The 72,089-nt window shown below is 38.3% G+C and overlaps 2 protein-coding genes across 2 annotated transcripts; one reads left to right on the top strand and one right to left on the bottom strand.

The window, feature by feature from the left end:
• The first annotated feature begins 13,711 nt into the window (after positions 1–13,711).
• On the top strand, positions 13,712–24,794 carry ANKRD1 (ankyrin repeat domain 1). The gene is made up of 9 exons (XM_063433987.1): positions 13,712–13,814; positions 15,086–15,265; positions 16,268–16,405; positions 17,879–17,986; positions 19,393–19,491; positions 20,929–21,027; positions 21,911–22,009; positions 22,599–22,697; positions 23,865–24,794. The coding sequence occupies exons 1-9, from the start codon at positions 13,791–13,793 to the stop codon at positions 23,973–23,975; spliced, it is 957 nt and encodes a 318-aa protein (XP_063290057.1). The 5' UTR covers positions 13,712–13,790; the 3' UTR covers positions 23,976–24,794.
• Positions 24,795–30,646: 5,852 nt separating this feature from the next.
• Positions 30,647–59,987, bottom strand: RPP30 (ribonuclease P/MRP subunit p30). Its single transcript, XM_063435290.1, has 12 exons — positions 59,936–59,987; positions 56,958–57,037; positions 55,410–55,465; positions 53,496–53,552; positions 53,060–53,134; positions 51,406–51,477; positions 49,428–49,517; positions 48,667–48,783; positions 46,292–46,321; positions 34,374–34,411; positions 31,483–31,562; positions 30,647–30,825 (listed from the first exon to the last, which is right to left on the bottom strand). The coding sequence occupies exons 2-12, from the start codon at positions 57,034–57,036 to the stop codon at positions 30,725–30,727; spliced, it is 795 nt and encodes a 264-aa protein (XP_063291360.1). The 5' UTR covers position 57,037; positions 59,936–59,987; the 3' UTR covers positions 30,647–30,724.
• Positions 59,988–72,089: the final 12,102 nt, after the last annotated feature.

Raw genomic sequence — 72,089 nt, 5'->3', positions numbered from 1 at the left:
CCTTCCTTCGGAGTCTCCTTCTCAGGGGGTACCGTCGGTGGATGTTCATGTGGCCAATTTAAGGAAGTTGTGGGATCAAACTCGACAAATCCTGCTGCACAATTCTATGCTGGTTAAAAAACATGCTGACAAACGTAGAAGGGCAGCACCGGTGTTTGTTCCAGGCGATAGAGTATGGTTAAGTACCAGAAACATTCGGTTAAAAGTGCCGTCCATGAAGTTTGCTCCTCGATATATTGGACCTTACAGGGTCCTCTCTCAAATTAACCCAGTTGCGTATCGTTTAGCGTTGCCTAATGCCTTACGCATCCCTAATTCATTTCATGTTTCTTTACTAAAGCCTCTAATATGTAACAGGTTCTCCTCCGCAATCGCCCCTCCTCGCTCAGTTCAGGTGGAGGGTCAGGAGGAGTATGAGGTCAATTCCATCGTTGATTCTCGAATCTCCCGAGGGAGATTGCAATATTTGGTCGATTGGAAAGGTTATGGTCCTGAGGAGAGAAGTTGGGTACCTCAGGAGGAGGTGCATGCTCCCCGTCTCCGCAGGGCGTTTCACTCTCGCTTCCCTTCTCGCCCTGGTATCTTCTGCCCGGTGGGCGTATCTGAGAGGGGGGGTACTGTCAGGGTACCTGTGGTCTCTACCTCCGAAAGAGGTAGAGACTTAGCCGTTCCTCCATCCAGACGGTCGGATGGCTTCCTTCCTAGCGGTCTATCCGGTCATGTTAAGCCGGCCGCGAGGGAGTGACTGCCTTTTACAGCATCACGACCGGAAGTCGACGGCAGGACGCTACCCGGAACGACCTGTCAGTCAATTGCTGCAGGACCAATCAGGACGCCTCGGAGGCGTGGTTACTTTCCTGAACAGGGTATTTAATGGAGCATCTTTCTTTAGCTCATTGCCCTGTCGTGGTTCTAGCTTGTTCTAGTCACTCAGTGCTTGTATTCTGCTTATTCTTTTTGGTTTTGACCCGGCTCGTTTATCCTACTCTGCTTTCCTCTGTACCCTTGATTCGGCTTGTCTCTCGCTCACCTGTCTTCTGTTACCCTCGACCTCGGCTTGTCTTTGACTATTCTCTACAGTACTACTTATGTTAGTCCGGCCATTCTAAGGTCCGGTATACGTATCTGGCTACTGTTTGTACGCTGCGTGTTGGATCCCTGTCCCGATCCTGACACACACACATAGAGAGTCAAACACACAGTCACACAGGCAGACAGCCACACACACAGACAGTCACACACACAGGCAGACAGCCACACACACAGGCAGGCAAACACACAGACACACACACAAGCAGACAATCATATAGTTACCTCTGTTCCTTGTGGAGGCAGACAGGCAGTGCAGCTCCTGGATTCTGGTTGTTGGGGGAAGCAGGGACCTGTCTGTGCAGTTAGACAGCATTTTAGCTCCGCCCCGCCGCACAGTAAGCCCCGCCCCCGCCACAATTTGATTTTTTTATCCCGGCCAGCCATATGTGAGCTGTGCGGCCACAGGGCGCCCCCTGCTCCATGGCGCCCTGTGCGGCCGCACAGCTCACACACCCCTGAGGCCGGCCCTGATTATCCTCTATCCTTTCTGTTATATCCTGTGTTTCCTGGTTCCTGGTTCCTGTTCCCCGTGATTCTGACTCCTTGCTCCTTGTTCCTGTGTCTTGTATCCTGTGTATCCTGACCCTGTGTTCCTGTTCCAATGTCCTTATGGTCCTGCGATTTCAACTCTGCCTGGTCCTGTGTCCTGTGCTTCCCGTTCCAGTGTCCGCTTGCAGTGTTCCTGCCTATACTTAATTTCCAGTGATTATGACCTTGCTGCCTTATTTACGTGTAACCTGCTTTGGGCTTTGCTCCTTGGTGCAACTGTGTGGAATATTCCGCTGCTTTTGCGTGGGTACGAACCCTTAGTAGTAATCCGTTTAAGTCACATGGGCTCAGGACTGACCATGAGTTACCTATTGGCCTTATACATATATATAAGAAGCCAATGCACTATAAGAGCTTTCCTGCTGGAAAAATCTATTTACAACGATGAAGCATTCTATCCACATCAGGATTATAGGTAAAGTACTATATAACATTTACCTGGGTGCGGAATATACCGTAGGGTAATTATATACATCATGCCTTTAAGGGGGCCCGTGCACCATTGGATTTGCATGCAGAAAATAACTATCTACATCGGTCTAGAACATACATCAAAATCAGGATTGTGGGTAGGGATCAATATAACCGTTGTAGTAATACTGATACATATACGACCTGTTTATGTGCATCTGCGCCTTTCACAAAAAAGTTTAGTGATCCTGGTCTTGTACAGTTCAGGTCGGGTCTGGGATAAGACTCAGTCCTAATGGTTTTGCGAGCAGTTCTGATGTTTATCGCTTGGGTGCTTGTAGGTCTTGAGGGTTTTCGTTTGGTTCCTGCGCATTCAGCAGGGTTTTTCGGGATTGCTAGTTTCGTGAAAGTTGGTGAGTTGTACCGAGCAGGTGTTAACTTGGATAGTTCAAATATGGGGAGGAAGAAGATATAAGAATGTCAGAGTCCTTTTCGTTGATATAGTCAACTGTGGTATAATTTTATGGATAAAGTCCTTATTCCGTGGTGTTAGGTCTTTGGTGGGTATGATTACCAGGTGGACCTCATCTACAGTGGGGGAAAAGGAGCCAGTGTTCGTTCTGTCGTTTTTTGGCGGGAGTATTCCACTTCTGATGTTGGGAAGCATGTATATTTTCTTGGTTGGGCGGGGGGTAGTTCCAGTCCATGATGGGGGTGTCTGGGAGATCCAGAGCCCTGAGGAATGGAGGTACATCCAGTGTAGAGGTGATTGAAAGGGTATTGCCTTTGTTATTCATAATAAGTATTTGATATTTCTATTTCTGAGTAATTCTGTGATGGGCTTAAGAGCTCTTCTTGCTTGCAGGGTGTACCAAGATAGATCCGGGTGTACTTGTATTGGAGTGCTGTGGAACAACAGTGGTTGAGAGGTGTCTCTTAACGCTCTTAGTATGTTGTCCTTAACAGTAAAATAGTGAAGTCGGCAGATTATGTCTCTTGGGGAGTCCTGGGATAACCCTCTTGGGTGCAGAGAGCGGTGAGCTCTATCCAGGAGTATTTGGCTCTCGCTGGACTCTTCCAGGATTGAATTAAAGAGTTCTGCAAGTATTGCCGTTAAATCTTCATTTTGGGTCTCCGGCACCCCCCTTATGCGCAGGTTGTTCCTGCTTCCGCGGTTGTCCATGTCATCACTATGTCTCTGAGTAGCTGACATGAACTGTATATGAGATTCCATTGTTGAGGATATATTAGTGATTTGGGTTTGTATAACATCTCTCTCCTCCTCTAGGTCGTTAACTCTGAGGTTAAGTTGCCGGACGTCCGAGCCCATCGATTCCAGCTTACTCATCATGTGTTGCAAATCGGATTTCGTGGGTAAGTTTCTTAATATTTCTTTAATGTCTGGATCTGTGTTGTTGTCCATTGATTTAAAAGAGCATTCTGATGTTTGAGGGCTTTGTGGCTGTATATCAGAGCCGGAATCTCTCTCCGCCATCTTGGAGGCCGTGGCCTCCGCCTCTGCCTCGCGGTTAGGGTTATCCTTGAAATACCGGGTATAGAAGCCCGATTTAGTGTTTTTTGGGGTTGCCCATGGTGGGTAAAGCTCTCCGATTGCTGTGGATTGCGCCTGGGTCTGGAGGAGCAGAGTTAGAATGCGTCCATTAAGCTCTGCGGCTAGCCACGCCCCCTCGTATGTGTATGTATGTGTGTGTGTCTGTCTGTATGTGTGTCTGCCTGTCTGTGTGTGTGTCTGTATGTCTGTCTGTATCCCCATGCATTGTGTGAACGCCACTGACTGCAGCATAGGGTATATAGATGTAGTATGTAAAATGTATTGACATATGACATAAAATACAGGCCCTATGTTTTGTCTAGCCTCTGCAGACTTCTTCAGGGATCATCATATTAAAAACATTACAACATTGCTTGAATAGTGTGACAGACCACCTGCCACCCCGCCAGGATGCCTCCGTCAGTCAAGGCTCCAAGTGCTCACCGAGGACTTAAAGCACTCCACCAGCCACCATAAGCACTGTAGAAACCCACGAATGAGGCAAGGCTCTATGTTGAGGATAAAGAAGGACTGGTTTAATGGTAGCCACACTGACCTCTTATGCAAGTCCCCAAGCAAAGTGTACGCCCACATGGACCTTGTTGGGGACAGGGACATAAACTTATACACCAATGATAACACGTTTACAATGTATGACACTCCCACATATAATACAATAAGCCTTCCCCTTTACTTAGGAGATAATTGAGTCAAGCACTATACTAAACTCAATTATCTCCAAACACAAAAAGCACACATTTTTACAAAACCCCCAAAATACCTTAAAACACATAAAATCCCCATAAAGTTACATTCCCTGATAGCCCTGATCTGGGTGACCAACATATCCAAAAATCACCCAGATCAGTTCTGGGGTTCAGAAATTTTGTGGAAGTCATAGTTTTTACCGACCGCAAGCATGGTCCCATAGCCGAAAATAGTTGCATAGAATCGCGGCTAAATGCCGCTGTAGAACAGACTGGGAAACGCGAAGTCTTTAGGCCGAAATTAGTTCCATAGAATCGTGGCTAAGTGCCGCTGGGGAACCGACCTTGAACCGCAAAGTTTTCATACCGAAAAAAGTTCCAGGGCATTGGCGACTAAGTCCCCCTGAAGTCTATATATACACAAGATAGCTGCCACCATGTGTTCGAATGCCACTTCGAAAGCTCAAATTTTTCACTTTTACAAGTCCCAACAGGCACAAATAGTATTTTAAAATAGGGTTTAATACAGGGGCCATAGTAAAAGGGTAGGAGGCTGGCAAGTATGCCCATCCAAGGACCCGTGACGAGGTCCAGTTTGTCACAGGTAGCCCTTAGCATAATTCAGCCCTGTAATACTAATAATTTTCAAGTGGCTTCTAGATAACAGATGCTAAATAAAATATATTTTAAGCACTGCAAAAAGTAAATTCATTAACATAGCTATATTCCTTATATTATACCTTGCAATTCTTTTTGAATATTCACAATTTTGGTCTAAAACCTGGCCATTCGACCTCAGTTATTTGCTTCTGAATCTTTGATATGCTACAGCATTTGAGAACACTGAAAATGTTAATGAAATTATGAATGAATGCACACACACATATATATATAAATACTTCTGTAATTTTAATAAACATTTAATTACTGACATATATATTGGCCTGTATAGCTTTATAAGTGCATATATCATTATTTTGCTGTTTGGTCTAAATTCATGCTAGAAGTACTAATAGTACTAACAGATCATATGATTTATGTTAAAATTAATATTTTGTTCTTATTCTGTGACTTCATTCCTGTAGAGATTTTTAGATAGAGGTCTGTGAGTCAAGACTGCCTGACTCATACAAAACAATGAGATATCAGTTACAATTTGCTGGGCAGACCTAGGCTTTACATTGTGTACAGTAATAAACTGTTAAAAAGTAATTATCATCTGCACCCAGGAAGAACGTCTTTTCTCCATCTTCATTAGTTGGTTTTATATCTTAACTGCCTCCATTGAGCATAATTTATTTTGCTTTTCGATGCCTCACTGGTAGCATTTTGTCAGATAAACTCAAGAAGACAGGACAGGAGTTATGGGCAATTATCCGCCACCCCATGCCCTAATCTCTGAAGCAACAAAAATGGCCCATGAGCTAGTTGTTTTGGATGCTACGGGATTTGGGGTTAATTATTTGACAGAGTTTCTCCATCTGACCCCACCCATGGGCAGTGGATGGGGAATCTAATATAGATAAATAGGGGAACCTAATGTCTCCCCAAGCTCCAACACATGCACAGCAGGTAAGGGGCTATTTAATAATCATTTGGGGTAAGGGGCAATTGACCCCCCAGTTGGCTAAGGGGCCTCAAGCCATCCACCCAACAATAAATAAAATCTACCAAACCTCCTCTTCCTACTAATGGTGTGCTTGGTCTAATACCTGTAAATAAAAGGTATACTGAGATCTCTTTTTTTTCTTAACTATTTTTTTTTAATAAGGCCAAATAATTATCCATAATATCAATGCAACTATTAAAAGTAAAAATAAAAGACCTGATCTGTTAAAAAAACAAACCAGCGGTAAAATAAAAATTGCAGTGCACAAAAAACCAATACATCTTTTAAAAGGGCTTTTTCAGAGCTCTCTGATTGGTTGGCTTGTAAAGTGTGGGATGGGGTGGGACACTAGAACCCACCTATCAATGTTAGATCCACCACCCATTAATGATGGCTGGGGGGACAATGGACACTAGGTCCCCCCTTATCAATATTAGATCCCCCATCCATTGCCCATGAGTGATGACTGGATGGACACTAGGTTCCCCCTTATCAGCATTAGATCCCCCACCCACTGCCCATGAGTGATGGCTGGGGGACACATGGTTTCCTATTTTCAATATTGTGCCCCCCACCAGCTGGTGACTGGGTAATTGTTCAACCATATTATTTAATTTGAAGCCCCCAACTGATACAGGCCCCATCTGCTTACTGTTTATTAGACATGCCCTACCCACTGCATAAGGGCATAAACAAGATCTAGCCCCTTAAGACCGCAGGGCGTTCTATGCTGTCCTTATTTAGATGGCTCTAAACGCCGCAGGGCGGCATAGAACGCCCTGCGATCTTTTGTACTTACCCGGTCGCCAGCGTTCCCACGCCGGCGATCGCGGTATGGGGACTTACCTGGGAGCCCAGGGAGTCCATCTCCGTCCTCTTCGGCCCCCCTGGGCCATGTGAGGCATTGCCAGCAGGGGGAGTGCCTGGAATGACAGGTACTCCCCCTGCTGTCTGAAAAAAAAATGAAAACATGTTAAAACAGTGTAAAATGAAATTATATATATATATTTATTATATACACGATCTAAGTATATATATACACATATACACACATACACATAAATATACATACACTGTCTACGTGTATTTTAATATTAATATATACATAATTATATATATATTAATATCAAAATACACGTACAATGATATTGATTAAATATATATATATATATATATATATATATAATCTCCATGATATATATATTTATATATAATAAAAAAATATAAATACATTAAAAAATAAAATTTAAAAAATAATAAAAAATAAATAGATAAAAAATATATATACATGCGTAATTTCGTTCTAACTGTATTTTATAATTAATATATATATATATATATTGATATCAAAATACATGTAGAACGAAATAATATATATATCTATATACATAAGTATATACGTATATATCACTATATATAAATAAAAAATAATTAAAAAAATTATATACATATATACACATATATATATATATATATATATACACACACATATATATATAATAATTCTACGTATATATTTATGTAATAATTTTACATAATTAGGTCATTTTATTAATTACAATTTGCAGGACCTGCCTGACAACCCAGGCCAAAAGTTCAGGGAATTTAATTTTCTAGCACTATATTTAACCCTGTAACTTTCCAAGACACCATAAAACCTGTACATGGGGGGGTACTATTTTACTCGGAAGACTTCGCTGAACACAAATATTAGTGTTTCAAAACAGTAAAATGTACTACAACGACGATATCGTCAGTGACAGTAATTTTTTTTGCATTTTTCACACACAAATGGCACTTACACTGACGATTGTTATAAAACGTTTTAGTGTCTAATATTCTAATATTTGTGTTCATTGAAGTCTCCCGAGTATAACAGTACAGGTTTTATGGTGTTTTCAAAAGTTACAGAGTCAAATATAAGGCTTGCGTTTCAGTTTTTTCACATTAAAATTCGCCAGGTTGCCTTTGAGACCGTACGGTAGCCCAGGAATGAAAATTACCCCCATGATGGCATACCATTTGCAATAGTAGACAACCCAGGGTATTGCAAATAGGGTATGTTCAGTTTTTTTAGTAGCCACTTAGTCACAAACACTGGCCAAAATTTGCGTTCAAATTAGTTTTTTGCATTTTCAAATATTAACACTAACTTTGGCCAGTGTTTGTGACCAAGTGGCTACTAAAAAAGACTGGACATACTCCATTTGCAATACCTTGGGTTGTCTACTTTTGCAAATGGTATGCCATCATGGGGGTAATTATTATTCCTGGGCTACCATATGGTCTGAAAGGCAACGTAACCAATCTGGCGAATTTCAATGTGAAAAAACTGAAATATGTAACACGCTGTATTTGACCCTGTAACTTCCCAAAATACCATAAAACCTGTACATAGGGGGTACTGTTTTACACGTGAGACATTGCTGAATACAAATATGTGTATGTTACTGCAGTAAAAGCAAACAGTATTTTGACATTCACAGTTAAAATGTCACGTAGAACTAAAAAAAAATTAAAAATTCGTATTTTCTCCCATTTTTGAAATATTTTTTTCATATTAAATTATGTTCCATAACTAAATATTTGATGTTAAACAAAAGCCCTGTTTCCCCTGAATAAAATGATATATAATAAGTGTGGGTGCATTTAATATGTGAATTACGATTGGACAGACAAATAGCGCAAATGCCAGGTTTTGTTTACGTTTTCTTTTGATCACAATTTGTACATATGGCTGCGGTCTTAAGGGGTTAAAAAGGTTTTTCTTATATTAATATGGGAGTCATATTGACTCACGTAGGCTTACAGTGAGGGGAAAAAGTATTTGATCCCCTACTGATTTTGAACGTTTGAACGTTTGTCCACTGACAAAGGTGTATAACAAAAATAACAAAATAACATAATAAGAAAAAAAAGAACCCAGACAAACGCATGTCAAAAAAGTTATATATTGATAAATAAGTTAAATAAGTATTTGACCCCTTCGACTTGGTGGCAAAACCCTTGTTGGCAATCACAGAGGTCAGACGTTTCTTGTAGTTGGCCATCAGGTTTGAACACATCTCAGGAGGGATTTTGTCCTACTCCTCTTTGCAGACCCTCTCCAAGTCATTAAGGTTTTGAGGCTCATGTTTGGCAACTCGAACCTTCAGCTCCCTCCACAGATTTTTTGTGGGATTAAGGTCTGGGGACTGGCTAGGCCACTCCAGGACCTTAATGTGCTCCTTCTTGAGCCACTCCTTTGTTGCCTTGGCTGTGTGTTTTGGGTCATTGTCATGCTGGAATATCCATCCAGATCCCATTTTCAATGCCCTGGCTAAGGGAAGGAGGTTCTCACCCAAGATTTTGGATGACCCCGTCCATCTTCCCTTTGATGCGGTGCATATGTCCTGTTTCCTCAGCAGAAAAACACCCCCAAAGCATGTTTGATGGTGGGGATGGTGTTCTTGGGGTCATACGCAGCATTCCTCCTCCTCCAAACACAGCGAGTTGAGTTGATGCCAAAAAGCTTGATTTAAGTCTTTAAGTCTCATCTGACCTCAACACTTTCATCCAGTTCTCCTCTGAATCATTCATCTGTTCATTGGCAAATTTGACATGGGCCTCTACATGTGCTTTCTTGAGTATGTGGACCTTGCGGGCACTGCAGGATTTAAGTCCTTAATGGTGTAGTGTGTTACCAATTGTTTTCTTGGTGACTATTTTTATTTATTATTTATATAGCGCAGCGACAGCAAATTCCGTAGCGCTGTATAATGGACTATGGTCCCAGCTGCCTTGATATCATTAACAAGGTGTAGTTTTGGGCTGATTCCGTCACCATTCTTATGATCATTGAAACTCCACGAGGTGAGATCTTGCATGGAGCACCAGATCGAGGGAGACTGACAGTTATTTTGTGTTTCTTCCATCTGCAAATAATCGCACCAACTGTTGTCACCTTCTCACCAAGCTGCTTGGTGATGGTCTTGTAGCCCATTCCAACCTTGTGTAGCTCATTGGACAGCTCTTTGGTCTTGGCCATGGTTGACAGTTTGGAATCTGATTGACTGATTGCTTCTGTGGACAGGTGTCTTTTATACAGGTAACGAGCTGAGATTAGGATCACTCCCTTGAAGAGAGTGCTCCTAATCTCAGCTTTTTACCTGTAAAAAAGACACCTGTGAGACAGAAATCTTGCTGATTGATCAAATACTTTTTCACTAATTGACATGCAAATCAATTTTAAACTTTTTTTAAAATGCTTTTTTCTGCATTTTTTGTTTTGTTATTCTGTCTCTTACTGTTAAAATACACCTACCATTAAAATTATAGACTTATCATTTCTTTGTCAGTGGACAAATGTTCAAAATCAGCAGAGGATCAAATACTTTTTTCCCTCACTCATTTTTTTACAATTTAATTTGTTGGCTGCTGCTAGCAACAGCTGGCCAGCTGCCACATGATTAACCCATGCCCTGCTCAAGGGTTTGGTTTCACGAACTGGTTTTCACGACCATATATTTTGCCGATGTGAGCCAGCAGATTGCCAAGCATCCAATGTTCTCAACAAAATTTTAAATTTGGAAAAATAATTTCAGAAGACCCAAACAATCATGTCATGCAGATTGCAGAAGTCTTATGATTATTATGTTTCTGTTCAAACTAATGAAGACACACAATTACATGCGAACCCATTTTCAAGTTCCAACCCAGGAGTTAAAAACCACTGAACCAAAGTAATTTAATACACAATTTGTTAGATTAACTCCATGAATGTCATGAAACCTTTAAATGACTAAAAATGCTCCATCTTATCTTAGTACATCTCCCTGGAGATTCAATTTGTCTATTAATATTATGATTAGACAGCAAACAATGCTCATGAGTTCATGAGCTTTGGTTTATAGAGATGCTTAAGAAATACGACTTTAAAGATGCAAAGATATAATTATTTTATTTAATCTCACATGAGAAAACATCATGTTAACAATACATTTAATTATTTTAAACTAAACTATCAATTACAGACTCACAATAATTATCTTTTTTAATGTGTAATGGGTACATTTGAAAATAATATTTAACACATTGCTGAACATTAAGATTTTCTATTACTTACAAGTTATTACTTCTGGGTGAAATTATCCTCTTTGGCTGATGTCCTCAGTTACCAGACATTTCTTGGAAAAAAAACTATTAACATTTTTTATGATTAATGCTTTTTAACCTGTTAGCTTGCAATGAAACACATGACCCTAATTCCCAAAACACTATGTATGTTCTAGTGTTCTTACATGGAATGTTAGTGACACTCTATGCGAACACACTCAGTCTCCCCACCCCACACCAAGGTGATGTCAGACATCAGAAGCCATTACCAGTATCTGTCAGCTACTGGACACTGTAGAGGTAGCATGTGATAAGATAGCAGATATTTCTTATGTCTGACCTTGCTGCTTCATCAAGTGGCAAAGTTCCAACCTCAGCAGCTGCTGCACCCATAGGTATATAGTATATTCCACACACATATACAGGCTATGTAATGTTCATATTCATTGGCATGAGAGCAAGTACATATCATAAGGACATGAAGTCATTTATTTGCAGATGTAAGATAGATGCAATCAGGCCGAGGCCAAATATAGCAATCGTTCTGCAGATCAATGGCCCATTTGCATCTTCTGTAATTACCGTATATACTCGAGTATAAGCCAACCCGAATATAAGCCGAGGCCCCTAATTTTACCCCAAAAAACTGGGAAAACGTATTAACTCGAGTATAAGACTAGGGTGGGAAATGCAGCAGCTACTGGTAAATTTCTAAATAAAATTAGATCCTAAAAAAAATATATTAATTGAATATTTATTTACAGTGTGTGTATAATGAATGCAGTGTGTGTGTATGAATGCAGTGTGTGTATGAATGCAGTGTGTGTATGAGTGCAGCGTGTGTATATGAGTGCAGTGTGTGTGTATGAGTGCAGTGTGTGTGTATGAGTGCAGTGTGTGTGTATGTGTATGTGTGCAGTGTGTGTATGAGTGCAGTGTGTGTGTGTATGAGTGCAGTGTGTGTGTGTATGAATGCAGTGTGTGTGTATGAATGCAGTGTGTGTGTGTATGAATGCAGTGTGTGTGTGTATGAATGCAGTGTGTGTGTGTGTATGAATGCAGTGTGTGTGTGTGTATGAATGCAGTGTGTGTGTGTGTATGAGTGCAGTGTGTGTGAGTGCAGTGTGTGTGAGTGCAGTGTGTGTATGAGTGCAGTGTGTGTATGAGTGCAGTGTGTGTATGTATGCAGTGTGTGTGTGTGTGTGTGTGTGTTGCAGTGGTGGGAGGGGTGGGCAATTTTTTTATTTTATTTATTATTATTTTTTATTATTATTTTAATATTTTTTTTCATTATTATTTCTTCTTATTATTTTTTTATTTAATTATTATTATTTCATTTATTTTTTCGTCCCCCCTCCCTGCTTGCTAGCTGGCCAGGGAGGGGGGCTCTTACTCCCTGGTGGTCCAGTGTCATTGGTAGTTCAGTGGGGGGGAGAGGGGGACTGCAGAGAGCGTTACTTACCTTTCCTGCAGCTCCTGTCAGCTCTCTCCTCCTCCGCGCCGTCCGGTCAGCTCTTCTGTCAGCTCCCACTGTAAGTCTTGCGAGAGCCGCGGCTCTCGCGAGACTTACACTGGGAGCTGACCGAGGTGCTGAACGGACGGCGCGGAGGAGGAGAGAGCTGACAGGAGCTGCAGGAAAGGTAAGTAACGCTCTCTGCAGCCCCCACAGCCCCAGTCTGTATTATGGCAATGCAAATTGCCATAATACAGACTATTGACTTGAGTATAAGCCGAGTTGGGGTTTTTCAGCACAAAAAATGTGCTGAAAAACTCGGCTTATACTCGAGTATATACGGTAATAGTTATATATAGAGCCAAAATATTCTGCAGTGACGTTCAATAGGTAAGCAAAGAATACAAATTATAGTGACAAAACAATTTCAGTATACAGGAGTTGGCCAGGATTAACACTTCCATGTTTATAGTTATTTAGTTATATAAACTATGAAATGGATAAAATGTTGGACAGTGGACACCATGATATAATTTGATGACCATGTTGAGTGTATTGACTTTTTTTTCAGTCTGTTAAATCAGTTTGTAATAATAGCTGACCTGTTGTCTTACTTGTCACAGAGTTTGTTTTCAATTATATCATTGTCATTTTTAGTTTTGGAGACAACATTCCAACTCCGTAATCCTCTAGATAATCCGCGTCAACAAATATAGCCGATTACCATCAACATTGTGACAAAACCATTTCTGTTACTGGTAGGACCACGATAAGAAAGAAATGAGACAGATCCCCTTCTCAGTCTGAATGAGTGTGAATTTACTCATCATAGGTGACCATCATCATTGCATCTCTATTCCAGCATCTTTTAGTCATTTAAAAGTCTGCGCACAAATTTGGCGTAAGATCTACAGGCAGCTGTCATACCAGTTCAGCTAGAATGACTAGCATTGCTGAGCCTTTCAGTCATTCCCAGTGGAGAAGCATTCTCACATTACATTCCAATTGGGATATGGAATGCGGTTAGCCTATGTGATATTTTTTTTTTTTTTTTTTTTATCGAAAGGCCCATGCTGCCCTCCCCACCCAGTTTCTCGCATGACACAAGATCTGGCTAGTTAACATGTCTGGAATGACAGAGCACCTATCCTTGTGTCTGAGTTAGGTCCATAACTGTTGCAGTCCCAGGTTGGAACATTACCTCATTCAACCTTCCCAGGATACAGTATAAAAGCCTTGGTAGGCTGAAGTTCTTCAGCTAGAAGTAAATTGTCCAGATAAGGTTAACATCAGGAAGGATACTACAAGACACAGTTGGCAAAAATGATTCTGAACGTGGAAGAATTGGTAATTTAATTTTTTTCCCCTTTATAGAAACCTTGTGGCATTGTATTGAATTATTAATTTTTTTTTTACCAGATTTACTCATCTATGTGATATTATTTTTATTGTTTTCTAATTTAATGGAACTTTCAGGTGATATTACAATACTAATATTGGTGTGATAAATATTGAGATATCATAATCGTGAGAAATTTGTGAAATAATTGCTTGATCAATGTATTCTAGCCTGTAAATTCATACTAATCTTGCTAATTTATACATTAATGATATATTTAAAATCTAATTAGAGCAGATCTTTTTTCTTGTAATATATAACTGATAAGAACATATGATAAAAATTATATTCAAGGTGCTTTAAGCCAAGACCCAGGTATGCTCCAACTTTGAGGTGTAAAATTGTTCATATACCCCTTTATTTTTGGCTGACTGAATTTTTGTTGTTCATTGGTTCTTCTTTTAAGGATCTTCCCGGCTCTTTACTAGATTACTAAAATATATATTTATTTACTGCTTATTGAAAAATAAAGGAAAACATTACCTTGTTTCCTTTTTATTGGCACAAATGCAAATTACTTCAAAATGTGTTTGTTTTTTTTGCCTTCTTTTGGATCATAACCATCAACTCAGATTTGCGAATGGTTGATTTAAAAAAAATAAATATTTGTTACAAAATAAATGTATGACAATTGGATAATTTTAATACGTAGTAAAGTTGAATGTGCCTTGCAGCATATAATGGCTATGTTTACCGATATTTTAAATTGACGAGTTCATTGATGATATTACTTGGTCATCAATGAAACCAAAAAAATTATCAAGATTTATTTTTACCTGTTCATTATTCCCTTTTCTACTGCGTTCCTTGGTTATGGTGTCTAATAAATTGGGTGATAAATAGATAGCTTTACAGCTGGTATAACACACACAGAGTGCCAAACGGTCTGCAACCAGCTGCCATGAAATCTGATATAACTATTGCAAATTGTGTTTATAAACTCACCAAATGTACAGTATTGTCCAGGGGCGGCCAAAAGGTTAGCAGAGCATCATGGGAAATGCAGTTCTACGGTAGCTGTGGATATACATTTTGCCACCTTTTAGTATAGTCAGTTGGTATGAAGTACTGAACGGGATTTTCATAAATGAAGTTTGTATATATTGTAGAATCATATTTTGTTCTGCATTCTTTGACTATTTCTTTTTTTCTAAATCAATACATTATATTTGACTGCATATTGAATTTGGAATAAGAATGATGTTTGCTGTATTCACAGGTGACCGGAAAGAAAAATGATAACAATGAATCTGTAAATTTTGTGACGGACGAATTTAAAAATGGCGTATATGAAACAGCCAAAACATTAGAAAAACAAGATGATCTCCGGACAACGTCAAAATATCTGATTAACCAGGAGGAGGAGAAACAAGCTAATGAAAAACTTCTTAAGGCTGAGGTGACTCTCCTTTAGAACCTCCTCATAATATTTAAACCATAGAGATTCATTTGGGGATAGAAACAAGAAAAATGTCTAGGCGCTTGCTATAGGTGATAAGTGTACAGGCAACAGTAAATCAAACCATTTGTAACAAATAGACCAAAGAAAAAAAAAATGATAATCCGCACCAAACTAGAGGCAGTAAAATAGTCTACCATAAATGTACACACATGAACCATTGGAGATGCTTCAAACAGTTAAGCTCTGTTGGTACTAAATGATTCTTAAAGTGACTCTGTCACTCTTGAGCTTTTCATAAACATTAAACCATTATGAAAGTCTTTTACTTGGTTGGAATTTCCTTTGATGTTCTAATACAATTAAAAGATATACACAAAACAAAAGTGCTAATCAAGTCATTTGCTGCCACCCCATTGTCATTAATTGGTCTTAGGGCCAAACAATTTTAAAATAGTAGTTTTAAATTAGTCATAAAAAGTTAATTCCCAAATATTTAGTGAATAACCTGTGGAAAAGCCATTGGTTAAATAATTACAGCAATGCTAATGAAATAAATATTGTTAGCGTCTTCAGTGTAACTGTGTCTCTTTCAGCAATATGAATATCTAGGCTGTGTGAACCCAGGGAGAAATATATAGATTTTTGTAAGTGTTTCCCTTTTAAATCTTCAATTTAACTTGAATCCTCAGTATTCAACTTATTCAAGTGTATCTATAAGCAACCAAGAGAATTTGCAAAGCTTGGTCACTTTGACATTATTAAATAATAGTGTCTATTTTTCTAGAACACAATTATTTCCCAGTCTTTGAACAACTCAACACCCGCAGTGTTAAAAGTGACAGAACGATAATTGCATTTGCTGAACATTAATCTTACAATTCTATTCTGGAACTTATCATTCTACAATAATAATAAACAGTATATAAAGTTTTTCATGTACCCATCTGTACAAAAATGGCAATGTATTATTATTATTTTTTATTTTTACCACTTGTTTAGCTTGTTAAGAAAAAAATAGACCAAAGACCAAAGCTCGAGAGTTTGGAAGACCTCCAAAATATTATCGAGCTTAAGAAACGAAAAAGATGCAAGAAAGTAAAGGCGCCTGTGGTTAAAGAACCAGAACCGGAAGTAATTGTAAGTGTGAAAGAAAGTAATTCATAATGCTTAACAAATACTAGGAAAAGCCACAAAATAGTTTATGTGTTAAACATTGAGTTGTGCTGAGCTGACAAGTATATTGCACATTTTAGACTGAAATAGCCCAACTTTGTTGTGTTTATATGGATTGATTGTCTTCCTGTCACAACTCACTTTACTGGCTAATCATGGCAGCATCAAATATGGGTAGCTCCTCCCTTAGCAGTCAAAGGACAGGAATTAGATTAATTAATTAGACTGATAGGTATAAAGAGTCCCTCCTCCCCTTACACCACAGTCTACCAGAGCATAGTCGACTTCATGGGCTAATTGGGCAGAGGTTCCATACGATAATATTTGCAGGGCAGCCACCTGGTCTTCCCCGATGACGTTCATAAGACACTACAAACTGGATGTGGCCTCTCCTTCCACCTCCTTGGGGAAGAGTGCTCTGTCTACAGTTTCTTTATCCCATTGATATTAAATTTTTTTGCAGCATGAGTCTGTTTAATGTCTTTTTTTCAGTTTATTTATTCCCACCCTTAATTTCTGTAAGCTTGGGTATTACCCATATGTGATGTTGCCATGATTAGCCAGGAATAGAGAAAATTTATGACAAATTTACCGTAATTTTCTTTTCCTGGCTATTTCTCATGGCAGCATCAGGGTTCCTGCCCATTCTTTTGTTTTTTCAACTTTATAATTGGACTGTGGTGTAAGGGGAGGAGGGACTCTTTATACCTATCAGTCTAATTAATTAATCTAATTCCTGTCCTGTGACTGCTAAGGGAGGAGATACCCATATGTGATGCTGCCATGAGAAATAGCCAGGAAAATAAATTGACGGTAAGTTTGTCATAAATTTTCTCTATTATTGAATAAGCCACATGTTTTATACTGAATATAACAACAGTAGCCTCATGCCATTTGTTGTTCTTAAACTACGCAGTTGCATTCCATCCTTAAAACAGTTAACAAGGAACTTTGTGAAGTAAACATTAGCTGACTTGCAGATTATATAGAACAATTAGTCATCTATGTAAGCCTGAAAATATTTATTTAGTTTATATATTTTTTTGTATTCTTTTTGGGGGTCGGGCAATGATACTTACCTTTTCTATTGCTCCTGCAATAGTCCTTCACCCCTTCTTTAACAAAGCCAATGTTTGGTACTCTGCAGTGTTCCTCTATGTTCTAAGTGGGCATTTTGGGACAGTACCTCTAATTTTAACTGTGTTGCAAAATCAATATGTGTATCTAGCTGAAGAGGGCCATGCATAAACATTATACAGAGGTTAAATGTGTACGTTAGAGACGTCATTTCCCTATTCCTACTCCCTATTCCTACTCAGCAGTAGATGTGCATTGGTGTTCAATTTTGAGTCTGTCTATTCAATTCAGAAGGCATACTACCTGCTCAAATTAGAGAGTACTAGTCAGTATTGTTAAAGGTGTCATGTCTTGTCTTAGATTGAACATGTGGACGAAGAAACATTCTTCAAAGCTGCACTGGACAATAAGATGACAATTATTGAAAAATACTTGGCAGATGGTGGGGATCCAAATACTTGTGATGAGGTATGACTGTTTCTCTTTTCCTCTACTTTACATCTAATTGTGATAAACTGACAACAGAAAAAGAAAAATAGCTGATACTTAGAAGTGTTTCAGTTTTTCTCTGTTGGTTTACATTTTCATGATTCAGTTTCCAATTCACCAGCGTCCAGCTCAAATAATATCCTGGAATTTACAGTAACAGTTAAAGGACCACTCTAGGCACCCAGACCACTTCAGCTTAATGAGGTGGTCTGGGTGCCAGGTCCTTCTAGGGTTAACCCATTTTTTCATAAACATAGCAGTTTCAGAGAAACTGCTATGTTTATGAATGGGTTAAGCCTTCCCCTATTTCCTCTAGTGGCTGTCTCATTGACAGCCGCTAGAGGCGCTTGCGTGATTCTCACTGTGAAAATCACAGTGAGAGCACGCAAGCGTCCATAGGAAAGCATTATGAATGCTTTCCTATGTGACCGGCTGAATGCGCGCGCAGCTCTTGCCGCGCGTGCGCATTCAGCCGACGGGGAGGAGAAGAGGAGGATCGGAGGAGGAGAGCAGGAGGAGATCTCTCCGCCCAGCGCTGGAAAAAGGTAAGATTTAACCCCTTTCCAGAGCCGGGCGGGAGGGGGTCCCTGAGGGTGGGGGCACCCTCAGGGCACTCTAGTGCCAGGAAAACGAGTATGTTTTCCTGGCACTAGAGTGGTCCTTTAAGCCATAGCCTAAGTTGTAATGAAAAAAACATATCCAAAATTCTATGTAGTATTTCTATGTGGAATGCTTAAATTACATCACTATACGGTGCGTCTTCTGGGTTAAAAATTTTGATTTGTAGTTAAATCAATTTGACAAAATTGTAGGTGATTTTGAACTAAAATGTGCAATATTCTTATCCTTGTAATTTCCAGGTTAGTGAATAAACTCACAGGAAATAGCGTATACCACACCCAGAAGTAAATGTGCAAGAAATATACGTACATAAATCTTCAGCAGAATGTAGGACAGCAGCAGAACAGCAATGGCAATCCTTTCTCTTCCTTCTGCTGGCAGGATGCAAGAGCTCATTCACACTCCTGCAGAAAGTTCCAGAATCTGCAGGGAGTTGAACATAAAATGACAGTCTTCTAATTCTCCTAGCAGAGCAGTAGACAGTCTCCAACTTCTTGTAGTTGCAGTGCATTAGCCTTCCCCTGTTATTATCTCACTGTCCCAGCAGTAATAGACCATATAAACAGGTAGGAACACACTTTCTTTATAGCAGACTCAGAGAACATGGCTTCTCCCCTGTCCTCTTCTTCCTGCCATCCTAGCCCTCCTCACAAGACAGGCCGAAAGGCAAAGTTCAATATCTCAAAACCTAAAGTAAAAAACAGTAAACTATAGCAGTCTGTTACATATAGTATATATATATATATATTTTTTTTTTTTAACAGTATCACCGCACCGCTTTGCATAGAGCTTGCTCTGAAGGACACATGGCGATTGTGGAGAAGTTACTTGAAGCTGGAGCAAATATTGAGTTTAAAGACATGGTATGTTGTAGATATGTGCAATTCATTTAATTTCGAATTTAATTTCGGACACAATTGGAAGCGTTCACAGATCCATAATGAATTTAAACTAATAGTTTTGTATTCATTTGTTTTGATAACGGTAGCAAACCGAAAGTAATCAACCAACAACTGAATGATTAAAATGTAAGAAAATTGATTTACTTAGTTGTGATCTTTCAGTTTTTTTGCAGGTAGCTCCCTAATTTGGCATCCTTAAATATGACAATCCAAAGTAAGGATAGCAAATTAGAGAGTTATCGACTAAACAGCTGAAAGAGCAAAAGTACAAAAATGTTTTTTCTTAATGTTGATCTTTCAGCTGTTTAGCAGATAGATCCCTACATTGGTACTGTAACTTTTGGACTGCCGCTGTCATTAATTTCCTGTAGGGAATAATGGGCATCCGAATTTTGAAAATTTATTAAATTTCCAGATAAAATTTGGTTCATCCGAAACTATATTTTCTGCATTTCGGAGGAACTCAAATGAACAATTTAACAAATTGAAATGAAACAATTTTTTTCCCCCATGCACACCTCTGGTATGTTGGTAAATCTAATTTGTGCCAAAGGAACACTTGTGCTGTAATGGTTATGGTGACAGAAGTGTCCTGGAGTCCCTTCAGTGTAAGTAGTCAAACTACCAATGGTTTGACAACTTACCTGGTGTCTGTCAGGTGCTCGTGGAACAACTGCTTTGAAACTAGCCCTTAGTTATCATACAGTTTTTAAGCCTTTCTCAATTCTTCTCCCATGGGGAGATCAGAAAAACATACAGGCTTATGCAATAAACTGGCAAATTTAATCAGCATATAAAAACTGAGGCAAAAATAGCTATTTTGAAAAAGTTCTCCAACTCAGTCATGGTCAAACCTGGCTAGGTTTTTCCATGTGAATACAGTTAGTGAACATTTGGAGTTTGGCGAATAACCCTATTAGACCACTGGTGGATATAGAAGGTGTGTTAACAAGTAGTATGCTCTTTTGTTCTCGGTCAATGATTAAGGGATTAAGTGTTGCCCAGTTCTTTTCGAATTGGAGAAATCTGAATAACTTAGACCACAGGCAGTCACCGAGGGTATGTTATTACGATACTTTGGAGTACTGGGATTCACTCCATGTCAGTATACATGAATTCCTTTTTGAGTTTTTATTTCAGTGTCTATACTATGAAACCCAGATTAGACATGTAAACAAATCTGTTCTATTTGCCAAGCTAACCAAATTCAATAGTCCACATTCTACCAATCCTAATTTGTTTTCTATGCATAGCAAGCACAAACTGTTGGTTTAGTCTATTTGAGTCTTCTGAAATGAAGATGCATTTTAATGCAGGGAGGATGAAATACAAGACAATATTTTTAACAGTATTTATTTTTGCTATTTACACTATTGTTACTTTGACCTCTGTCGACAGCTTGAATCTACAGCACTCCACTGGACTTGCCGCGGAGGAAGTGTTGAAACTCTAAAATTCCTGCTTAACAAAGGAGCAAATATTAATGCCAGAGACAAGGTACTTTCTACGGAAAAAATAAAATTATATATATATATACATAGTGACAGAATAGCAGCACTCACAGGACTTCCAATTGTGAAAAATATTTCATTATTCATGCCCCAAAGAAACGGTGTCGACCCTATAGTGTTGATTATGACCTTATAGGGTCCAAACGTTGACTTTTTGAAATGGCATGAAAAATGTAATATTTTCAAAAATGGAAGTCCTGTGCTGTCATTTTTTCACTATGTTTCTATGTTTCGAAAAGTGCTGAAGGCCTTTATTTATATAAGGCAGGTTAGTCCTTGCACTCTGATTTATCCTATAAAGTACGAATGCCGGCTGCTGAAATAGCCAGAATATATAAAAGTACAATAAAAAATTTGTAAGTAGTAGTAGTAAGCTTTACTTGGAGTTATTTCGTAAAACCGAAAATTGACGTTTCAGCCCACGTCTGGGTCTTTCCTCAGGATGAACAACAACAAAAAAATATACATATATATATAATGTCCAAATCCTCATGGTTTCAATACAAGAGGTAACAGTCTGAAATCTCAATGGCTAAAGGGATGAGCATGTGCATGTGCCACTTAGCCTCCTGTCACTCAGAGATCTAAATTAAATAGAAGGCTTCATCAGTAAAATCTCAGATTATAAATATAATGGTTGCTGGGGATGGATTTGCCAGAAACAGACACACCAGATTAATGGCATAGTGTGGCAAGCTTTGCATGATATTTAACAGTGTTAGTGCAATTCCAGTCCTGGCACTGAAAGGGACAAGCAACGTGTATTTAAATAAAAAAAATATTTATTTTGTGTTGTATTGAACAGAAAAACGAAAAATAGTATAATGTGCATTAGTCACTAATTTGGTTTTATTTATTTCTCCTGTTAGTTGCTCAGTACGCCCCTCCATGTTGCAGTTAGAACAGGACAGTATGACTGTGCAGAGCATCTCATTGCTTGTGAAGCAGACTTAAATGCCAAAGACAGAGTAAGTATTGTGAATGGATTTTTGTTTTTTATATTATATAACAGGATACCAACGGTGAATTGCAACACCACAACAATCTTTTTTTTTTTTTTTTTTTGACATCATTGACATCCTCCCTCGTTAAACCCATAGGCACTATGTTTTGCTGAAATAAAGTATTTGATCCATATAAAACTATATTATATTGCACATATTTATTTATTTATAAAATATTTTACCAGGAAGGAAACATTGAGATTTCTCTCCTTTCCAAGTATGTCCTGGGTCATACTTATGTAAAAATGTAACCCATTGATCACTGAAAAGGACTGAAAATGACACGAGGATGTAAGATGAAAAGAGCTAATCTTGTCCTTTTATTTATCTCAATATTTTTTTTCAGTTTGCTGTTATACCCTATATTAAAATTCTAAAGCGCTGTAGAATATGTTGGCACTCTACGAATGCCAATAATAATAATAATAAACCATCTGCTATTATTTAGTGTTTTAAGCACAATGAAATCAATGCACAAAGTAATAAGTCAGATAAGTCATTAATAACCCTTCAATTAATTATCAAACCGTGTTGGATTGTGTTCTCTTGGCAGGAAGGAGATACCCCAATGCACGATGGGGTTAGACTAAATCGCTACAAAATGATGAGACTCTTGATCATGTATGGAGCCAACCTATCCATGAAAAATTGTGTAAGTTACTCAAAATAACATGCAATCTACTTTTATTACCATTTTGTTTGAAAGTGCTTTATACCTTAATCAATAACCTGAGCAATACATTGTAATAGCAGAATTTTATTTTACATGTGCATCAATATTAGAAACTAAAAGGGATATTTGATAAACTGAGAATTTGTTAGGAATTCCAAGTGAATGTAACTTTTAAGGCCAAAGTTGCCACACTAGAAGCATAGCTGACTTGGAGCTCCCCCTCCCCCCCCCCCCCCCGCCCAAGTTTTTCAAATTCACTTATAATTCTCACCCTAGTAAATAAACCTGACCCCACAAAACACCATATGTAGACATACATCCTCAGAGCAGGGTGGCAGCATAGGGCAAAGTATGAGACAGAGGCCCCATTCACCATTAATTTGTGCACATGGTGCTAGAGAAGACTCCACTGTGCCAAATGAATGCTGTTGTGGTAGGCATCTTTGCTTGTTTAACTTCTACAAACTTTTTCTATGCTCTGCAATGTACAGAATGTTAACAGTATGATCATATTAGGGATGATAGCGGAGTTTGTATTTCAAACACCCTTGCATGGGGCAAATGGGGACCAATTAATTTGGGAGGCAGGCTTGTGTAATAAGGCATAAACGTGGGAAATAATGACTTAGATAAAAATGGAACAGTCTTTTGTGGATGCAAGTTTTTGAAAACAAGTAATGAGAGAGACGAAATATGTCCAAGTAGGCATGTTTTGAATCAATGCTATATGCAGTTTGGAACCGTGAATTGTTGGGACTTGACGTAAGGGAATTTTAGTTTTTTTATGCCACGATGATCAAATTTGGGGAAAAATATCAGTCAGCTATTTTATAGTTTAGCTATTTTTAGCCTTACATTTTAATTGTCCCAGTTATCTCCTGCCAAATAAGTTCATAATGACTTATTTTGTAGAAACAAAGATTATAAATTGGAAGGTAGTTTACCAATACTTATTATATACATTGTGTGTTTTATTCTGAACAGAAAATATAAAAGAATATTACACTCGTTAGGGATAGACATTTTGTTTTAAAAAAATGATACTACACAAATTAGGAATGAACATGAATTTAAATATGTCAACATAAAATGCTGAGAAAATATGGCTTGGAATTAATAGAATTTCTGTTTTAATACTTTTAACAGACAGGAAAGACTCCAATGGAACTAGTGCTACAGTGGCAGAATGGTGTAAAAGAGGTCTTCAATGGTCTTCAGGATAAGTCGTACAAGAGCACTCACATAGACAAATTCTAAAGGAATGACAAAACACTCTCTCGCAACCAAAATACTTTAGAGGCATTGATGCACCTTTCCTTTTTTTTCTTTGCTTCATTGTGCAATTCAGCTTTGATAAGACTATTCCATTTAATATTTATTTTAAAGACATAATTTATTGCACTTATTTATTGATTTTTTTAAAATGTGTTTGTATTTAACATTTGTAAGCAACTCGGTATTGCATTAGTGCTTTATACTAATTCCATAAGATGAACTAGTATTTTCAGCCAGTGAAATGTTGATGGTTATATAGCTTTTGTATATATTTGGTTTTATTTGAACTGATTAAGGTTGGCATTGTAGCAGGACCGGTGGAATTTGAAGGACCATGCATGCTGCACGTAACTTGTTCTGAGGCTTATTTGTGCACTTGCTTAGATGAAACAAAAATTGCACACCTAGTGTGATCAAAACTGAAAATAGGACAGGCGCTGGGTTCAGCAATTTCATCAGCATTTGCCATTTCAAGTGAGCAAACCTTACGTGAACACTGCAGTCAGCTATACCAATAGCCAGATGAACTGCATGGTTCTTTCATAGCTTTGAGTTCCTGATGCTACAATTGCGATTAACGTAATGTATGCAAAGCATGCCAGATGAGTCTTTCCTGGCTGTATGTGCATTAAGGCAACTTTGCTGTAGAGGAAGGGCCTACTGCTCACTGAAGAGCAAACTGGACTCTGATCTGGCAAAGTTGCTAGGACACAAAACAAGGGATTTAAGAAAAATTGAAGGATTAATGATAAAGTGAATAAAGCTTGCACAATGGTTACAGTGTTATTAGACCAGTTAACCAGTAGGAAAAATAAGTAAAGAATGTGTATCATAAACCACATAGGGAGGTAAAGCCCCTGAGCCAGGTATAGTAATAAACAGTAATAGTAACAAAAAGATATATACAACCTGACCACAGGCGAATGGCAGAGTATTATCTATAAAATAAGAATAAAAAATAACATAGTGTATACTGTGTATTTAAATTTGGTGAATAATATGAGGATGGACTACCACTCACATTTACCAGAGCCGTACCAGGCTCTGTATAGCAGGCTCAAAGGTGCCAATACTGGCTAGCGAAGCTCCAAGGCAAAAATATGCAGGATTCCGTGGTAAAAAAGAATTTATTTTATGAATAAAAATATCAATATAAAATAACAGACTCCCGGTTATAAGGGGGTGGAACCCAAACAACAAATGTTATAAAATCAAGGTATCCACTTACCCCAAACAAAGTAAACCGTCGGAGTAAGTATAGAGAACAAATAAAATACAATCAAATGATACAAGGTTCAGCAGACGCGTTTCGGCTCGGTGGCCTTCTTCCAGTGCTGATTTTCGGGTCCTCGTGGTTTGTTTAAATGCGCCCGGCATTGTAGATCACCTGTGCGTGCTTTTCTTCCGTATACGTCATTTCCGGTAATTACGGATGATGTCATTTCCGGTATCGTCAGTTGGAACGCACGGTGGAACGCATGTGGCATTCAGTAGTTTCCGGTCTCGGAAAAATTACATTAAAAAAGAATTGATTATATGTAAGAACAGAAATATATACAAAGACCTAGAGAAGCCTTTATAAAGTGGATAAAGATCCATAAAAATGGATCTTAGACTGTCATCTTTTAAATTCTCATATTAATTAACCACTTTAGTAAGCAGAAGCTTATAATAAAGTATACACATAAGTGGAGTGTAGGAGCCGGCCAAACATAGGCAAAAAGGAATAATGTAAAAAAGGGGGGTATACCAGAAAGAGGGAATAAATAATGAAAAAAGTCTGAAATAAAAAATAGTTTACAAAAAATGAGAAAACTCAAAATCTAAATTTAAACCCATAGGGAATAAACAGTCCATATCAAAAATCCATTTGCTTTCTATCTTTGCCAGCTCCTTTACATTATTCTCACCCCTCCAATTTTTTACTTTTTTGAAAATAGCCATAAATGATAATACAGATGGATCACTTCTATGTTTTTTGGCGAAGTGTGCTGAAACACTATGTTTCATATACCCCCTCTGGATATTGCCCACGTGTTCCGCAATCCTGGTTTTTAAGGTCCTGGTGGTCATCCCTATGTACTGCAGACCACATGGGCACCAGAGGAGGTATATGACATTGGTAGAGTGACATGTCAGAACCTGGCGGATAGGAAAAGTATGATGATTAGAATGAGAAACAAAGGAGGTGATTTTTTGTTTGTTAAATAAAGTTTTCTTACATGTAACACATGTTTTACAGGGATAGAAACCCGGCTCAATGTTGAAAAAGTTTTTTCTATTATCTTTTTTCTCCTTAATGAAGCTTGTTGTTAAATGTTGTTTTAGATTTCTTGCTCCTCTATAAACAATAACTGGTTTTTCTCCTATAATTTTTCCAAGAGTTGGTTCTGATTTGAGAATGTACCAATATTTGTTAATAATGTGTTTAATCTGTTTGGCATTTTCATTGTAATTTAGGACAATTGGAACATTTGAAAAACCTTCCTTCTTCTTTACATTATCTGTTTTTTTCTTTAAAATTTCCTTTCGATCTTTTTCTACGGCCCATGGCTGCATAACATGCCTAACAGCCAATTCCTACGGCTATACAGAAATTGCAGTGACCCAAAGTCATTCGACGAACAGGCACAATTTTTAAAAACCAGATTGGTTGAGAAAAATTATGATGAAAAATCCTTAGACAATTTTATAAGTAAAACTAAAGAAAAAGATCGAAAGGAAATTTTAAAGAAAAAAACAGATAATGTAAAGAAGAAGGAAGGTTTTTCAAATGTTCCAATTGTCCTAAATTACAATGAAAATGCCAAACAGATTAAACACATTATTAACAAATATTGGTACATTCTCAAATCAGAACCAACTCTTGGAAAAATTATAGGAGAAAAACCAGTTATTGTTTATAGAGGAGCAAGAAATCTAAAACAACATTTAACAACAAGCTTCATTAAGGAGAAAAAAGATAATAGAAAAAACTTTTTCAACATTGAGCCGGGTTTCTATCCCTGTAAAACATGTGTTACATGTAAGAAAACTTTATTTAACAAACAAAAAATCACCTCCTTTGTTTCTCATTCTAATCATCATACTTTTCCTATCCGCCAGGTTCTGACATGTCACTCTACCAATGTCATATACCTCCTCTGGTGCCCATGTGGTCTGCAGTACATAGGGATGACCACCAGGACCTTAAAAACCAGGATTGCGGAACACGTGGGCAATATCCAGAGGGGGTATATGAAACATAGTGTTTCAGCACACTTCGCCAAAAAACATAGAAGTGATCCATCTGTATTATCATTTATGGCTATTTTCAAAAAAGTAAAAAATTGGAGGGGTGAGAATAATGTAAAGGAGCTGGCAAAGATAGAAAGCAAATGGATTTTTGATATGGACTGTTTATTCCCTATGGGTTTAAATTTAGATTTTGAGTTTTCTCATTTTTTGTAAACTATTTTTTATTTCAGACTTTTTTCATTATTTATTCCCTCTTTCTGGTATACCCCCCTTTTTTACATTATTCCTTTTTGCCTATGTTTGGCCGGCTCCTACACTCCACTTATGTGTAGACTTTATTATAAGCTTCTGCTTACTAAAGTGGTTAATTAATATGAGAATTTAAAAGATGACAGTCTAAGATCCATTTTTATGGATCTTTATCCACTTTATAAAGGCTTCTCTAGGTCTTTGTATATATTTCTGTTCTTACATATAATCAATTCTTTTTTAATGTAATTTTTCCGAGACCGGAAACTACTGAATGCCACATGCGTTCCACCGTGCGTTCCAACTGACGATACCGGAAATGACATCATCCGTAATTACCGGAAATGACGTATACGGAAGAAAAGCACGCACAGGTGATCTACAATGCCGGGCGCATTTAAACAAACCACGAGGACCCGAAAATCAGCACTGGAAGAAGGCCACCGAGCCGAAACGCGTCTGCTGAACCTTGTATCATTTGATTGTATTTTATTTGTTCTCTATACTTACTCCGACGGTTTACTTTGTTTGGGGTAAGTGGATACCTTGATTTTATAACATTTGTTGTTTGGGTTCCACCCCCTTATAACCGGGAGTCTGTTATTTTATATTGATATTTTTATTCATAAAATAAATTCTTTTTTACCACGGAATCCTGCATATTTTTGCCTTGGAGCTTCGCTAGCCAGTATTGGCACCTTTGAGCCTGCTATACAGAGCCTGGTACGGCTCTGGTAAATGTGAGTGGTAGTCCATCCTCATATTATTCACCAAATTTAAATACACAGTATACACTATGTTATTTTTTATTCTTATTTTATAGATAATACTCTGCCATTCGCCTGTGGTCAGGTTGTATATATCTTTTTGTTACTATTACTGTTTATTACTATACCTGGCTCAGGGGCTTTACCTCCCTATGTGGTTTATGATACACATTCTTTACTTATTTTTCATTCTGATTTAGTGTCTGGGAAACACTGCTGTATCATACCCTGTTCTTTAACTATCTCTGTTAAATACTTGGAAGCGCCTACTCATTATCTTGTATTCTGTATCTCAGTTAACCAGTAGGCCTTTTATAAATGGGCAAAGCGCTAAATATGGAACAGACAGACGGCTCATTCCGTTGATTTCCATGGCAATTGTCGTTTGTACATATGGCCTTATTTATTGGAGGTGTATTGAAACATAGTGGGAAAACACCAATTCTACTATACACGTTCTCCTGTGCAGGCTACAACATAATTCATCAGCTCTAATACATTGTACTAGAACATGATGTTATGTGACTAAATGCAGGACAGGTGCGAAAGCAAGGTATGGATCACCTGTTTGGCTTATTCTATGAAGAATGATCTGAATCTGAAGTTGTATGTAATGAGGGCAAGCGGATGAACATGAGAATAGATCTGAGGCAAATAGAAAGTTCAAACAACGTGATGTCTTTTTATACATTTGTATGTATTTTCTGTACATTTTGTATTGAATACACGGATTTACGCGTAAATGACCTATTTATGACTTTGTATACTGTATTGTATATAAGCAATGTGAGAAAAATCTGGATTCTAACAGTTTGAAAAACAGAACAATGTGACTTGAGAACAGAATATGACAAACGGTTTGCTACATTTATTAAGAAAATGTTATAATGGATAAGACCTGAGTTTAACGTGTGCCATGAATGCCAAACGGAGTATAAATACACTTCTCATTGGCATCATATAATGCATACTTGTAAATCTGAAATTGTACCTACCGACCATTGGGCATTTCTTTGAATTGTGGAATTAATGTGTCTATGTAGGAATTATTTGCAGGATGAGCTGTAGAGACCAGTACAAGTTAGTTGGTTTTGCAGTGGTCATGAGCTGCCATCTAGTGGTGACTAACTTGTAATCGGTTCCTGCTCTCCAGAATGTCTTCAATGACAGTACTACGCAACTCTATACTATAAAGAGATGTAAACACTTTGTGAATGGGTTAAGTGTCACTGTAATGTGATGACCTACCATTCTGTAAAAATATGAACACAGAGAAAGTGGAAATTGTTACACGTGCTATAATGGGCAATACAGCAGGTTTGGAAGTGTGTAATAATACACACAAAGCCAAACAGAATAATTTTGTTTGAAATGAACAGTTTTAAAGGAATACTTTAATTTCCTGTTTTGTCAGAAAAATACTCTGTAGAAGGATATTTGAACTGTTTAACAAATAAACAAAGTTATACTGAAACTTATGTGCATTTCTATTTTTAAATCGAGGCAAACAGTTATATTTAATAATTGTATTGACATGTCCGATAACACAAAATAAGGCCTTGGTTGACAGCTGATTTGAGATTCAAGATCCCACATATATTTATCCCAAAAAGACAAACAACAACAAAAAAAAAACCTTACTCCCAAAAATAAAGATTCTTCTTTAGCCCTATATATATATTATAGTTAATACAATATTAAACAAATCTGCACGCCAGTCAAGCCATAAGACTTGCTTTTCCCACAGAAATCACAAATCCAGGGTGCTGTTACTACTGGAAAGGATTCTGATTGGGCATATGCAAAGTATTCTAACAAAGAATCTAATTATTTGCCTCATTCCATTTTAAACATAAATTCCTTTGAGTCTGCACTTGCTGTATACAACAGTATATATATATATATATATATATATATATATATATATATACACATACACACACACACACACACACACACACATCAGGAGTAGAATATTTTACAGAAAATTTCTTGTCTGTGCGAATGGTTACAGTCACAAGCATGATCACACATATTAGTTCCAACAGACTGTGTTCTGTTGGTTGGAGACGCTTAGAATCTCAACCTTGACGCAGATTACTATACAGGAATAATGTCAGATGATCCATTGATCTTCCATGTATGGCGGTCAAGTTTCTACAAAAAGGACATCATCTTCAGGAATTACCAGAACTGCAAGAATTAAATGAGCTGTACTGCTATTATTTACATACTGATACATTTCTGAACCATTTTATGGTTTATTTTGTGAGGTACCATTTTGATTCAAATCAAACTATTCCAGGAAAGGAATGAATTGGCTTAAATCAATGTACAGCAAGAAACTAAAAAGGTGGCATTCGCGTCTTCATAAAGTTGCTGTAATTTAAAAAAAAAATGTTTCTATAGTTTATTAAAAATAAACTCATGTCTCACACAAACACAGAATTCTCCATCCCCCAAGTTTTATACTAAACATTACTCCATTTTGGCTTTTTTGCAAACTGGCTCAGACGATTCTTCTTCAGTCTGTGGTTTCTTCTCCGTGTATACAATGCCAAAAGCAGTCTTTCTTGTTTCTGTGGTTGAAAGCACATATAATTAAGTGGGTAAACTGCAAAATCATTTTTTTTTGTACCAGGTTTTTTGTAGCAAGACAGGATTATGGCCACATAACAATAGAATACACACAAATCATAATATATTAACTTTAATATATAGAATATATAGTAAGCATTCTGGTCCTAAAACATACATTTACAGATGCAGGGTTAAAAAATTTAAAACTAATGCATAATATTCTCTGAACTGGTAAAATTTCCACTGTCGTATCCTTTCATAGCCTTTTGTGATATTTTCCCAGGCTTGTGCAGAACTGTGTAGCAGCAATAATTGCATTTAACCCATTTCCTAAGTGAAGGTGAAATCTTTACCTGTTAATATAGATCTAAATGCCGGAAATATCTGAATTTCACAGATTTCTTTTTAATTTCTTGGTAACCCCTATCTACCACTATAACGTGGATATATTTTAAAATTCTGTCATTTAAATTTTACACAGACTATGCTTTTGCTTTTAATATACATTTTCATTAATAAAGCACATTAGTAAATGACATTGGCCTCAGGAAAAAAATCTAAAAAAAAATCACAGGTATACATATACAATTATATTTATATACACACTACATGTTAGCTGGCCCTTTCTATGATTGGTTGATAAAAGCCAGACTCACCCCCATGAAGGAGAACAGCTCGGCAATTGGTAGATATTGCCGCTTTAGAGGCCCCTTCCGACAAACCGAATAGCAATCCTCTGATTACAAGATAAGGATCTTAACCTAACTTTTTTTCCCTTTCTTTTTTAGTATCACTCCAATGGTCATTACCCCTTAAAGACACAGCTTTAGAAGCTTGTCTTAACTTTAAGGACACAAGCAATTTTTGCATTTTTTGACATTATTTTGAACCTTAGCGTGAAAACATTTTTCCACTAGCTTGTACCAAGTGTAGCGGTAATAAGCATTTTTGTCTGCCTTTTTGACACACACAGTGAGTTTGTACTGTATATTTTGCAAACCTTAAGTGTGCTAAATCCCCTATAATACTTCCTATCTTGCTTAGCCAGTCTGAGCACAGCAATACCACCATATGTGCCTTTGCCAGGTATATGTGAACGTTGAAGGGGAACATTTGAGACACAGCCATTTAAGTTTTTTTCTAACTTTGAATTTTTACACTGTGTCTGTACCCCACTTTGGAGTTTTTTTTAGTAGGTTGATTATTCCAACTACCCCACAAAGGCATACCATTTCTTAAAGAAGACACCCGAGGGTATTTCAAAAGGCATATTTTGAGCCTTAGAATGAAATCATATTTCTGCTAGTTTGTACCAAGTGTAGTGGTAATACACATTTTTTATGCCTTTTAGACACACACAATGAGTTTGCAATATATATTTTGCAAACCTTATGTGCGCTACGGCAGTGCAATACTTCATATGTTGCTCAGCTATGTCAACTAAGCACAGCAATAACCACAGCAATAACCTGTATGTACCTTTACCAGGTAGATGAAAACGTTGAAGGGACACATTTCAGACACAGCCATTTAAGTTTGAATTTTTATGCATTTTTTCCCTTTAATTTTTTTTTTTTTTACTTTTTAACCCCTTAAGGACACATGACGGAACTATTCCGTTATGATTTCCTTTTATTCCAGAAGTTGTGTCCTTAAGGGGTTAAAAGTTTTTTTAACTTTGAAAAACTTTTTTTTTATAGCTTTTAACAACTTTATTTACTATGTTAAAACTTTGTTTAAACTTAAAGTTTTTTTTTACTGTTAACCCCTAACTAGCCTAACCGTAAATCCCCCAATTTACCCACTAACTTCTACCCACCTTAGCTAAATAATTAAATATTTTTTACAAATATTTAAGTAACAAACCAAATAAATGTACCCCCTGAGGGTTAAAAAAAAATTAAAGTTAACCCTCATGGGGTTAAAAGAAAAAAAATCAGATCACAGTGAAATACTGTTATCATCTGTATTTTGATTACTGCAGGCAGTTATCAAAGGGCAGGAAAGGGGTTAAATTTTATTGGGAAGGGGTGAGGGGGGGTCAGATTTTACAACTAACTTTTTTTATTGCAGAGAGCAGCAGATGAGCACTGATCTGTCTCTCTGCACCTCACATAGAGGTGCAGGGCGACAGATCGGGTTTCACCGCAGCACGTGTGATCGCTCTGAATGCCACTCAGAGCGATCACAGGGGCTGAAACAGTAAGATTGCCTGAAGAAGTGTGCCTCAGACACGGAGGCACACTGCAAGAACATTAACCCCACAATTGCGGCAATCTAAGGTTAATTTTAGTATTGGACGGAAATTTTCCGTCCTGCATCCTTAAGAGGAGTACTGCAATGGTATCCTTAAGGAGTTAATGTGTACACTCACAGAGTTCTGGGCTGTCAGTGTCACGTGTGGTGGAGGTGCAACTCGCACCAGCACAATTAAAAAGATCTCTTAATGTGCAGTGTTTCAAGCAGAAACAATGCCCATGCATACTTCTAGCACCGAGACCATTTAAAAACCACTTAAGTGGTCATGTTGATTGGAGTAACCCTTTAAAAAGGTACCACTCTTGCCTATGTTGTGCTTGCGTTAGCTGCATTACAAGAATGTATGAAAACCGTAGAGCAGTGTTTATAGGCTTAAGAGCATGTTCTTCCCTAGAGGTCCGGAAACCCCTTTTGTGGGTCTGAGACTTAGCTACTGTACGCCTGGAACTCCTTGCCAGATCAGAGAATAGCAGCTACAAGGTAAAAGTTTAACACATTGTAACGCGGGAGCAGATTCTGCGATCAGGGTGTTATTTAGACTGTGAAAGACCCCTTGCAGGTATTGTTGTATATAAATAGCTGTGTAATAAACATCTTTCTACTCCCTACATTCAGTCTCAACTAATGTGTGTGGAAAAAGTTATAATCAATGCTTTACAGGAGAAAAGGTCTCCAGAGCAATAACTGCTGCAGCCTGGTCTGATGGAATAGGTCCAGCTTTGGTGACTGGGTCTGAATCGCTACAGAGTCCCTGGTAGCAGCAAGGAAACTGATCAAGCAGAGGTACTCAGTCATAACCACACTTAGGATTATTGAAAGACAGGAGTTCAATTTGGTTTGTGCAATGTTCAGAGTAGCTTGAATTCTCAGCAAAGAGATAAAAACCAACTGCTGCATGGCAGATATGCAGATATGCTATACTTTTTGTCCAATAAATAAACTGATGTTCAATGCCTATGGTTACCAATCCCCCCCCCCCCCCCCATTAAATGTTATATATATATATATATATATATATATATATATATATATATATATATATATATATATATATATATAATACATTTCCAATGGATATATGAATTTTACAAAAATAATCTGTATGAGCAATGCACATGGAATGAGGGATGCAATGTATTTTTTTTTTTTTTTAATCTTTTAGAATGATCTATTTATGCACTTCTTTTATTCAGTGGTCCAATCTCTACTATTAAACCTCATGCACTCCTCTTTGAATCCTGTGCTCATAAAAAAAAAAAAAAAAAAAAATAGTCCCAAGAAAGGATACAATGTAGAAACATCATAAGGACCTCTTATTTCCAATGGCTGCAAGAAAAAAAAAGAAAGAATTGTTAAACACTATTCAGATAAATTTGCTAATTGCAGCTCATAGATTAAACAGTTAGTTGGCCTCTGTAACATTTGAAGAGTAATGTCTGCCTATTTTACACACCAATTTAGATGATCTGTACTTTTTTTAAACTCATAGTTACATAGGCTAAAAAGAGACATGCATCCATTAAGTTCAGCCTTTTCTTGGCTGTATAATAAAATGTAGTCAGCGATATATATATATATATATATATATATATATATTGATTTCTAGAAATTTGCGTACTATCAAGCAACTCTTGTCTGGTTAGCATATAAATGCAGACAGGGTTATTAAAGGAACACTAAGTACCAAAACAACTTTAGTTTAAAGGAACAGCATAGCAATTGAAATACATGTAATCCTAACACTATATTGACCTGTGACCTATATAGGTGTCTCCCCCTCCCCACAGTGTGAGGGTTTCAGCCAATGCTGCGCTGCTCTCCTCGTCTCTTTGGCGAAGCACTGGGAGGCTAGCGCAGACGCACAGCAGAATGCTGCGCTGTTCGAAAGCAAATGCAAAGGACAGAGATTTGAGCAGTGAGACTGCAGGGGCATGATCAATACACCAACACCACTTCTTTAAGCCAACATTCTTTTGGTTCTTAGAGTATCCCTAAAACTGTTACGTGTGAGGATCTAAAACTGAATGCAAAGTAAGAAAAGTGGCTCTCATTTATGGTAATTGACCAATGTTGAGGTCAATTCCTACAATAAACAAATGTTTGCAATTTAGTGTCAAAATATCAAAATTAGTCAGTTATATTTTTGCTTTTAATTTAATTTCAAATGTAGGTTTTAACCCCTTAAGGACCAAACTTCTGGAATAAAGGGGAATCATGACATGTCATGTGTCCTTAAGGGGTTAAAGCATGCCATTAAATAGGCTTACTGCAGCCTAGAATATTATTACATAGCATAACTAAGTTTTTCTAAGCCGTTAATGGCATCTGCTAAACTTTACTGCTCCAGCTTTGAGGAGGACTGAGCATCATATGAAATGTAGTCAACAAGAGGTTAGCTACCACTGCTCAATGAGGATGGTGTGAACTTTTATGTACTTTTATTAACCAGCGAAGAGAACATAACCCAAATGAATAATTACGCAACGACAAGGACAATGCAAGGGAGTTATTCATTCCCCACGTGCTATAATGATACCGGAGAAACTGACGGAAGCCAAGCACAGAGAGATGGACACAGGTTTCTTCAGGAAGGAAGAGATTCTTTATTGGATCACCGATCGGGACTCAGAGGGACTAGCGTCACCAAAATACAGCAAAGTCTGAGTACTGAATACATAGAGTACATTCCTTATATAGCACTGTAGCTCCTCCCACAATTAACTACACCCACACATACCCTTAACCTATTTAATAAATAGAGTCTAAACTCATCCATCCGGTCTAACCACGTGGCTCATCTGATACAAAGGAGAGGGACGCGTAATTCCAGTTCTTACATTCCTGCACCTGGTCAGTACAGTGATAACAGTATCTTAGCTACGTGTAATTAACTAACTGATACTACAAACACATATACATACATATGCCTTGTGGCAATCTTAGCCTGCTAAACTTGTATTTTACTGGAATTACATCACATTCCCCCCTTTGATGCCTCTGATATTTCACAATTACTTGAGGCATCACTTAACCTTGGTTTGCATATACCTCAGGTTACCATGAACCAGACCAGACTTATCTTATGATGTGAATCTTTTAACACTCATCTTCCTGCATTGGTTCTCCTTGATCTAGAGCCTTATACTTATATATCGCCATTATCTGTGCAGCAGCCTTCCTCTCTGCTATACTTCCTATCAGGCTTTGCACAGACCTAACTACTAAGGGTATAAGACACGGTAGGAGTAGACACAACAGTAAAATCAGTAGGACTCCACCTACCACTGCCTTAAGCCCTCCAAACCACTCATACCAGCTACCAAACCAACTACTTGGATTGTACCCTTTCCATACCTGAGTAGGCACATGCACTAGTTTAACCATATGGCTAGTAAGCTCAGCTATTGCTTGCCCTTCGTCATCTATTTGAAGACAGCAATTGCTCAGGTTAAACTTCCCACATACACCTCCCTCTACTGCCAAAAGGTAATCCAAGGCTAATCTATTTTGGTACACTGCTGTCCTCATCCTGGTATTATGCTTCGCTAGAAGATTGAGTGCTTGTGAGGTCTCATTAGTAATAATCTCAACCACCGCCTGTAATCTTATAATACGGTTGAGCATATAAATTGGGGTTCTATAACCAAAGGTACCATCTTCTGCCCACGTGGCTGGCCCATAATAATCTATGATACGCTGGGGAGGCCATTCATTATCTTCCCAGGTGCCTATCTCTAAGGGTCCCCTTTTCTTCCTATGATTCACATCATACACTTTAACACCTAAAGTCTCACCTGTTTCAATCGGTAACAAGAAGAAGGATGGTTTGAGCATACCCAACACACATGCCCCTTCCCAGTCCTGTGGCAACTCCGAATAGGCTTTCTTACCACAGATCCAGTACAAATTTGCTGGGGCTCTCCAGGTAGATGTGATGGATAAATCAAACCACACATCCTTTAAACTGGCATATCTAGCAAACGGGTTAGATGGTTCTGAGACATTTGAAGCCGACCACCAAGTTGTATTTTTAGTATCATCATCATAAGCTTTTTGCCCTAGACAAGTTAATTCTCCTACAGAAGTATTATACATTATTCCTTTCCTTGCTATGCAAACATAACCTATGATGGAGGTCTTTAATCTCCACTCAGATTTACCTCTAACACTCAAATGATAATCGGCTTGTGTAGATATTAGTTGGTCAACTGCCTCAGAACCGGACATTACCTCCTTTGCTTCCCAAGGCCATTGGTCTCCCATGTTAGTACCTCCACACACATAGCAGTTGGTAACATTAAGACTACCGGCAATACTTTCAGCTAGGTCAATGAACAGGTTTTTAGCGTTATGGGGGATCTTATTATCTATACTCATCTCTTCATAAAAGGAATGGTATACTTGATGAGTCTGGGAGGATACCGTATCAGTCTCTATTCCTATAAACAATAATGTCCCAGGATCTAAACCCGTCCCGTATATCTGAAACCCAAATAAATTTCCATACTTATCTAGGAACTTGTCGGGGTTATTAATAAGTATATGGACTGGGTTGCATTCCATAGACTTACAATAAGGGCTAGTCGGCAACTTAGTCACTATCATGTCTTTATCTACTGTCTGTCCCCAAGTCGCCCACCCCACACAAGACCAATATGGACAAAAGTTATAGTCTTTATTTGGGCATCTAGGACTCACATATTTATTTTTACTACTGGGACAAATATATTTATCATTAGACCCATACGTCCTCTCCCATCTAAGATCCCCACATACATTCCACGGTTTTCTACCACTTGATATCGCCTTACATGCATCAAATAGCAGAACACCCGAAGAATGTACGGATTCTAACACCGTCTTATTAATTAGGGTCCCCTGAGGATCTCCATTCCTGAGAGTCAACCAAATTGTACGAGGTTGATACTCTGGACTGAAGCACTTAGGTTCTCCTACTCCTAAATGGCACACACTATAGTCTATATTTAGGTATCTACATCTTGATACCTCTCCTTTACATTCGTATTGTGAATGCCAAATTAGGGTTTGGGAAATATGGTTACCTGTTCTCATAGTCTTAATGCATACCTCACAGCTAGGAGTGTCGGTACCTCTACCTTCCTGAATATAAAAACACATATAAATAAACACAATCAAAAGCACATCTTTCGCCGTCATCCTCAGTCTTCGTCCGTGCGATGGAACCTCAGCTTCCAGGATGTGAGGGCTGCAGGGAATGGAGTTCTGCTCGTCTTCACAGGTGTCCCTTCGAGACTTTCCTGGCTTATACACTATGTGTTGGTAAGCGGACAGGCTTTATTATGGCCTTCTCACTCACACCTGTAACAATAAAATTTGTAATCCACAATAATTCCTCGTTACTCCGACTGAGTAGTGCGTTTCAACCGGATCTTGCAGGGATTCTCTGGATCTGCTGTAATTTGCCAAGAATCGACTGCTGCTGGTTTAACCCTGGAGTGATGTATCCACGGAGTTACTTCGGCTACTTTTATCGCTGTAGGGGTAGACAAAAGAACAACATAAGGACCTCTCCACTTGGGCCCTAACGGTACATTATTCCACTCTTTAATCCACACTTGGTCTCCTGGTTGATAACTATGAACAGGGGGATAAATATTCACAGGTAATCTATCTTGTACCCATTTCTGTACCTCCTCCATAGTCTTACCCAACTCTACAACCTGCTGCCGGGTAATTCCTTCTCCCAACTGACTCAAGTCCCCCCTTAAGTTACCAAGTACGGGAGGTGGTCGCCCATACATGATTTCAAAAGGAGAGAGGCCCATCCTTCTGGTAGGGGTACTGCGGATTCGCAATAAAGCTATGGGTAAGAGAACGTTCCACTTAAGTTGGGTTTCCTGACACATTTTAGCCAACTGGTTCTTTATAGTTCTATTCATTCTCTCTACCTTACCAGAACTCTGGGGTCTATATGCAGTATGAAGCCTCCACTTTATACCAAGCATATGAGTCAGTTGTTGTAGGCACTGATGAACAAAAGCTGAACCATTGTCCGATCCTATAGAACAGGGTAGTCCATATCGGGGTATTATTTCTCGTAGCAGGAATCTTACAACTTCTCCTGCTTTCTCTGTACGAGTAGGACATGCTTCTACCCAGCCTGAATAGGTGCACACAATTACCAACAGGTAACGATGTCCACCCGATTTAGGCATTACTGTAAAGTCTATTTGTAGATCGGACATGGGGAGTCCCCCCATAAACTGGACTCCTGGTGGCTTTACTGGTCCTTGTCTTGCATTATTCTTAGCACACGTTACACATCTGCGTACAATGGCCTGAGTCAAGTTGGACAATCTTGGTATGTAGAAATGTTTCCTGAGAGATTCTTCAGTACTGTCTCTCCCAGAATGTGTCCCGTTGTGATAATTTTGGACAATTTCTACCGCTAGTGATGCTGGTATGACTATTCTTCCATCTTCTAGCTGATACCACTTGTTCTCCAAATACTTTCCCGGTTCAGTCTTTAACCACTCCTCTTCTTGAGCTGTATAAACTGGAGTCCATTGGGACAGTGGAGTTGGTATAAGAGCAGCTATATGCCCCACATACTCCTGTCTTCCTGATTCAGCAGCACGCTTAGCTGCACTATCTGCCATCCGATTTCCCTTGGTTACATCACCATCTCCTCTCAGATGCGCTCGACAATGTATGATACCGACTTCTTTCGGCTCCCACACTGCTTCCAATAGTTGTAGGATTTCAGCTGCGTACTTGATTTCTTTGCCTTCTGAATTCAGTAGTCCTCTTTCTTTATACAAAGCTCCGTGGGCATGAGTGGTTAAAAACGCATACTTAGAGTCCGTATAGATATTTACTCTTAAACCTTCAGCCAATTGTAACGCTCGTGTTAGTGCTATTAATTCTGCCTTTTGTGCTGATGTTCCTTTCGCCAGTGGCCGAGCTTCTATCACCTTGTCTATTGTTGTCACTGCATATCCTGCATAGCGGATCCCTTCTTTCACATAACTACTGCCGTCGGTGTAATATTGAACATCGGGGTTCTGGATGGGAAAATCACGAAGATCTGGTCTACTTGAAAATACTTCATCCATTACTTCCAAACAATCATGTTGACTTTCAGTAGGTTGCGGCAAAAGGGTAGCTGGATTTAAGGTGTTTACAGTCTCTAAATGCACTCTTGGGTTTTCACACAACATTGCTTGATACTTGGTCATACGGCTGTTACTAAACCAATGATTTCCTTTGTAATCCAACAACGTCTGTACTGCATGTGGGACTCGTACATAAAGTTCTTGACCCAGAGTGAGTTTATCGGCTTCAGCTACTAGCAGGGCGGCTGCAGCTACGGCTCTTAGACAAGGTGGAAGTCCGCTGGCCACTGCATCCAGTTGCTTAGACATGTAGGCAACAGGTCTTTGCCATGATCCCAAGTACTGTGTCAATACTCCCACAGCCATTCTTCTTTGCTCGTGTACATATAAGTAGAATGGTCGTGTGTGATCAGGTAGACCTAATGCTGGGGCACTCATCAAAGCCTTCTTCACATCTTCAAATGCCGTTTGCTGTTCTTGGGTCCATAAGAAGGGGTCGTGCTCTGTACCTTTGATGGCTGCGTACAGAGGTTTTGCCAGTATCGCATAGCTGGGAATCCATATCCTACAGAAGCCTGCTGCCCCCAAGAATTCTCGCACTTGTCTTCTATTCTTGGGTATTGGTATTTGGCAGACAGCTTCTTTTCTCTCTGGCCCCATAATCCTTTGACCTTCAGAGATATGGAATCCCAGATACTTGACAGTTGGCAAACACAACTGAGCCTTCTTCCTGGACACCTTGTATCCTGCCTTCCAGAGAATATGTAGTAGATCGTGCGTTGCTTGCTGACATTTTTCTTTTGTAACTGCTGCTATCAACAAGTCATCTACATATTGTAACAATACACATTCTCCTGGGATAGACTCGAAATCCAGTAGATCTTGACTTAGAGCTGAACCAAATAGGGTAGGTGAATTTTTAAACCCTTGGGGCAGTCTTGTCCAAGTCATTTGGCGTTTTGAGCCCGTTACAGCGTTCTCCCATTGGAAAGCGAAAATACATTGGCTTTCTGCGGCAATTCGGAGGCAAAAGAAGGCATCTTTGAGATCTAAGACTGTGAAGTAAGTAGCCCCGCCCGGAATTAAAGCAAGCAGGTTATATGGATTGGGTACAACTGGATGTATGCTAACAACCGCATCATTGACTGCTCTTAAGTCCTGTACAGGTCGATACTCATCTGTACCGGGCTTTTGAACAGGCAGCAATGGGGTGTTCCAGGGGGAAGTACAGAATTTTAGGATACCATACCGTATGAACTTATCCAGATAGGATTGGATGTTCTTCTTAGCCTTCTGCTGAATGTGATATTGTCTTAGGCTCACTGGATAAACCCCATGTTTCAGTTCAATTTTTATTGATGGAATATTGCGGGCCAGTCCTGGTGGGTTGTTCTCTGCCCAAACTCCTGGTATGTTAAACAATGTCTCATCACTCCTAGGGTTTTGGCTAGTCAACACTGTATAAAGTCGCCACTCTTCTTCCTTTGGTACGGATAAAGTCATAATACCTGAAGGTCCATTAAACTTTAAGGATGTTGTTCCATTTGGTAGGAACGTAATCTGCGCTTGTAATTTTGATAGCATATCACGTCCCAGCAATTGGACTGGACATTCAGGCATATAAAGGAATTGGTGTTTTACTACGTGGCCTCCCAATGTACAGAGTCGACTTTTAAGAACCGGTTTTTCAGCACTTCTTCCAGTTGCTCCTATCACAGTAATAGTCCTTCCAGATGGAGGAGCAACTAGATTAGTCACCACTGAATGTTCAGCACCAGTGTCGATCATGAACGCACTCCTTTTCCCCCCTATTGATACATCGACCATAGGCTCCGCTCGACCAAGGGGGATGGAGCCCGGTCGGTATCAATAGTCCTCCATGACAGTGTCAGCCAATCCTACAAAGTCCCTACCTTCTCTATCGCGGGACCTTTGCGCTGCTGGAATATACCTGTCTTCCCTAACACTTCCTCTGTTCCCATTACTCCCTCTATAACCATTACTCCCTCCGGGGCCTCCTCTACCTCTCGCTCTACCTCTAAAGTTTCCGTAGCCTGCCCTGGGTTGGTCTCTCTCGTACTGCTCTCTTTGCGGACATTCGTTCCTCCAATGCCCTTCTTCCTTGCAATACGCGCATTGATCCCTACTCAAAGGCTCCCTACTCCATCTATTATTGCCTCTATCTGGGCCCCGTTTATCTACGCCTGCGATCGCTACCGCTAGCATATCAGCCTTTTTACGCATCTTGCGCTCTTCCTCTTTCTTACTTTCTGTATCCCTGTTCATATAGACCTTATTTGCTACCTCCATTAGTTGGGTGATGGACATACCTGCAAACCCTTCTAACTTTTGTAGCTTGCGCTTAATATCTCCGTATGCTTGGCTGACAAAGGCGGAGTTAACCATTCGGGAATTGTCTGCGTCTTCCGGATTAAAGGGGGTATACAAGCGGTATGCCTCCAATAATCGGTCATAAAAGACACTGGGCGCTTCATCGCTTTTCTGGATCACCTCAACTGTCTTCGACATGTTAATGGCTTTCTTTCCTCCGGCTTTCATGCCAGCAATTATAGCGTCTCTATAGGCCCTGAGTTGAACCATATCAGCACCATTTACGTTCCAATCGGGATCGGTGTTGGGATAGTGTGTCGCGGCCCATGCTGCTGGATTGGCTTGGTTCAAAGCACGGGCTCTATCCTCTAATGCTTTAATGGCTGCTTGATTTATTCTTGTCCTTTCCTCATTGTTAAATAAAGTCATTAGTAACTGCTGGCAATCAGCCCATGTCGGATTATGCGTCTGTACTATTGAGGTGAACAGATCAGTCATAGCTTGTGGTTTCTCAGTATACGAGGAATTATGGGTCTTCCAGTTTAAAAGATCGGTTGTGGTAAATGGGACATATACGAAGACTGGGTCAGCGTGTGCCATTTGACCTGCGGCATCGATATAAGCTGACCCGGGATTCAGACGAAGAGGCATCTGATAGTGCTTTAATTGTTGGGCACCAGTCAACTGTCGGGTTTGGATGGGGCTACGTAGAGAGGCGTCAGTCATGGGTTCCGGTCGGGGAGAGATAGGGTATGGGGATGTGGGAGGTCGGTTTTGGGAAAAGGTCGTAAATAAAACACTTCGAGCCGAGCTAGATGAAGCTTGACCGGAAGTCTGAAGTGGCGCCAAATCAGGATATTCGTTTCTAATGGGGGTGGATTCTGGTTCCGGAAGGGGAGATTTAGTACGAGGGGGGGTGGATCCTGTACTGGAGGAGGAAGCGGAAGTGGATGAGGGTAATGAGGGGAGGGGTGCAGGACTTCCTGCGTTTGCGTCACTTCTTCTTAACGGAAAGTAAGGGGGCGGCAAAGGGATCTCGGACTCAGGGGGCGTGTCCAAAATGGGCCTAACACCAGTCCTAGTGGACGAGCAAGTCCTAGCTACCATGAGGCGACACTGCTCCTCGTGGCATGTCTGGAGCCATTTTGGCGAGTCATTTACGGCCTGTCTCCAACAGTCAATATAAGGAAACTGGCCGTAAAGTTCAGGCCTACCCGATACAGCCACGTGTAAGCGCTGTACCAGAGTTGGATCCAAACTGCCACGTGGCGGCCATGCCGCAACCAAAGTAGGCCACTCCCTAGTACACAAAGTGACCAAACGTACAGGAGACATCTTTACCCCAAAATCACAAACTTTGAATCCCTTTTTAAAATTCTTAACCATACATCCTAAGGGATCCGGAATCGTTGACTGCGACGCACCCATACTTAACAATGGAACGTCGTCGACAACGAATACTATACACGCGTACTATTCAACAGTCACACCCGTTTCCTCTGGCAACAGCACCACGTGGTACGGTTACCAAGTGAAACGTACACAATAACAATAAACACTCAGGGAATTCCCGTACACACACAGCTGTTACACCAGTCACTATATAATCAATATTATGCCCTTTGGCGTAACTATACAGTCACCCACGCTATAATTCTCTATATACGAATTACCCGTCTATAACACACCCCAGTAACATCGTCTTTTACAAATAGCGGTTACAGTACGGTTAGCATAGGTCAAAGCACAAGTTAAGGTCACAATACAATTATTAGTGGTTATGGTGTTAAACATGCAATGGACGACAATGATTAGTACTTATTATATAATGTCAGTAAATATACAGGGTTATGGTACCGTGCACTATAATACAGCAACACACTATTAACACTCTCGCTAGACGGCTGAGCTCGCGCTATCTAACAAGATATACACTTTACTAAAACAATCGTTAACACATTTACAATTCCCAACTAAACTATTGGCCAGTACCTTGAATGGACTACCTAAAACTATATACACCCGTTTTGGTTAGCCACACTGCCCAATCACCACATATATAGCGAGCTAGAGAACCGAATTTACACAGGCGCCTCTTAGTCGCACTATCAAAAGTCTAGTGGGTTCCAAATTTACACGCCTTCCCACTTAGCCCAGATAGGATGAGAACTAGCGAACCGAATTTACACAGGCGCCGCTTAGTCTCCCGGTCCCTCCGACCTAGCGAACGTAATATACACCCTAGAACGCTAGTCTAGACAAGACACCGGTGTCCGGCTAGGGCTATTTACACCAGGACCCCGCCTGACTAACCAAATCAAACGGTCTGACTAAAGAGCGTTCGATCGAGCGGTGCGCCTTCGCTCCTTCCCTCCGACAGAGGGGGCAGATACACAGATTCAAAACCCCTTTGGGCCTACCGCACAATCGGTATACCCCTAGTGGGTCCTGCCGTCTAAAACAGCAGTTGTCTTACCTCCTCGTTCCTGAACCTGAGTTCACACTCATCGACGGGGACACCCCAGCACTTCTCACGTAGAGGCCGATGATCTCCTGGACAACAGACCAGTGGCGCCGAGACGAAGGGAGGTCCACGCAGAAGTTCAGGGGTGCAGCCGTAGAGAACGTGGGCAAAGATAGACCGTCTCACGCCTCTGCCTCTCAGCTACCGTTGAACGATGAGCTTCCCGGCCAATGCACCAAATGATACCGGAGAAACTGACGGAAGCCAAGCACAGAGAGATGGACACAGGTTTCTTCAGGAAGGAAGAGATTCTTTATTGGATCACCGATCGGGACTCAGAGGGACTAGCGTCACCAAAATACAGCAAAGTCTGAGTACTGAATACATAGAGTACATTCCTTATATAGCACTGTAGCTCCTCCCACAATTAACTACACCCACACATACCCTTAACCTATTTAATAAATAGAGTCTAAACTCATCCATCCGGTCTAACCACGTGGCTCATCTGATACAAAGGAGAGGGACGCGTAATTCCAGTTCTTACATTCCTGCACCTGGTCAGTACAGTGATAACAGTATCTTAGCTACGTGTAATTAACTAACTGATACTACAAACACATATACATACATATGCCTTGTGGCAATCTTAGCCTGCTAAACTTGTATTTTACTGGAATTACATCACAATAATGAGTCCCTTTAGAAAAATGTATTTAGCGCTTGTCAAACTAGCGTTTACATTATCCAGTAGGACATGTCTAGCTTGAGTGGTTTGAAATAATTTGGAAAATGAATTGGTACCATCAACAAATTGATATATACACCATATGGTCTCCAAATCATCTCATTACTTTCTCAATAAAATCTTATTTGCTGACCTATAAATTCCAACCCATACATAGATTCTCTGTAAAATTTAGGGACATGGTATTTGTTTCCCCCAGTGCTCTGCACCACCATCAGGACAATAAACAAAATAATTAAAGACAGTGATTGCATTAAGCATTTCCTTAACCACGGCAGAATAATAAAATCACAAACCAGATCCTACATCGAAAAGAAACATACCACTTATTTAACAAAATATTATATAGATCTGCAAATGGTAAATTAGCAGGGTACTCTACAATAGGAAAGGTTTTTTTTTTTAAACCAAAGTGTGAAAACATGAAATACCGTACGGTTATCTGAAAAAATCCCATCAGCCTACGTTGCTTACTGCTGCAGTTTCACACAGAGCACAAAGAGCCATTGCCATTTCATGACAATCGTCCTTTAAGGGGTTAAAGACCACAAAATGTATTAACTTACCCTTTCAGCACCACTCGACAAAATAATGTTCTAGAAATTAAGAAAAAGAAAACATATGTATTTGCATTCGATCCAAACAGAGTTCAGGGATAATACCGACACTCTTTTAAAAAACAAAAGGATAATTTAACACAGAATATGTATTCCAACAAACAGAACAGACAAAACCAGTTGACTAATTCCAAGTAAACTAGTTTAGAGCTTTTAGTAATATCACTACTGGAGTACAAGAGTTCTGAAAAGTATTTCTATGTTGCTATATAAAAGAAATGCATAGGAGGACTTTGGCCTTGCACATAGGAACCATAATAAAATACACACATACAGGGAGTAACTGTCAGGATCTCAAAGTGAATTTCAAATTTAGTGGGATTCTTCAGTGCCAGGAAAACAAACCCGTTTTCCTGGCACGAGAGAATCCTGGAGTGCCCCACTCCCTCCTGCCACCCATCCCAGATCGCTAAAGGGGTTCAAAGCCCTTCAGACACTTACCGGAATCCAGTGCCGATGCCTGACGGGGTCAGGCTCCGCCCACGCTCCACATACGTCGGCGGGGGAGACCTAATGCGCATTTGCGGCAATGGCCGCGCGCGAATTAGACTTCCCCATAGGAAAGCATTATTTAATGCTTTCCTATGGGGATTCCGGTGACGCTGGAGGTCCTCATGCATAGCGTGAGGACGTCCAGCATTGTTTAGACGAGTTGTTTAAGAAGCCGCAAGTCCCTCTAGTGGCTGTCTCATAGACAGCCACTAGAGGAGGACTTAACCCTGCAAGGTAATTATTGCAGTTTATAAAAAAACTGCAACAATTACACTTGCGGGGTTAAGGGTGATGGGAGTTGGAGATTTCTTTTCCAGTTCTGCTATTTTTCCTTTGCATTTGAAGTTCACTTTGAATTCTCAACAATTCTTGCTTTAGTGAATAGCCCTGTATGCCTTTACTTTATTACCAATACAAACCATGTTAAGACATTTGAAATAGGTATTTAAGATTGGTTTTCATTCTAATAAATAAGTAAACAAACATAAGAACATTCATGTTTGAATGTATGAAAAAAATACCCAGCTCCCATGTACTTTTACCGGCTGTCCCAGTTAGGAACTACTATTATAACTGCATTCACTTATGTTCTCCTTTGTTATTTTCTTGAACCACTACACATATGTAGCAAGAGAAAATAAAATAAAAAGCAACAATATGCAATTAACAAGGCCATAGGTCACCATGGAGAGAAAAAGTATATGTATAAAAACGTGTGAGACATTGCTTACAATAACTCAGCAATATACCAGGTATTATGTGTACATAATAAGAGCAAACAAAAGTCTATAAAACATCAGAAGGGCATGGCCATGTTTGAACTTGTGCCAATTCCTCCAAGTAAGGATTAAGCGGCTAAGTGAAAACGTAACAAGAACAGTAGGTCTACTAGGGAGGGGGGGGGGACTGGCAAGTTTTTGTAGCTATTAAAATATCCAATGTTATGCATTCAGAAGGCCCCAAAGAGATCAGCAAACGTTTAGGTAGTATGCAGAAATAGGTGCGTTTGCGTTAACTGGTTTATGGTATCTTGAATGTCAAACCAGAATTTGTGGCGCGTAGGACAGAACCGGAAAATTTGTAAAAGTAATCAAACAGATTCACCACATCTCAAACATGTGGAGGATACCATAGCATATATTTTAGAAAGGTGCCATCTACAAGTGCAGCAAAAAAAAAATACTACTAGTTGCTCAAATTATTTACGTTTTTGGAGGTCCCCTTCATATGAGAGAGCGCTTTGAACAAAGCCAATAAGTCAATTTAGGTGTCAGTGATAAAGCTGCCAGCTGACATCTAGGGGGAATATTTTACATGCAGATTTACCCTGTAGACAACAAATAGCCTGGGGTGCTAATGTGGAGGTATCATAAACCTTTAGGTGGCCCAGTAGGATACTTGGCCTGAAGAAATGTGAACAGTTCCCAAGACAGAAGATTGATATGGAAAAAAAACAAAACAAATATACACCCAGCTTCATTGAACACTCTGCAGTATAACCACTATATTGAGATGTTGACGTGTACTTTGAGTACTGCCCTCTCATTTTTTAAATTTTTGTTAAAACATTTATAGTATCCTTGGACAGATAATGATATAGCTTTCTACTATATTATCCAAGTGGCAGGCAAAGGACTGGGATTTAGGTGTCGGAACACTCACGATTTTTGTAAAACTGGTTGAATACTATTTGACAGAAACAGGGAGGAAATGAAGCATCTATTCTAAGGCATCTTTATGAGACATGACTTAAAATGGTTTGGTAATGGTTACAGTTGCTAAGAATGTTTATTTATTGATGAGAAAAATGTGAATATGTTGTAAAAACGTACCTTTCCCTTGCAAAATTGCATCAAACTGAGAGCATTGGATATTGTGTATCGCCTTATTGAAGAATCTTTGATTGCAGGGGTATAAATCAGCTCAAAAAATATGCCTCTTTCTATTGCCTAAAACAGGAGAGTCCTAATTAAAACATTCATCCAAATTCTATTCTTTCAGTTTTAAATTCACAGATGAACAATAAGTCAATTGCTTTTTTCCCCACAACTCTGCCGGCAAGATTGTTCTGATGCTGATGGAACGTGTTTAATTACATAAAACGTAATTCTACAATACTTAAACACCACTTTCCATACTAAACAATACTGAAGTACCACTTGAGTACAAAGAGCACTGAGAGCAAATTTCCTATTGATGTGAAGTACATCCACGCAGTGTGTTTACTCCAGATTTACTGGATATTACTGATGGATCCGCAGTCTTAGTGTGCTGGTTTAAAAACTTTCTTTAACAAATAAGGAAAAAGCAAAACAAGATCACGTTGATCAAAGCAACTGCAAAGGCAGCAGGGATATGTCAATCTGTGTGTGTGTGTATTCCCTCCCGATGATATCACGGTAGTCAATATCTATCAAGAAGAATTGCTACTCTGATTAATTTAACTAAATATTGATTAAAATATCACTCAGGACACATCAAATCTTAATTTCCACTTGCCTATGAGTGGAAATATTGACACAGACACTCGCTAAAACATGTTAGAGCACTATATACATATCCATATCTATTTTAAGTATCCTTTTAAACTTACTGCATTTATAGGAGGTTTTCTGATGAAGAATGGCTGTTTTTCAGTTACATTTATGCACACCAAATCCACGTCTATATTGGTGCAAGCAGCCTGTAGGAGAAAGATAAAATAAAAACTAATTTTGTGGATATATTATTTACTGACACTCAACCACAAGCAGAAAGGGAATACTGCATATTCAGTATTTATTTGTAAATCTCACGACTATGCACCAAGTCTGTTAGATACAAATGTGTCTGCAGAGCACTCATGTCACCATAACCACTGCAGTGAGCTTTAACAATTTAATAATACAATTTTAACAGTAAATTTGGTATTACCTACACATCATGCTAACATAATTGCTAGAAAATGTACAGAAAGGGAGACTAAAAAATAAACGTAAAAAAAAAATCTGTTTTTCCCACCTGTCAATTAATTTAGTAGAATAGAGTTGCATAGATCCCTGTGCTGAAGGACTGACTGACAAGAGAGCCGGAAAACCCTCTTATAGGCTGTCCTCCTGAACACCAACCCATGTGTTGTGGTTGCTACAGTTATTCTCTAGCAAACACTTTTTGAGCTGACCAGAGGATTAGATGGATGAAGTAATTGTAACACCCACAGAGCTGCAGCCATGGAAGTGCAGGAACCCAAGGTACATAATGCAATAACTGGAAAAATTGCACTGAATATATAATTTAGCTCTATGACAAATTCAATGCCTTTTGAGCATTTTCAGTTAAAGTGAACCGGTCATGATAGATTCTCTATAAAGAAATTCACATAGGGACCTACTTATCTGTGCTTTTGTTTACTTATTCATTTTAATTTGATTTTAAAATATATTTATTCACTCTGGTGAAGTATTTCCGACTGACCCTTAAAGACGAGGATTTCTTTTGCAGAGACTTGGCTCAAACAGACTTTCATATAGCAAAAGAACATGCAAATCCCATTTTAGTTAAGGATCAAAAGAACAGTATAAAATGACCAGACACACAATTAAAAAATGTGTAGATGACAAGTCTGCTTCAGATATAGTAAAAAATAAAGAGTATTAGCAATGAGGCATTTGCAGTGGATATATGAGCCCACTGAGAAAGCCATATTGGTAGAAATACAATCTTGGAAAAAAAGTATATGAATATCTATTTTGTTACTTTTAATATGACTTTACAGAATAAAATAAATGTTACTGTCTATAATATTATAAAGTATCAAATTTGCAAGATAAGTACACTAAGGACCATTAAATGGATTCTATAGTGTAAGGAATACAAATCTGTATTCCTTACACTATAGTTCCTTCTACTACGCACCCCACATATACCCTCTCCAGGCACAGCAAGGGTTAAAAAAACCTTGTAACACTTACCCGATTCAAGCACCGCTCTCTCTTGGCGCTGGGTCGTGAGAGAATTGAGGCATTGAGCCCTTCCCATAGGAAAGCATTGCTTGAGTCCTTTTCTATTAGGATTTAACGGACACTGGAGGCCCTAAATAAGAGCTTGCCATCACCAGAAGCAGTGTTTGTCCTGCAATGTAATCATTGCAGTTTCTCAGAAACTGGAATAAGCAGGACAGGGTCATTGCACCCAGCACTTCAATGAGCTGAAGTGGTCTTGGTGCCTATAGTGTCCCTTTAACATCCTAGTTGAGCATCAAAGAAAACGTAGTTTAGAAACTATCAGAGGATAGTTTCTAAACTCCATTTCCTTTGATGCTCGACTAGCCTACTTACTTGGAATCAGCAGCTCTACTTCTAGCAAATAAAGATGTTGCATCACTGCAAATGTTCATTATGGACAAATTGTGATTACTGTATGGAATTACATACTTCAGGGGCTAATTCTATAAAGAATAAACAGTTGCTAAAAATTATGCATGATGTCGACAACACCTTAATATACAGAAAAGGTAATTGTTAACACTTTATAACTTTATGCTCTAGTGAAAATGTATAATCTAGTTTCTAACAGGGACAATTCTTACTTACATGAAATAATTTTTCTGTTTTAGGAAACACAGCAACAATATCGTACCATCTGGTAGAAGGGGAGGTTGATCTCTACAAAATAAGAATAAAAAAATAATGACATGCATGCATATGGTATTGGGATATCAGGAAATAGATTTAAGGCTACATGACGTTCTGTGCATTATGTACTGTCAACGACAGATGCTGAATGTGATTAAATGACGGCAAATTTGTGAAGCAGGCAGAAAATCAAAACAAAACATAAAAAAAAAATTAAAGCTCTGTTTTGTTTTCTAAGTTTTGGTATAACTTATTTAAAGGAGCACTATAGGGTCAGGAACACAAACATGTATTCCTGACCCTATAGGGTTAAAACCACCATGGTCCACTCATGACTCCATAAATATAGCAAAATCTTACTGTATTCAAACCTGAAGCTGTAACTCTGCATTTTGTTTGCCTCAGAAAAACAAGCAGTCTGCTGACATCAGCAGAAGTGATAGCTTGATCCAATCACAATGCTTCTCCATAGGATTGGCCGAGACTGACAAGGAGGCAGATCAGGGGCAGAGCCAGAATGATTCAAACAGCCCTGGTCAATCAGCATCTCCTCATATAGATTAATTGAATCAATGAATCTCTATGAGGATGTTCAGTGTCTGCATGCAGAGGGAGGAGATACTGAATGTTTGGATGCATTTTAGGCAGACATGACCCAGGAAAGATCTCTAACAGCTATCTGGGGAGTGGCCAGTGAAGGTATCACTAGGCTGTAATGTAAACACTGCATTTTCTCTGAAAAGTCAGTGTTTACAGCAAAAAGCCTGAAGGTAACGATTCTACTCACCAAAACAAATTCAATAAGCTGTAGTTGTTCTGGTGACTATAGTGTCCCTTTAATGAACTCAGCGATGAAACATTGTTGGTGTTACATAAAAAAAAAAAAAAAAAATGATAATGGCTTGACAGATTTATGTAGCCAAGTATCATGAGACAAAAGAAGTCAAAAACAAAAACAAAAAAACAAAGAAGGAACATAAAAATCAAATACATTAACAAAAAAAGAGGAGAAATGGGGGTGAAAAAGGTTTATAAAAAAGGGACAGGAATTTAATTGTTTAAAACATACATTTTACATATTCTCAAATATTTCACACATGACAACTCATTATAAAGTGTGTCCTAGTTATTTTATGACATTATGTTGTTTGCTTAAAATTATAGCAAATTAACTGGTTAGGTTTTAAATAAGCAATGTGCTAAAGAAAGAAAAACACAATATACTATTTTTATTAAACTGCTGTGGGTGCTTGTTTATTTGCAATTATTTCCCTGGTTGACCCCATTGGTGCCAAGCATATGCTGCTGTTCTGTATTTATATTAGAAATGAAATGACTTCCTTGCTTAGAGATGTATTCAGTTGAACACAGCAGTACTTGAGGACAGAAACAAAACAAGATAATGGGGATTTGTTAAGTAGAAAAACAGAGGAACAATGGAGAAGTTTACACCACATTTAAATAAGTTAAAAAAGGAAAATAAATACTTAAGAGTGTTGTATTGAATTTTTTTTTTTATTATTAAGAAATGCACCACCGTTTTCCAAACATTTCTGAGGAAACAAAACAAAACAAAAACAAACAAACAAAAAAATTAATTTTCATTACATACCAACACATTGCAATGAGATGGGTCTGAGGCTATAATGGTTAGCCTATTTAGAATTTTGATTGGTTTGCATTTCCCCTAAACAGAAAGAGAATTACACAATATGTTACGAGAACACAGCACAAAGCATTATGGAAAATATTGCAGGTACATGGGTTTCTCAATCTAAAAAGAACAAAGTTGTGTCAACATTATTTCAAAAAGCATGAACTAAAAATTAAAAAGAGGCTAGTAAGACAGCCTCCATTAGAATTAAAGATGTGTAACAGTATTTGGCTAAAATATGACGAGTTGACAAATGGCCGATATATGTGATTTCAAGGCAATCATGAGGAACACACTATAAATTGTGGGCAGATAGGGATGTACTATAGATTGTGGGTAGACAGGTAGTATATATCCTAAGTATTGAAATTACAGGTTTAGTAACAAAACTTACCTGTACAGTTGGTGGTGATGAAAATATATCTGTAACGGACATTGGTTTGGCAATTTCCTATAACATAAATAAAATAATTAAAATGTATGCACGTTTACAATATGCACATCCAAGACATTTGCCTATGTGTACGACATTAATTTTACAATATCTTTTTCTCCTAAGGGTTAAAGATTATTTAAGGGTGTCCAGTTCAGTACTTTAACATATGAAAACATACCTTAGTACAAAAGACAGCACGGTTTATTTTCTTAACTGTGTTTTATTCTCTATCTTCAAAAATCAAAGAAACTTTTGGAAAGCAAAGCTATCTTTGGGATAGTTGGGCAATCAATGCACTGTATTTTGTTATACGTTTTGTCAAATAATTCTCTTTTATTGTACAGAGGGCACAGAAACATACATTTTGAGAACAAAAAGGCTTAATAGACCATTTTCTTTTCCTTTCCAATACCTCAAAGATGCTGATCTTTAAACTTCTTTTATAACCAAAGGAAAACTACAGACTTTCCCATAAGATGAATCACCAGGCCGGGAAGAAAATGGAAACACTTACAAGGTTCCAAGTTAAATAGAACCACACAGTTGGAGGCCACCCTCCATGACTACAGATTAATGGCACGTGCCCCTTATTTTAGAGCAATCTGCAGCTTGGCTACTTCCTATTAAGAATGTGACATGTCTGTATCAGTCCATCTACATTGCCATAGACGATCAGAATAACCTCAAAAGGTTTCAGAATTTCAAGATTAATGAAAAGTGCTGTAATATGTAAAATGTATTTGTTGCAGCAGGGGAATTGATTACTTAACCAATGTAGTCCAATTGGATATTTCAATGAATAACAGATTTTCATTAGAAGCATGTGGGTGTTTAAAGTAGTGCTCGTAAGCATAAAGAAGTAATATGTGCCCAGTTAAAACAGCAGATTTGGTAAAGAATTGCGTGTTTCTAGTTCAAAACTTCAAATAATGAAGCTGATCCCACTCAGACGAAGAAGAAATTCGGATAATCACAAGGATTTTCTATTTTAATGATATTACAAATCTACATTTCTACTAATTATACAGAATAAGTGTATGTGCTAACAGAAATATAGCTGCCATACCGTAGTTGATATGTTATAGTGCTTGGTTCACTTTTTTTTTTTTGTGAACCGTAATGTTTTTAGTGATCGAGGGACAAAAAAGGGGAGGAAAGAAGTGTCTGTCAACATTGTGCATGTGGTGTGCACATATTGCACAAACAAATTAGATTATTCATCGACAGCAAATTAATAATAAGAAGCCTCATATGGTGTCAGAGAGCCAGGGGGTGGGCCCAGGTTTTACCAAATCACTATTACTAAAAGCCACTGACAGTGCTCATATTCACTTATTGCATCGATTTGCAACAAGGAAATTCTATGAATCGCAAGTAGAGCCCTTATGCATAATCTATTAATAATTTTGGAAAGATAAGGACTGTTGAAAGCAGTATACTATGGCATTTGTAGTCAGAGGAAACTGTATTTGTCAATTTTGAGCCATGTGTTCATTCATTGGAATCATGAGTGAACAAATTGCAGTAATATTCAATTACTGACGGAAGAACGAAAGGATGAATCACATAAACAATATTTATTTGCTTGCAGCAGTAATGGGGAAAAAGCAGGCGCCAAATGTAAAAATACCTCATCATATTTAATATTTTCACAAGATGTGCATAGATTCTGTATCCTTGTGCAAACATGACACTTTGTTAGCAAGGAAGATAGCCAGCAAATATGTGCCCTTTACGCGATACTAAATGACGGAATTGAAATTAATGGAATGTGGAGAATTTAAATCTAATTTGTAGTGTATTTAAATTTCTTAGCTGCTTTTTGATTTGGGTTCGAAAGATGGTACTAGGAAAATGGCTATTTAAACTTACAGTTTTCTTCTTGTCAAATTCAACAAGATGATTGACAGCAACCGTTGAATAACCAACTGAAATCAGAAAATCAAAAGTAAATTACAGTTCAATTATCAAACTAGAAATTAACAACGATTCCACATGATAAACATGTTTTAAAACAGTACGGGTCTTGCCCCCCTTGCCAGATGCTGTGTTGTCCAATTAGCAGACTCAGCACTAACCATGCACCATGTTGTTAAGATCATTGTAGCAGTCAATGGATGATTACAAATGTCCTATGCAGGTTCAATTTACCAAGATAAATAAGAACGAGAATAATAATTCATAATTAGCCTGGAAGGAACAACAGGTGTTAAATTTAAAAGGGAAACGTTGATAAAAAAAACAAAAAATAATCTTTTTGTTTCTATGCATCTAACATGTAGTGTCACATTCAGTGTGCATATTAAAATGTTTTATTTACATGGGAACCATGCACATACAGGTAAATGATGTAAGAAAGTATATAAGGAGAAATACTTCTGTGTTAGTGATATCTGAATATGGGGTTGGACGAGAAGTATCCGGGGAACACAGGTAAGTGTGAAACATTTCAAAATAATCTGCCTACTTATAGTTGGACCGCACCAGGGTTTTACAAAGCATTCTAACGGCTATGGGGCTTAAACTACAATTTTAAGTTAATTTTGCACCATTCTATTCAATCAAATCACCTTTATTCAATTTAATAAAAAAAGCTTTATGCACCATTACTTGACCCCAAACCATTAGTCACACTCTCCATTGAACAAAGACCTCCATTTAATACTGTTGGATAAGCTTTCCAAATTATTTAATATTTGTTGCATACACATTTAAAATATTTTTTTTAAAACATAATAAAATATCAAAAATATATAATATTAAAAAAAAAATCAAAATATTAAAAAAATAAAATATTTTTCATTTTTTTTTTTAAATCATTTAAAAAATGTATCCCAAAAATGTAAATCATTGGAAAGTTTATACAGCAATATTAAATCGAGGCAAATATGTACATGATTGGTTTGAACAAGAGTGTGTGTACAATGCTCAGACACTGTGAGCAGCATGAGCGGAGCTGACAAGAAATAAGGAGCCAGAAGGAGAGGAAGAGGATAGCCCTGGGAGACAGATTTTAAATATATATTAAACATCTGCCGTGTATTTTTATTATATATTTAATTTGACCTCCTGTCCACTGTCTGACCGGGTCTGCTAGTCTGAAGACAAAAGCACACATTTTTTTTTTTATTATTTAAATGTGATACAGATGTCAAATTTACAGATACACTTTCACCCAGAGAGTTAGTTTAAAGGGACACTATAGGCACGATGAACGCTTCAGCTCATTGAAGTTGCATGAATTATATTTTTTTTCTTTAGCAAGATGAGTTATGAACCAGAAATTGAATTAAAAGACATGATAAAAATACTTTCCATGAAAGTGTTAAAAAAAAAAAGACCCTGCCATAGAGGTTATGTAGATTTTGCCAGTCCTAAAAATTATCTTAAAGGCAAATATTCACAATACGAGTCACTTACGATGCGCTGCCATCTCAATTATATTTTTCAGTCTCTTAACATCTGTATTCATAATATTCAGGTCCACAAAAACAGCCATTCTGCAAAAAAAGCCCCACTTGTTTCAGTAATAGGAATATGAACATATTTACATAGAAAACACCATAATATCATGCATCTACAGTTCTACTAAACACAATATATACCTGTGAAGTCATGTTAACGGAAATAACCACTTTAACCCCTTAAGGACACATGACATGTGTGACATGTCATGATTCCCTTTTATTCCAGAAGTTTGGTCCTTAAGGGGTTAACTTCCTCTACTTCTACCTTCCTTTTCCCTATTTTGTTCCCCGGAACATTAGACCCAGTAAAGTCCTTAAAAGGGACACTCCAGGCCCCAAAAGCACATCAGCATGCCGAAATTCTTTATGTGCTAACAGTGTGCCCACTTTCTGTCTAATTAAAAAAAAAAAAAAAAAGTACACATCATACGGAATATAAATTGAAAGTTTGCAAATTATCCTTGTTACACTCCCTGCAACAAAACAAGAGAATAGGAGAACTCATGGAATACCGTATATACTCGAGTATAAGCCGACCCGAATATAAGCCGAGGCCCCTAATTTTACCCCAAAAAACTGGGAAAACGTATTGACTCGAGTATAAGACTAGGGTGGGAAATGCAGCAGCTACTGGTAAATTTCTAAATAAAATTAGATCCTAAAAAAATTATATTAATTGAATATTTATTTACAGTGTGTGTATATAATGAATGCAGTGTGTGTATATGAGTGCAGTGTGTGTGTGATGCAGAGCCTTGGTGGGGGGTGGGCATTTTTATTATTTTTTTATGATTTTAATATTAATAGTTTTTTGTTATATAATTTTTTTTACAATTATTAATTATTTTTTTATTATTATTATGTATTTATTTTCGTCCCCCCTACCTGGGGGGATTTTCAATATGGAGTCACCACGCACAGCACGAAAAGTGTTGGAATGGTGGAAAGCAGTAATACCCGTGTATGCAGTGTGTGTCCTCAATGCTTCTCTGTAAGAAGCAGCTGATGGATAAGTCAGCAGAATTGAAAGAGTTTACCAAAAGAGCAGCAGTAACAGCAAGAAGACTGTACAAGCTTTAAAAAAAAAAAGTTTAAAGTAACACTCTGATGATTTTCTTTTTTAACTTTATTTTTTACTATTTAGTATATATATCCCCAATTAAAATATGCCTTTATTTTTTGTGCATGTTTTCTTTTGGGGTATATAGAAAAACAGTGTGATCCGAGGAATTAACCAATCTGAGCACCCTCTTTGCTGGAGCTGCGAGCATGCACACACACGATCACAGCTTTCCAGTGCTTGTCAAAGAACTATACTACAGGTCTTTGAAAAGGGGAAAATGAGAGCAGGCTCTTGCCCAGAAGTCCTGGTATTGGACTGTTGGCGAGTTAAGTTAATATCTTTTTTTTTTGTGCTGAAAATAAATAGAATATATATATATATATATATATATTCTATCACAATGATAAATGATATACTGTCTTGACTATGGGAGGATTTCTGTTAATATACCAGCTCCTTGCTGGTTAGTAGTGTTGTGATTTTTACTGGAGTCTGGAGAAAGAAAGGGAACTACACATATTTAGTACGGAAAGAAGAGAGGAGGCAGCGATATCAGGTGCCGAGAGACCAGCTTTGGGATTAAACCAATGGAAAATGGCTTATCACCTGAAGGTAAGATGGGGGCCAATTACTCCTGTTTCTTTAAGTCTACCAACTTAATTGAGCTGAAGTTATTAGGGGGTGGCAGTGTACTTTTAAAATAATAATAAAAAATATTAAGGGAACTTTCCAAGCATCATAACCTTTACATTGCACTGTTGTATTTATGGTACCTGGAGTGCCCTGGTACCCCCCAATTGAAAGTAGTCAAATCATTCGATGTCTTACCAAGGGTATTCCAGATGCCATGCACTGTTTCCACTACAGGCAGAATCTCTCTGCTCAGATCTAAGCCAGGCAGTGCTTACCTTACTGCTTGAATGCGATAAGCTGGCTCTGCGCAGTCAGGATTAGCTCAGGAGTGATAATAGAAGCTCTTTATCAGGCGCTTTCGGCTGAGAGGAGACAGGGAGCGGTGCATGGCCGATCCCAAGTAAGAGGTCAAACCTTTCTAAAACAGTTTGACTACATACAATGGGGGAAAGCTACAGAACTCATGGTACCATAACCACTACAGTTCACTGTAGTAGTTAGGGTGTTCCTTTAATGTTCCAAGTACAGAGTAACATAACTCAATATATAAACTTTTTCTAACGTAGTACATAGTACATAGTAAATGCATGTGCGAAAAGTTAGATTCTCAAGTGAGAATACCATATTTTACGGGTCAGGGTCCATTTAAGAAGAGGTACTTTGCAAACACGGTTCCTTATATTTTGCAAGCCAGATCCTTTTAGATAGAGAGCCATGTAATGTCTCTGTTGACAATTATTTTAATATAACTGACAAATAATATGGGAGCAGATTCTTAATGTCTAGTTAAAGATTGTCTTATTCTACATATTTGTACTTGGCATGTGCCTTTCTTTAATGCAGGTCCTCCAATTAAAGACATGAGGCATGGACACCATGTTATCAGAAATGGAGTTACAGAAAATAAATAAACAATGCATGCAGGAAAATATATATATATATACATACAAGTTCATAAACTGTTACAGCACCATTACAATTTTACTGAACATAACTCCTTTTCAGCTGCAGCTCGACTATTGCAAATCCTATCACCATCCTGCAAAATCCCATTCAGCACAGCTCTGCCTAAAGAACTGGAGTGTCTCTTTATTATAAAATAATGGCTCACAGTGCAAGCTACGGACTTTACTATAATCTATGCAGAATTCCAACGTCCCTGAATCTGTACACGTTTTATCTTTCACTTTTAACCATAGGACCACATTGCGTGAAAACACACTGATAAACACTACCTTCCTGGCGATCTGAGTCTCTTCCGGGATTCTACAGCACAGCATAGCACGTGGGGGGCGTGACTAACCTTTAACCTTCATCGTGCGGTATCCAATCACCGACCTGGATGTGAGAAGGGTGTGTGACCTAGCTAGCAGGACAAGCATAAATATCCCTCGGTTAGCAGTGACTGTAACCATGGCAACGATGTCAGAGGGTTCTCTCTGTACTGGCTGTATTGAGCATACTTTTACAGCCAAGTTTTATATTGTGTTTAAATGTTTGTTCTTATTGTATTTATTGATTTTCGGGTTTTTTTTGTAGCCTGTTGAGATTCTTTTGTCCAGTGTTTACAGATTCTTTTTGTTGTAACTAATTTTGAACTTTTAACCCCTCAAGGACACAGCTTTTAAAAACTGGACTGACCCTTAACCCCTTAAGGACAGAGCTTCAGAAGCTTGTCTTATGCTTAAGGACAAAGGCCATTTTTGCATTTTTTTGCTGTTTCTTTCAAACGAAATTTGCATCTCTATCATTTATTGCACCAACACATATTAAACATTGTTTTTTAAAGGGGAAACAGGGCTTTAATTTGATGTCATAGATACATTCGCATTAATTATATAAAAATGCCAAAAAAATGAAATAAGAAAACAAACATTTTTTTACAAATTTTCACAGTTTTGGCAATAATAGCGTGTGCATAATATGTCCAGCTTAGAAAAAGTAATTCAAAATAAATTCATTTATGTGTCTTGATTTATAGAGTACATCATATGTATAGGATTTCAGCTTATTTTGAAAGCTACAGGTGACAAAATAAAAGGACTAAAATAAAATTTCAATGTGCAACAATTTTAGAATTTGGTTTGTTTGTCTTGTAGGTTTAGTAGCCATCACAGAAAACAAAATTGACACACAAAAGTATATATTTATATAAAGAAGACATCACAGGCTATTTACCTAAGGTTATTTTGACACTATTTAAGTAGCCATTTCATCGCCAATCTCTGCTAAATATTGGAGTTTTTTCTCTATTTTGGCATATACACATATAACAAGGTTTTTGTAATGTGTATTTCGTAAAGCTGGTGTGTGCTATTCCTTCACAGAAACCCATATTGTGTTCAGCTACATCTGCAGATTATAACGATACCCCCATTTTATAGATTTGGCACTATTCTTTGAAGCTACAATGCCATATAAGAGACAAGGCTATTTTAGTTTCTATAGTTAGAATTTTCATAGATGGATAGGACGGGCCTATGTGCCATTTTGGGGTATTATAGTTGTTTGACTGTTCAAATAACCCCACAAAGGGCTTCCATTTGATAAAGCAGACACCCCAGGATATCTTGCATTTATGCAGAGTATTTTTTACACTTAATATGTACCACTGTCATAAAATCACCCAAATTATGCTCAGTTACATCTTCTGAGTAAAACTATATGCCCAATGTATGACCTAGACACTATTTTGTGAAGTTACAGTGCTGTAAAAGAGACGTGACAAGTTCAGGTTTTTAAGCATAGGCGTGCGCACGGGGTGTGCCGGGTGTGCCTGGGCACACCCTAATCCCCGCGGCACGCCTGTGAGTCCTGCAGGAACGCGTGGGAACAATGTTCCCACTGTTCCTGCAGGCACTCTTCCCCCCCAAATGCCCTCCACCTACCCCCCGTGTTCACCCTGTCATGGGGGGGCAGCAAGAGGTGATGGACACCTCTCCCCCTCCCCCCCCCCCCTCGGTCGGGTGCCTGTCACCATCCGCGGCGAGGGAGCTGTATGCTGTCTGCTCCCTCTCGCCGCGCGCCGCTTGCTGATGCCGGGAGCCGGAATATGACGTCATATTCCGGCTCCCAGCTACTGTAGACAGCCCGCGCGGCGAGAGGGAGGAGACAGCACACAGCTCCCTTGCCGCGGCTGATATGGAGAGAGGCGCCCGCCCCACTGGACCCCAGGGACAAAGTCCACGCCAGCACTCCAGGTAGGGAGGCTGGGTGGACAATTTTTTATTAAAAAATAATAATTTGTGTGTTTGTGAGTGTGTGTGTGTGTGTAAGTGTGTGTGTGAGTGTGTCTGTAAGTGTGTGTGTCTGTGAGTTTATGTGTGTGTGTGCCTGTAAGTGTGTGTGTATGTGTGTGTGTGAATGTATGTGTGTGTCTGTGAATGTATGTGTGTGTGTCTGTGAATATATGTGTGTGTGAGTGTATGTGTGTGTGTACGCGTATATATATATATATATATATATATACACACACAAGTGTATATTTTTTTTTGGGGGGGGGGGATCTTGGGAGAGTTCCCACACTTTTTTCCCCAGGAATAAAGTGTGGCTCTGCTCTAAGCCTCCATGGGCCGGCGGGGAGATCAAAGATCTACCTCACCAGCCCACAGCAGCATGGAGGGAGGCAGGAGAGGACCCGGGGAGCTCTAGACAGAAGTTCACTCTCCCTTGGACCACCAGGGATGACAGCAAGGATCCCCCCTCCCTACATAAGGTAAGAATGGAGGCACACACACAAACAGCAGTATATGTATGTGTGTGTGTATATATATATATACATGCGGCGTGTGTTTGTGCTTTAGGGTGCACACCCTAATGCAATAGGCTGCGCACGCCTATGTTTTTAAGTGTGAATTTTCATGGAGGGTTTTGATACGTATGTGCCCCACTTTGGAGCACTTGAGCAAGCTACATATTCCAGCTACACCATAAAGGCATACAATTTCTTAAAGAAGACATTTCAGGGTATTTCAAATATTTTGAATCTTAGCGTGGTGTAATTTTTCAGCTAGCTTGTACCAAGTGTAGTGTTATGCATTTTTTCTGCCTTTTTGACACACAGAGTTAGTTTGCACAGTATATTTTGCAAACCTTATGTGTGCTATGACTGTATAATACGTAATATGTTGTTCAGCTATGTCGTCTGGGTACACCAATACCCCCGTATATACCTTTGCCAGTTATATGTAGATATCGAAGGGGCACATTTGACACACAGCCATTCCAGTTTTTTTTCAAACTTTGAATTTTTATGCTGTGTCCAAGTCCCATTTTGGAGTGTATTAGCAGGCTATATAATCCAACTACCCAATAAAGGCATACCATTTCTTAAAGAAGACATCCCAGAGTATCTCAAAAGGAATATTTTGAACCTTAGCGTGGGATAATTTTTCTGCTAGCTTGTACCGAGTGTAGTGGTGATAAAAAAACATTCTGCCTTTTTGACTCACAAAGTGAGTTTACACAGTATACTTTGCAAATCTTATGTGTGCTACAGCTGTATAATATTTAACCTTTTGCTCAGCTATGTTGTCTAAGTACAACAATACTAACCCTGTATGTACCTTTGCCAGGTATATGTGGATGTTGACGGGGCACATTTGAGACACAGTAATTCAGTTTTTTTCTAACTTTTAAGTTTTATTCTGTGTCCATGTTTCATTTCGCATACCATTTTTTAAAGAATTAACCCTGAGGTATTTCAACAGGCATAACTTGAACCTTAGCATGGGATAATTTTTTCGTTAGTTTGTTACAGGTATAGTGGTAATGAGCACTTTTAATGTAATTTTCTCTTTTAAACTTTTTTACTTTTTAAAACTTGTTTTTAAACTTTTTTTACATTTTTGTAACTTTTTAAAACTTTCTTAAAACTTTTTACAAAAATAGAGAAAGAAATTGGAAGCAAGGGGGTGCACTCATATAGGGGTTAACCCTTTAGAGACTACAGCAGTAGTGAGAACGAGGAGAAAGAGAAGGTGAGTGCCCCTAAGTATTAAAATATAGCTTTTAATAGTATATTTAAAATAAATGGTGTACTCGCTATAGATATAAGAGGAGAAAATAATGATTTACACTAAAGTGTCACTATATATACAAAATAAACCATAATGGTAACAATCCTAAAGGGAAAACAAACTCACACTGAATATAACTACAATCTAGGTCTAGATAAGGAGGTCCTGTTCAAAAGTGTTCAGGATCCTTCTCCTAGTTGTGTGCAAAAAACATGTGGTTTTTACAATAAAGTTGTAGGATAATAGAACTGTACAAATAAAAGTATACAAGGTGAGTTGAGTCCCAAAGGAATAAATAAGCTGCATACAATGATGATTAGATCAATAAGCCATGCTTTGATAACACAGAGATACCTGCATCGAATACATATGTAACAGTAGATTGCCAAAAAGAAACATTTGGTTACATATGACAGTGTATAGTGTTCACTGTCCCTGTGCATCTATACAAGCACAGAATAAGTATGTAGCTAGTGCAGACAAACATATGTCTGCACAATTCAATATCCACATTCACAGTGCTTTTTGGTCAAAAAGAAGCACTGGAGTGTGTTTAGGTAGTGCAAGAAAAAGATATTGTGCACTAGTTAAAAATAAACTCCTACTGCAGAACCGGGGAGTAATGCCTAATTAGATTAGGTATATGGTCCAAATGAACCCCCACTATTATAGCCGGAGTTGGGCTCGGGATCACACGGTCAGTGCAAAAATAATAAGTTTTGGTCTTTAGTACCAACCAATGTTATGCTCATCTGAGGATCCCCTAAGAGCCCCTAGCCCCTGACGCGCGCGTTTCGCTTTTAGCTCATCAGAGGGGAACCGATGTGCGGGGAAAAAAACGATATATAAAGGTAAGTGAGCAGTTCTTATTGGTTAGTTTGAAATGAGTCATTCGTTTTTTGACCAATCTGGAAGGGGCTGGGGTATGACGTAACTCGGTGTAGCGAGTACACCCGAGCCCTGATATTGAAATCGTTTAACCCCTTCAGGGTTTGGTATCAAGATAATAAAATTGAAATTACAGAAAGAGAATCTTCATTGTGGTTTTATTACAGCCCTATTGATGTACATAATATTGGGGGCTGTGCTAACTGTAAATCATTTGGAATAAATAGGAGTCTAAGGTTTAGTTTTATTCTCGCAGTAATAGAAGGATATAGAGAGTCATAATGTAGTGACTCATGTTCAAAGTGTGTATCGAAACCATTTATAGGATTTAATGAGTGATTCTGACTGACAAATAGTTCTTAAGGCATAATATTTGGTGGTCAGATTTCAAGTAGCCTTTATATATATATATATATATATATATATATATATATATATATATATATGTAAAGAACACTCTCACGGCAGGCAATTACTCAAATGATGGCAAAGAAATATATATTTCACAAGGATCTTCTTAGCCATTGAGATGCACCTGTAATGTTCATAGCAGTCAGAGGTATACCAACTATGTATGTCACGGATTGAGCTCATGACTGCTAACCAAATATTCATAATGCCTGTCAGAATTTATCAATTAATTTAAACTTAATAAGTCGTAAAGGAACATTTTGGTGGGAAGAAACCATTTTAAAAGAGACAACAACCAACCAATATCATCGCTATATCCACAAATGGCTAAGATATATCAATGATATTTTAATACTCTGGACCAGTTCCTGCTCGATTTTCATTGACATGGTCAATGAACTTAATGATAATCAGATCGGACTAAAACTTACGCACGCGATCCATGAAACACAATTAGAATTCTTAGACCTCAGAATTCTATTAAACATGGATGGAACTGTGGACACAGGACTATTTAGGAAAAGTACGGCCCCAAATAGCCTTTTGCATTGGCGAAGCTTCCATCCCTATCGCCTAAAAGCAGGTATACCATACGGCCAGTACCTTAGAGCAAGAAGGAACTGCTCTAATGACGAGTCCTTCTGTGCTGAAGCAAATAGATTAAGAATTCGGTTTAAAAACAAAGGCTACCCTAATCGAATTCTGAAGAAAGCGTTCCAAAAAGCCATGGCCCAAGATAGAAGCACAAGTCTCCGCTCTACTAGACCTACATCTACTAACCAGCTAATTGGATGTATTGGCACCTTCGACCAACAATGGCAACCAATTAAGGACATTTTTACCCCGCACTGGGCAATTTTACAGTATGATAACGATGTGGACCCCAAATCAATTGCCTATGCCAACATTACGGCACGCAGGTCCAAAAACCTTCGTGACATCTGGATACATAGCCACTTGGAAAGGAGACCATCTCCAAAAAGTTGGCTAAGTGCTCCAATGGTTATCCACAAATGTGGACACTGTAAGGCATGCACATTTGTGAAACCTTCAAAACCGTCAAATGTCAGAAAACTCAGAAAGAATATAGAGTAAACTATTTCATCAATTGCAGTACGACACATAAAATTTTCCGTTCGCAAAAGGCGAACGCGAATTTACGCAAATGTTCGCGAACGGGCGAACCGCCATAGACTTCAATAGGCAGGTGAATTTTAAAACCCGCAGGGACTCTTTCTGGCCACAATAGTGATGGAAAAGTTGTTTCAAGGGGACTAACACCTGGACTGTGGCATGCCGGAGGGGGATCCATGGCAAAACTCCCATGGAAAATTACATAGTTGATGCAGAGTCTGGTTTTAATACATATAAAATAAAAATAATAAAAAATAATATAGAAAAAAATAATAATAAATAAATAAAATAGTCCAAGTAGAAAAAGTCCCAATAAATCCAAATAAAATAAGATAAAAGTTAGTTGGATGTATCTTCTTTAAGATAAGTTGCTATAATGGTGGTATCCACGTAGTCCTTCCTCAGGTGTGCCAGTGATATGAAAAGATAAAAACAAATATCCAAAATAGTGTAATATGTCTCTAAGATAAAATATATATAAAAAAGGAGAATGATGTCGCACTCACATTTGGTAGAGCTATAACCAGCTCTAGTGTAGATAGCGTACAGCGGTACAAATCCCCACTTATGGGATACGATGTGGTGTCTTTTTCTTCAGGGGTAAATTCCACTCAAAGAAAATATAAAACAAACTGTTTTTATACAGAGAACACTATTGGTTTGTTTTATATTTTCTTTGAGTGGAATTTACCCCTGAAGAAAAGGACACCACATCGTATCCCATAAACCCAAGAATATTACTGAATTGGAGGCCATTTCTCATGAGCAGAGAGGAGCTGCAGTTAGACTGCTCCCTTGCGCACCGCCTTCAATACTCTCACGGACGGCCAGCCGTCTCCTTGCCGCCTCGGCTGGCCGCCTTCAATATTCCCCCGTCAAATCTCCCTCGGCGGCCACACTAACTAGAGAGCTGGCAAATCCCTGGCGCCAGGGTGTCGAGCCCTGCAATAACCTGATTTTCAATGGGGTTGAATAATTTTGATTGCAACTGTATATCTGATTTTTATAAAATAGCAAAACAACTAACAATAAAGTACTATCAAGGAGCATAATGCAGAACTTGCAGACAATATTGCAGGATTAAAGTTTACTTTCAGAACAACTGTAATCTTTCAATATTGTCTGCAAATTCTGAATTATGTCTAGAAGGCTAATCCTTCAGTTAGTAACTAAAGCTTCCAGTTCTTTGAGGGATGAAGGTGGTACAAAGTGACATTACACTCTGTACTTTCCATAAAGATCCTACAATGTTTATATGTAATTACTGGTGGATTAATGAAAGACATATGACTCCATTCTTATGTTCTATGTGTTCATTTGGGCATTATCTTTCTAGAATATGATGGAACCTGATGAGGAAACAATGATTAGACTTTTCCATATAACCTTTATATATTAGATCAATCGATCATTGTATAATTGTTAAATGTCACAAAAGAAAAGCCTCAAAATGAGCACAGAATTGGTTGAGCATTGTAAACAGTCATAAAAAATATGGTATTTTGTGAACGCAAATGTTTCGGAAGAATGCCCTCAGAAACTCCTTGTATTTAAAGTCAACGTACAAAAATACAGAACCATGTGTAACAGGCAAAATAATTCAACTCAGAAGGCTGAGTTATACTTTTATTTTCTATAACCATAAACAGAAAATTTAAATGCATGTTTGGAAAAAAAAGCCAAAGGAGGCCATTATATCAAATTATTTCTCTACACAGCAATAAACTATCTATGTAACACAAGGCCACTGAGATGAGAATATTATAGGAAACCAGGAGTCCTGGGTCTGTTGCATGTATGCCTGTCGTCTTAGATGTACTGGTTAAAGGACATTGTTTTATCAGTACTAGTGTAGCTTAGTATTGGGATCATCTCTAGAACACTATTACCCTTGGACTTCCTTACCTTGTTTATTATTGTATACAATTGTTACTCTGTATATTAACACTCAGCAACTTTGTATCATAGTTGTACATACTATTTGAGCTGTGAATCCTATCAGCTATTCACTTTGTAGTTATTTTTTATCTGTATATTACCAGATGAGCAGTCTCCCAAATTTAGTTTAGTTCATTTATTTGACCTTTGAGACAATTTTTTTTAGCTATTTTTGACTTTAAGTGTAACCTTACGTAACCCTTAGGTAAACTTTTAGTTCAGCCTGGCAAATAGTTTGTTTTCGCAGTATCTTTATACAATCTGTACTTGCCTTTCCGTTTTTCCCCCACTATTCTAGTAGTTAGCCTTTTTTAGCTTTTTAATGTGGTTATCAGAGTCTCTCTTTTTCATTTTTGGAGTAAAAAGCAATAAAGATTTTTATCTTATTTTACTTTTATTTGCGGAATTCTTTTTGTGGTCCCATTTTCCTTATAGTATATTGGACTAGTTCTGTCATTATTTTAATTTAGCCAGTTAATTTAATCAGATTCAGATAAATGTATAGGTACTTATGACCTTCACGGCTGCTTTCAAGCTCCTATTAATGTAAAAGATTACTCACCCTTTGAGCAATATAGCAGGAGATAGTTTTATAAATATCCACGTCCTTGAGCTTGTCTATTTAACCCTGTTCATGACAGACAAACTATTGGGCGCATTGCTGTCAGTAAGTGAATCTTTTTTTCCCTTAGTGATGGCTGACCAACCTAGTGTGTCACTCAAAGCCACCTAATTACAGGGAGGCGAATTGGTATTTCTGTAATAGTTAGCTGATTGACCCCCAGGCATGCAATTACCCGGGCAGTGACAAAAGATGATTTAGTGGACAGAAAATCCAAAGGATTTTTATGAACACTGAATATTAACTTGGTCAATGCAATGCCTTCCAACATTTCAAATGGACAAAGAGGGGCACCGTAATTTTCAAGGGGCGTTGCGGTTCTGAGAAGTTTTAGGTGAGTTACTAATACAAATGTATGTAACTAAAATCTAATTTAAAACCACAACATAGTATCTCTTTTACACAGTGATTTCTAAATGCATCTATTGTAGTTTAAAGAGAAATTACTGTAAGTATTGTTGATGTGGAGCTCTGTTAAACACTCAGACAGACCAACAATATGGAGCTCCTAAAAAAAAGGGACATTATGGGATACCTAGATAGTTAACTGAACCTGACACTGCTCCCCATAGAGTGAGGAAACGGGGTACAGATTCACATTTTATTTTACTTATTTGGGGGTATTATGAACCTCTATTGTATTTTGTCATTACAATTAAGTATTCTTCTTTACCAAACTATTAAATTTACTGGTCAAAAAATAAATACATTTGGTAATTACTGATACTGATTTAGACTGTGTACGTTGGCCATAAACAATCCTAAGTGTTACTATTTTCACTTGAACATAACTGCTGACATTTTCTGTAACTTTGACACACAAGACATTATTAGCAGTTGCACACACAACAAATTGACAACATCCACCTAGGGTTTAGGAATTGGCACCTTGGGTTTCCACCGGCATATATTTATTTACAATATCCAAGGATATATCTTAAGACATGGACACCATTACCTCTGAGAGGGGTTATGAGACATTATGTCCAATGCAGGCATTGCAGTGTTCCGTGGCTTTTGTAGTGGACAGTAAAACAGACACATGACTAGAAATATTAAAAGGAAAATAAATTGACCTATGGTTACATGGTCAAGTGCTGCAACAGCTAGGGCAAACACAATCCCACATGATTTTGCCTTCGCAATCAGCCTGCTAATAGCTGAAATGATACATCCGTTTTGAGTGAAATGGTGTTAAGTCCTCAATCAGTGCTCTATGAACCTAGTGTAGCGGGTAATTGAAGAAAGTAAAGTGAAGATAGAAATGAAAAAAAAAATCTAAATGGTGACAGGTGAGTTGAATGTAGAAGAGAAAGCGAAATGTAAGATCTTGGAAAAATAACTTGGTAACATCAGAGAGGAATTATCTGCAATATTAAAACTATTTTAATCAACATAAATATAACACGCATCTTTGTTATAAAGAAGGCATGCTGTACCATTGAAATCACATGTATGATTTCCTTGACACACGTGGAATGGAGCTAAAATTTTGTAACTAAGAATGCAAGAGTGGAAATAAGTCAACAGGGACACAGTCCTACTCTTCTAAGCTATCACCTCATATTACTTCAAGCAGTTATGCAATATCTACGTACATAGAGATCAGATAATAGTGATTGAAGCACTAACCAAGGTTCAATTTGGTTGCCACAATCAAAACATCAAAGTGATGAATTTGTAATTATACGTGCAGTTGCAGTTAGTGGCATTTGTCAATTATAAATGAGATCTGACAAGTAGCAATTAGATAAGTCTGTTTTCAAAGTAATGAGAGGCGACTAATAGAGTTCCGTAAAAAAAAGGCCAGATACGTAGTCTGCATTTTAGGCAAAAAAAAAGCAAAAAAATATTTAATATTTCAAATGGAACATTGTTATCCCAAAAGCCAGGCAAGAGGAAGAGTTGTCACTGTTCGACAACCTACACAATGCTTTGTACCTAAGTAGAAAGACATATCTCACCCACCACAGGCCGTACAAAAGAATGACAAAATCTAGGGTAAACTCTTGGAATTACACGGGTTTCCAAATATGCAGCACACATTCTTAAATCTCATCACAGAGCACTTCACCACAGCAGACCATGATATCTTCAGGGTAGGTGTGTATTTAATCTCTAGTCACATTGTGTTCTCAGTAGAAGAGTGGGTATACATGGTTGCAATGAACACAGCTTTGAGATGTCCTCCACCTAGAAATCAGAACTTGAGAGCTCCACCTAACATTTCAGAACACAAGGCATGGTTCTCTGATGTAATCTTCTCCCATCAGCACTGATCTACTTAACCTTTTTATCATCGTACCAATATTTTACAGTGTATTGCTGTATTGCTGAATTCATGCCATAGTTGTTTTATAGGAGTGACACCAAGAAAGCAAATATGACTCTATTTGTACCAGGGTGGGCAAAATACATTGCACCGTCTGTGCTTAGGACAAACTGGTGACTTACGTTATTATTACTAGCAGTTATATAGCTCAAACATATTCCACAGAACATTACAATTATTCTCTGTCTATTAGTTCTGTTGTTTATTAGTTCTTTTTATCGTATACCCACTAAACTCTCCCCTATGTTTCCTGTTTTATCACTATGTTATTCTTCATCACTACATCTCAATTATTTCTTTGCCTTATAGTCGTCTCACCAACTGCCACTACCTAGATGCCTCACACCTTTTCCAAAATAAATAACACGAACCCTAAACTCTAAGGCAGGGACACTACACTACAGCACTTTAACAACTTCATCTTGTTGAAATTGATATAGTGCCTGCAGAACCCCCCCCCCTCCTCCCCCCCTCCCTCCCTGTCCTACCACTCAAAACCCAGTATTAAACTAGAATTGAGGCAACAATCAACAACTCCAAGCCCTCTGGGTATGAGAGCTGGGAATCTTACCATCTGGATCATATACCGTGACATAATATCTCCATTATGCAGTGATTACAATGATTCTCTTTTCAGGAATCGTAGGTGCATTGTGGTGAGGAGCATTAGCTCGGCCCTTCATCCTGGAGGCAACACAAGGAGTAGGGAAACTCGGCGCTGGAGAAAAGGTGAGTAGTCAGTTAATTTTTAATGAATTTATTGTTTATATGTGTGGGTGAGAGGGGGGTGGAGCACTACAGTGCTCCTTTAAGTTACCACATAATAATGGATATCACAAAATGCTACATTAATCTGTCTCATCGCAATTTCAGTTTTGGGGAGCTGAATCAACCATTGCAAATTCTTCCCAATTAAATGGCTGCATTCAAACAGTTTATTGAAAAGATAATTATTTGATGTCTGTCAAATTAGTATGTACAATATTTTAATAATGTATGTCATCCATTATTAACAATCCAAAAGCCTACCAGCAATAGGGGGCCCC

The sequence above is a fragment of the Pelobates fuscus genome, chromosome 10 (assembly GCF_036172605.1).
Source record: "Pelobates fuscus isolate aPelFus1 chromosome 10, aPelFus1.pri, whole genome shotgun sequence".
NCBI classification, from domain to species: Eukaryota; Metazoa; Chordata; class Amphibia; order Anura; family Pelobatidae; genus Pelobates; species Pelobates fuscus.
Note: the sequence above shows the minus strand (reverse complement) of the source record. Positions and strands in the feature narration are given on the sequence as shown.

What these genes read in the sequence shown, in the direction of transcription:
- ANKRD1 (XM_063433987.1), top strand. Translation starts at nt 13,791, where the DNA reads ATGATTCTGAACGTGGAAGAATTG. An exon ending in AACCAGAACCGGAAGTAATT is followed by an intron (nt 16,406 to 17,878) that starts GTAAGTGTGAAA and finishes GTCTTGTCTTAG; the next exon opens with ATTGAACATGTGGACGAAGA. An exon ending in ATATTGAGTTTAAAGACATG is followed by an intron (nt 19,492 to 20,928) that starts GTATGTTGTAGA and finishes CTCTGTCGACAG; the next exon opens with CTTGAATCTACAGCACTCCA.
- RPP30 (XM_063435290.1), bottom strand. Translation starts at nt 57,036, where the DNA reads ATGGCTGTTTTTGTGGACCTGAATATTATGAATACAGATGTTAAGAGA. An exon ending in CATCTCATTGCAATGTGTTG is followed by an intron (nt 51,478 to 53,059) that starts GTATGTAATGAA and finishes CTTATTTTGTAG; the next exon opens with AGATCAACCTCCCCTTCTAC. An exon ending in AAACAGAAAAATTATTTCAT is followed by an intron (nt 49,518 to 51,405) that starts GTAAGTAAGAAT and finishes TTTCTCCTACAG; the next exon opens with GCTGCTTGCACCAATATAGA.